The following is a 71489-nucleotide window of genomic DNA, read 5'->3' on the forward strand; positions in this document are numbered from 1 at the left end:
CACATCTCCACTTCTGAAACAGGGACAGTTTGGTCTCAGTCTCCTTTCAATAGAGACAGAGTTGTGGAGTCAATAGGAGGTTTAGGGGGCAGTTTCCAGGGTCTGTGGTACACAGGAGCAGGGGTGGGAGGCAAGCAGGATGTGGGGACCTGATGCCAGTTTCTCTCCTCTCCTCAGGAAGCTTAGTGCTGAGACTCGTCCCCCACATTCCTGGCCTTTCCCAGCTGGCACCAGTAGGCTCCAGGGTCTCCTTGCAGAAAGGCTGGAGCTCTCTGACGAGAGGCATCCTGCTGACTCCAAGACACGCGGAGATAATTAACTGGTAGTTTCTGCACGACCTGCTGACCCCTTATAGGAACCACTGTAAAGATAAAATGACTTACTGGCTTTTTTTCCCCCTTAGTGTCTCTGGTGCCTGTAACGTTTATAGTCATCGTGACATTTTGTGTTTATCACTCATAGTCCAGCTGAAAGCACCCTCTTTTCTCCCCTCTTGTCCCGGCCATGACCCATCTGCCGCTCAGTTATCACCTTTCTCAGAAAATGCTCTGTCAAGCCTGAACATTGGCAAGTTAGACTGGGCCATTTTCAGCACCCAGAGCATGTGCGCCGTGCCCTACTTCCGACTCCAACTGTGGACCGAAGGCTGGCGAGGACGGTTTTATGCCACAAATACCTCATTCGTCAGCACTGTCTTCTGAATCTCCCTCCTCACGTCCATTATCACAGACCTTGAATAATTGTTTTCATTCAGCCATTAACTACATGACTTTTTTGACCAGCAGGCTAAACCTGAGATCTTCCTGACTCGTGTCCCATCATGAACATGCCTCTTGTTTAACTCAAGACAGCTGTTCCTCCTCCTCCCCTTGCACCCCCGTCCCTAATCTTTCTTCCTTAGGCAAACCTTGTTTATTCAGAAATTTTGGAGAAGAAGTACTTTTAACTAAGCGAAAGGATAAGGTCTTCCCACTTTCAGCACGGAAACGTCCTTCATTTCAGCCATTCTCACGGAAATCTTTCCAAAATACATTATTTAGTACTTTCTTAAACAGAGAAAATAGAACATAATTTAACTTTTTCTTGAGGTGTTGCGATCATTGCAGTGACCAAAGGTTTTGTGCTCTGCGGCAACACACTGGAGGCCGGGGCCGGGGTCGGGGTGGGGGGTGTCTTTGTGGAAGATGAGGTGCATAGGGTCCTAGGTTTCTGTGATTCTGAAGTTATTTTGTAAACTTTGAAATAGAAAGTCTTCCTGCTTTTTATCAGCCATGCTCCACCGCTTCTAGTTATCTATAGGCACCACTTCTGGTACCTTTCTTTGAAAATTCTTTTACCCTAATTTTCTAATTCTCAGTGTTGATTGTGGACATAGAAAACCAGTATGCACACACACATACATACATGTGTTCCTGTGTGTGTAAAAATGGAAAAGATGGACCTGAGTGTTTTTCTATGAGTAAACCAAATAAATTGTGAGGTGTGTTTTTTTTTTTTTCTTTCTGATTTTAGAAGTGGAAAGTTGCAAGACAAATGAGTTGAACAGTGGTGAAGAGTTACTTTCTGGCGGGCAGCTGGGGGGCTCAGTTCATAAGCATCCGGCTCTAGATTTTGGCTCAGGTCACGATCTCAGGGTCCTGGGATCAATCCCCATGTTGGGCTCCATGCTCAGCAGGGTCTCTGCTTCTGCTTCTCACTCTCCCTATGCCCCTTCCCCCTACTCTCGAATAAATACATAAACAAACAAATAAATATTTTTTTTACTAAAAAAAAAGAGTTACTCTTCAATTTCTAAGAGCCACCTCTAGAAACTTCTTCCTTAGTTTCATTCTTTGTTTTCACTTAATTCTCGACTAGTCACTGGTTCCTGAAAAGGGATTCTTTTTAGGAGAGGGCCTTCATTTCATTATCCCAACTTTACACACGAACTATGTCACTGACGATCTTTAGAAATATTACTGTGATGTTCTCAAACTATTGTAATTAAAAAAAAAGAAAACACAGGTGCAAAAACAAACTGCAAGCCCAAGACCTAAATCTCTCCCTCTCATTGTCCCCTTCTGTCACAATTCCGTGGAAAGTTGAGTACGCGAACAGGCCATTTGACAGAATGTAACCCATACCAGCCCCATTGTGCAATGCCTTGAATGTAAGTCCTTTTCAACGAAATGGAGGTATATTTTCTTTTATATTGTTGACTTTGACCCTGCAGCTTAGCGAAGAACACTTGTGCAACATTTTCTGGATCAATTTTTCATCTGCTCAGAGCAGACATGCATTTTTCCCATCATTAAAGGGAAACCAAACCCATCTACATAATCCGCCATTCTGCTTTGTTTCTTTCCAGTCGTTCGTGTCGTAGATTCTGAAATATTAATGAAGGGATGTGAATGTAGTGCTCTCTTCTCACACCCAGGCCCAGTGGGAGCCTGGGCATGGTCAGGGAGTGGGAGGATGAGAGAGGTCCCCATTTTGCAAAACGAAGTGCTTTGCAAAGTTGGGTTGCTGATCTGCCTTCCACTCTCCAAGGGCTTTACTTAAAATACAGATTCCTGGGCAGACTCTACACCTAGGGAATGGAAGTTTCTGGAGGACAGGGCTTTATAATTTGCATTTTAAATCAACTAGATGATGTTTAAGTTTTTTTGCTTACTTACCAAATTCGGTGTATCTAACTCTTTTTTTTTTTTTAAAGTTTTTATTTATTTATTTGACAGAGAGAGATCACAAGCAGGCAGAGAGGCAGGCAGAGAGAGAGGAGGAAGCAGGCTCCCTGCTGAGCAGAGAGCCCGACGTGGGGCTCGATCCCAGGACCCTGAGATCATGACCTGAGCCGAAGGGCAGCAGCCCAACCACTGAGCCACCCAGGCGCCCCTGTGTATCTGACTCTTAATGTATAACCAGTTAATAGTTAATGTAACTAGTAATAGTTAAACTTAGTGAGATACTTATAGAGTACTGATCATAATTAAATCTCATTATTGTAAGAATAATACCTTTCATTTGTATAGCAGCGTTTTTACCCTTTCGAAGTGTTTTCCTAAATGTAACCCTCTGACATGAGCAGGGGAGGGACAGGCATTCCTCATTGTATTTGCTTGGCTTATTGCTTTTCACAGATACTGTTTTTATTTTGTTTTAGTTTCTTCACAAACAGAAGGTTTGTGGCAATCCTGCATCAAACCAGCCTATTGGTGACATTTTTCCAACAGTATTTTTCACTTCACGTCTCTATGTCACATTTTGGTTAATTCTTGCAACATTTCAAGCTCTTTCATCATTATATTTGTTTTGGAGCTCTGTGATCAGTGATTATGACTCACCGAAAGCTCAAGTGATGGTTAGCTTTTTTTTTTTTTTAAGCAATGGAGTATTTTTAAATTAAGATATATATATATTATATATATATATACATATATATGTATATATGTATATATGTATTAAGGGTATGAGGGCATTATGTCTAAAACAATTATATATATATATATAATTGTATATATTGTATATAACAATTTTATATGTATATATACATATAAAATTGTTTTAGACATAATGCCCTCATACCCTTAATAGATTTTAGTATAGTATAAACATACTGGGAAACCAAAAAATTCATTTGATGCACTTCATTATGCTACTTGCTTTATTGAGGTGGTCTAGAACCAAACACACACTATCTCAGAGGCATGCCTGTATTATTGCCTCCACTCCAGAGGTGTAAGTGGGACCCTGCAGCTTCATGACTTGGACAAACTACCCTGTAACTTAGTAGCCCGGAGTCAGGAGTAGGGGCCATGTCCTCTGGCCTTATTGCACCACATGCTGGTTTCTAGGACCTGAGACCCAAGAGCAACTTCATCAAAGCGGCCCCTTCCAAACAGACCTGAGTGAAATCAGTACCTTACCAGCTACTCCACATGCTGTTCAGTGTGCTGTGCATTTGCTCCCAAAAGATGAAAGCATAGACGGAGCCCAGGGCGCAGGGGCTGGGGGGCAGGGGGGTGTGGAATGGGAATCTTCAAAACAAAGACAATCTCATTCCTCTTCTGCTCATCCCCTTCAATTTTCTGATCTTTTTCCTCCACTCCCTCTTTCTTGTAAAGACTCAAACTCTGAAATAATTATATGAAATTAAGTTGGTAAAAGCCAGGCTTGTTTCCTTAAGATTGATGTGTTAACATTTTGGGCAGTTTTCTCAGGACCCAGGGAGACTATTATTTCTGAGCTCGGCTGTAGGAATGTTCCCCTTCCCCAGGCAGGGGAGAATCTCCTCCCCCAATACCGTGTTTCTTGATTTCCTGGCACCTCCCTTCACGATACAGCCTGTGAACAGAGGAAGTTCAAAAAAATTGTTAAGGCAGAAGATTTCTCTTACTCTGGTCATCTCTACCTACTTTCCCCAAAAAGGGCTTTTAGGGAGAAATAGAGACACGGGGTCTCTAAACTCACTCTAAAAGACTGAATTTAAATAGAGTATTTCTCTTCCTGAGTTGGGCATTCAGTTTTGATGTTCTAGGATAGTATGACCCAGACTCTGAGAGTCTGGAGGAGGTGAGGGAAACACTTTCCAGCTCCACTTGCCTGCTTTTATCGATATATCAAGATAAGCTGGTATGTGAATACCAAAAGAAATCTTTTCGTGTAAGTTATATTGCTCTCTAAAATAACAGTAGGGGCACCTGGGTGGCTCAGTGGGTTAAAGCCTCTGCCTTCGGCTCAGGTAATGATCTTAGGGTCCTGGGATGGAGCCCCGCATGGGGCTCTCTGCTCAGCAGGGAGCCTGCTTCCCCCCTCTCTCTGCCTGCCTCTCTGCCTACTTATGATCTCTCTCTGTCAGATAAATAAGTAAAATTTTTAAAAAATTTAAAAAAAACAGTAACAGTGACAGTACAATAAAGGTGTGACTTTGCCCATCACTCTCCCTCTGTGTGCAGTAAGATGAATGAAAGATTGTAAGGTCACTGGGCTTCTCTGCACTGGAAAATGACTTGGTTGCCCAGTGCTGAAGCCACACTGAATTTCCAGTGTTCCTGAGGCAGCCCAGGCAGACACTGGCAGGGTCAGGTTCAGGAGGTGCTTGCTTGCCTTGACACATCATTTCTAATTACGACACCTTTATAAACCCCTTCCCTTTAGCTTCATAAGGCTTGTAAAAGGTGCCCGCAAACTTCTGCCTTCCTGTGCCTCCCTGCCCTGAGGTAGAAATCCTCTTCTTGCAGGAAGTGCAAAGCGAAGTTCAAAGTTTCCTCCATCAAAAGAAAGTGCGCCTGATCCAGTATAATGTGATTACGTGACAATTAAGGGGGGGGGGGATGCCAGGGCCACTGCTTCACTGTCCAGAGCTGGCCCCTTGCAATCTCCACCTTTCTAAAAGATATTTATAATTTCCTTGCTCCCTATAAAGACACGCACGGAAACTGAACACCGTTTAGGGTCCAAGTCACTGGTAGCTTTGGGCTACCCCAGGATGGGAAGTCATGAAGGAGTTGTGATGGAAGGTCTCCGTGGAATGCAGAGGCTAAGGGATCAAGCTTCAGGGAGAGAGGATCCAGAAAGGAAAGGAAGGGTCCACAGACCCCAGGGCAGGCCCTGTCGCTCTGGTGATTTTCTGTGTGACTGCCAGGCCTCTTTCCTTGCCATAAAACAAGCCCAGTTCAACCTACGTTAAAAGAGGGTTAAAAAGGGCTCATAAATCTTTCTGGGCATTGAAGATCCACGGAGAACTCAGCCTGATGTCTTTCACATCTGTTTCGGGTTCTCAGCCTCATCTGGCTCAGCTGCCTTTTCTCCAGCAATAACTCACGAGCCCCATGCACGCCGCTGAGTGGCAGGTATAGGGTGTCTCCCCCCAGAGCCCAGGGGACGAAGGGTGAGCGGCCCGGCAGCAGGCAAGTCCCCAAGGCTGGCCCACTGACACCGTAAGTTTATACGCAGGGGCTGGCGGAGGGGAGGTGGCGGGCCGGGCGGTGTCCCCGCGCAGCACACCCCGCCCGGGGAGGGGAGCCTCGCGGCGGGTGGGAGAGCGCTGGCTGAGGTTGGTCACACGGAGATTGAATTTCAGCTGAATTAGATCAGAGCTGTGGGAAACAGCACCTCCTTCACACACACACACACACACACACACACACACACACACACACACAGCCGGTCTCCTAGGAAGATGTGGGAGGGCGGCTGGGGAGACGGAGGCAGGCAGCTGCCGCGAAATACCCAAGTCAGCTCCCCGCGGCTGAGGGCCAACTGAGCGACCGTCTGCGTCTCCCCAGCGCGCGGCGGGGCTCGGCGCGCTCCGGGGGGTTTTACACCCGGTGCGCTCAGGGAGAGATGGGGGCGGTCAGCATTTAAAACACACTCTGGTTGGCGAGGGAGTCTGCGCCTGTCTTTCAAGGAGGACAAGCCTGATTGTGAATAAAAGCACGAGAAAGACACCGAACTTTTAGGTCCGCAGCTGCAGAGGAGGAAAAGCCCCGAAGGCATCTGGGGGGCTTTCGCTGTTACCTGTAGGGTTTGATGTTTTGCGGCATTTCATTATCATGCAATGTGAGCTCTCAGGGCGATGTTTGATGTTAGGAACTGTTCCTTGCCTCTCCTTTCTCTGCTTCCTAACCTGACGCCATCTCAGTGACCCAGAATACCAGTTTTTCTTGGGGAGGCCCTGGGGGAGTGGAGAATTGGGGGGAAAGTTTTAGAACTGAAACGGGAACACTTGCAGTCCTATTCAAAAGGGCAAGAAGTCAGCTGCTTTGAAATCCACCCCCTCAGCAGGGGTGGGGGAAGCCTTTCCAGGAGACAGTGGGAACACATTTGTCCTAAGCTGGCACCAGAGAGGCTGTTCTCAGAGGCAGCAAGGGCCTGGCATTCTGTACACTCCGTTTGAATCCGGGAGCCTTCAAATGATCCTTTTTTCTCTTCCTGTCACTCAGCAAGAGGCTGGAGGCAAAAATTCCTACTGCTGCTTCCCTCGAACCAGACAGAAAACAACCCCCGAGGTTGCCCAGTGCGCCCTAATCTTTGGGTTCTCGAAAGCATTTCCAGCAGACTGCTGCTGACCAGAAAATGGCCTCAGGCAACTGCCCAGGGAGAGTCTGCCTTGACCACAGCGCAGTGTGCTTTCCGCACAACCAGCCTTTTCTTGGACCCAGAAGCTTCTGGAGTTGGCACAATGGCTGGGCCTGAGGAAACCAGCCAGGATGTCCCCAGTAGGATGAATTATCACCCCTCTGTAAAAGAGAGAGAGACAGCCAGAACAGAGACAGTCTACCGCTCCCGGGAGCCCACTCCCCGCTGGAATTCTTAGAGGCTCACCACTTGGGTGGATTTCTTGGACTTCACCAAAAAGAGACAATTAGAATTCTGAGACCTTAGGTGGTCTTTGAGATCCTCCTAGATGAAGCGATACCCAAAAGGGGGCATGGAAGGACTTCAGGGAATCTGTGAATCATCTCAAACGATATTACAAGTTTCTATGTAAAAACGTTGTGTGTTTTCCACAGCCCCAGGAAGAGAGTTCTATGTATTCAGCAGATTTTTGAGAGCCCAGGACTCACCAAGATTTAAGAGCTACTGTTTGAAAGATTTTCCAAAGGCGATTTTGTTGGGGGTGAAGTGGAGAGGTCCTTGGCTTCCCTCCACCACAGGTCTTGCTAAGTCAAATGCCACATCTTCTGTCTCCTGTGGTGTAGTGCAACCTAGGTGTTTGATTCATGCAACGGAATGCAAACAGGAACGCAGAGAGGACACAAGGAAGCGGGGGTGTTGGGAGGGGGGACTGTGCATACACAGTGGCACTTGCCTGAGTACCTGAAGTACAGTAGGGATCTCCCTGGAGCGGGTCTAGCCAGTCCATACCCGGGTCCCAGAAGCTATTCTCCGAGGCCCTGTTCTAGGATGATATATTAACAAAGAGGGAAAGCATAAATGAGAACCCGAACCAGTGCAGACTTGATAGACCACTTGGATAAGGAAGTTAGAAAAAGAGCAGGATTGGATCCGTCACTGGGGAAGAGCGTGTACTGGCCTGCGTGGTACAAACTCCTTTCTGTAGGGCAGGGAAGGACTCTTGGGGGAGACGTGCTTGTCTTAATGCATCGTGAAAAATGACCAGGTTGCCAGAATTTCCCAGTCCCCCACTCTGGATTTGATGTTCCCTTGCAAATTAGAGGCATGTTTTGCCTTAAGAAAATCCCCATTTATTTTAATAAATAAGTTGATTCCCCCGAAGTCGACAAATTGGGGCTGGTGATTACTGACATTAAATAATAGCTGCTATTGATGCCAGGCTCTTGTGAAAAAGGCTTTACATACACTATCTCCAGTAATCTTACATCTCAGTGAGAGATGTACCTTTTCTCCCATTTTCTGGATGAGGAACTTAAGGCTGAGAATGCTTGAGCAACTTTCTTGCCATCACTGTTTTACTGAGTGGCACAGAGAACGGGCAAGGAAGGCCAGATGAGGCTTTCGCCAGAGATCATGGTTTTATATTCTCCGCTAGACAGCTTCTCTGTCCAGTAAGATTCCATGCTTTGCCGGAAATGTCAAGACCCCCAATTCATGGTAAACATGACTTGAATTTCAAAGGTGGGGGGAAAAAAAAGAAAAGGATGTCTACAGATACTACTATATTCTAGATACAATCCCACTGATGCAAGTGTCTCATTTTGTCAAAACTTAAATTTTGTAAAAAAAAAAAAAAATCCAATTCTTGTGAAACATTTTCAGAAGTACATTTTTCATTTAAAGTTAGGTACACACATGCAAATCGTCTCCCACCAGGAAATCATCAACTAATCAAAACATTCCCAGGGCACAGGGCAGATTGTGCTCAGTATGTTGTCCCCTTTGCTTAGTTGAATGTCTGCCCTAGGCCAATAAATAATTACTCAGTGAATAAGCAAGTACAAGAATGAACCTCTTTTAAGGACAGTGATCAGAAAGTCTTATTCCTGAAAATGGAAGCAGATCGCCTTGGGCAGCAGACATCAAGATATGGGTATAGTTCATTATACGCCCCAAGTGAGTTCACATGAGGGAGAGGAAGAAAGGTGAGAGAGGAAAATAAGAGGATATGGAGATCTCCGTTTTGAAACTTGAAAAACTATACTTTGTTTTTCTAACATTTAATTGTTTCTATTCAGATTGGGGAAATTTAGAGCTCTTGCTAGTTGAAATTTCCACACCAATGAACATAATGCCTGCCCTTTTCAGTGATCTCAGTGAACAAGTCCTCAGTGATTTTTTTTTTTAATTCTAGAACGCTAGTCTATAGGATAGTCAAACAGAAATATTTCCCCTCTCCCCTCTTGGCATGTGAGTGTGTGGAAAATGTTGACATGCCTGGGGTCTTTGGTATTGGTTTTTTTTTTTTTTTTTGGAAGTGCAAATAGTTAATCAAAATGTCATGCTGGTGGTGAACCAGAGATTAAAAAGTGAACTGATTTTGAGGACAGCAATCATGGCCTCAAATTGCAGCTTAAGAAAGGTCATTTCTGTAGAGAAGTATCCTGAAGCAAGTGCTATGAAGGGAACTGTGCACTTTCCAGACCTGAAAAAAGCTATGGGTAACCATCCCTCTCAGAAAATGCAGGGATTCATATGCTTAAAGACAGAAGGTTGGTGCAGATGCTATCTTTTTTTTTTTTTTTTTAATTCCTTCCCTTCCCTTCCCTTTCTTTCTTTCCTTCCTTCTTCCCTTCCTTTTCTCCATCAATCTACTCACTAATTCATGTGTTCATTTAAACAAACATTGGTTGAGTATCTCCTATGGCTTCATAGGATCCCCCATCTGGTGAGATGGAACACACAAGCACTTCAAGTCCAAGTGCATTAGAGAATTAGAATTAGGCACAGCTGTTCGTTAAGCAGAGTGGAGGGGCACCCAACCACTACCCATCAGAGGTAAGGAGATTTTTCCCAGAGGAAGCGAGCTTGAGCTGAGGCTTGAAGGATACAGGAGAAGTTTGCTGGGAACAAAAGTCACATTGAGGTTGCCCAGGCTGGTAGAAGACCACGTGTGCAAGCACAGAGGGGTTGTAGGGAGAGGGAAGGCCAGGGACGCTGTGGCAGATGCCGTCCTGCCTGGATCCCAGGCTGCGTACGGAGCCCCGAGGGGAGATGAGATCAGATAGGAGTAATAATTGCTAGCATTTATTGAGCACCTGCTCTTTTCCTGGCACTGTTCTAACCACTTTATATGTTTTGACTTAATCATTACAGTAGCCCTGTGAGGTGGTATTAGAATGGCTCCTATTTAACAGAGTTACAAGGAGATCAAGGGTCTTGCCAAAGAGCGTACAAGTAGAGAGTGGAGGCCGATATGCAACCCAGACAGTTGGACACCAGAGCCCGTGCACTTAATGGTTATGGCAGGAGGCTGCTCGGAGAGCTTAGGTTGGCTTTGACAAGCGACAGAGGAGACTCTTTCCTACCTGTTGGTCCAGTGTAAGGTGGATGTTGCCCTGAGTGTGAAGATAGTCTTCTCATACCAGTGTCCCCCACTCCTTTTTAAAAATATTTTATTTATTTGACAGAGAGAGACACAGCGAGAGAGGGAACACAAGCATGGGGAGTGGGAGAGGGAGAAGCAGGCTTTCCGCTGAGCAGGAACCCCCCGCCCCCCATGAGAGCTCAATCCCAGGATCCTAGGATTATGACCTGAGCCAAAGGCAGATGCTTAACAACTGAGGCCCCACCAGGTGCCCTCAGTGTCCCCTTTTTTAGACCAAAGGGCGTGAAGCTGCACTGGTTCTTGCATCCAAATGCCAGCGCTGAGGGGAGGGACCACTCCTCCCCTCATCAGGGTGCGTTCGGTGCAAGTGCAGGGCTCGGCATGCTGCAGGTGCTCATAAAATACTTACGGAATGAAGGATAAATGAATTTATTGATCTTTACTTCTTAGGCTTGCGAAAAAATAGGCTCAGACTTCTTGCGTATTTTCTCATTTCAGATGTAAATGAACTTAACACAAGCAATACATTCCACTAAAACCTTGCCCCATGGCTTATATATATTTGGAAACCTAAATCTTCGACCCCAAGTCAAAATTTACAGGGATTAACGTCTTTTGAAACGATGACTCGTGGGTTGTGGGGTGTTCGTGCATTCCATTTATTTCCTATGTATAGTCTTCAATTCCCAGATTGGTTCAGACTTCTCCTCTTCCAGTTATATCGAAAGGACGGCCCTGTGTATCTATGATTTTCACAAAATCTATGCTAATTCCTTTGAAGATGATCAAAAGTTGACTGTGTTAGACTTTCCAGCTCCTAAGAATCCAGGTACGTAATAGAAGGAGGTCAGTAAGGTTCAGGGATGAAATTTGCCCATTGATATTAATGCATTGATCGCTTCCTGCTTCAGTGTCAGAAATGAAATTGCTCTCTTATTGGCCAGAAAAGAAGCACCCAGCTGAAACCGAGAAGTGTGTTTTCTCTTTGGTCAACAGGGCAAGTAGGACCTTCTGTATTCTGTCCATCAACACTGATAAGCTGTGACACCAAGGGGGGGATGGGAGGATCTCCAGCTCTTCCACCTACGCTGGACCCCAGAGCGTCATGGTCTCCTTCAGGAAGCCAAGGGAGCCCAAATAGAAAGATGAGCACCATGAACACAAATAACCAAGTGTAGTCTCATAAATTATTTGGTTGTCCGCATATTTTGAACTTTGGGAGACCTTCATTATCAGGAACACCTCCTCGTAGCTCAAGAGCACTTGCTTTGATGATCTCAGTTGGCCCAGCTTCTCTAGAAAAGCCTTCCTTTTTTAAAAGAGTAAGCCTTGGGGCGCCTGGGTGGCTCAGTGGGTTAAAGCCTCTGCCTTCAGCTCAGGTCATGATCCCAGGATCCTGGGATCAAGCCCCGCATGGGGCTCTCTGCTCAGCAGGGAGCCTGCTTCCCCTTTTCCCCTTCTCTCTCTGCCTGCCTCTCTGCCTACTTGTGATCTCTATCTGATAAATAAATAAAATCTTAAAAAAAAAAAAGGAGTAAGCCTTTTAAGAAAATTGGCCAAAACTAGAACAAAATAACAATACTTGCTTTCTAAGAAATATTTTTCTTGATCTCTTCAGTGTATTTGTGATTTCGGTAGTATTCAATGTATTGCATTCCATTGTGAAGAATTTGATGATTATAATTAACAAGATTTATGTGCTCTACCGTTTCTAAATATACAAATGTCTATTACAAGATTTATATTGTTCCTTAGGCTCTTATCAACCCTCTCTGAAATGAGGAGAGATGTCATTATCTTCTTTTTATAGATGAGGAAACTGAAATTTGGGGAAGATGCCAGGCTAAAGCATTTGTCGCGGGACACCTTATGAAGAAAGCAAAGCAGCCAGAACCTGGACCCAGTTTGGATTCTCGAGCCTGTCCACCTCCTCTCCATTAAATCAACTAGAACAGGGAGCTTGTTGCTGCATGTCCGACATGGGCTAGGTAATTTCACACACACTATTTTTCATTCACAAACTGCAGGGTAGAGGACTCATAGCAAAGATAAGGAAATTAGGGGCACCTGGGTGGCTCAGTGGGTTAAAGCCTCTGCCTGTGGCTCTGGTCATGATCTCAGGGTCCTGGGATAGAGCCCCCGCATTGGGCTCTCTGCTCAGCAGGGAGCCTGCTTCCCCTCCCCCCCCCCCCACCACGCCAGCCTCTCCACCTACTTGTGATCTCTCTCCGTCGGTGAGAAAGAATAGGGAACTGCGGGAAGAGGCTGTGTGGTCAGCATACTGAGATTTCTTGAGTGTGCAAAACCAGGCAGAGTATCTCACCAAAGGAAGTTCATTTGTAAAAGGAGAGTTTGGGAGTCTTGTTTGCTCTTCTGAGGAATATATTCCTTTCCTTTTCAGCAAATCTTTATCGCAAACTGAATCTTTGCTCTGTCACCTGAAACAGACTTTAGAACAATGAAAACCACCCCCAGGGAGGATATTGATTCCGATGGAGCAAATGTTGATTAAGCGGAATGGTGGCTTTTGTTAACTGGTGGAATTCCAGATCTTTCCTTAGGCCTGTCTCTCCAGGGAAATGAGCTCTAGCCTCAAAAATCTACAAAAAAACCTGAGTCAGAATGCAGATTTACGATGGGGGAGACGCTGGGCGGAAGGCGGCTATCTAGTAGGCTATCTAGAAGCTCATCTTTGTGTTATTGGAGAAACACTCTCTCTCTTGACAGGATGTGGTCTGGTTATCACATAGTCTTCTCGGGTTTCATCCCCATTCTGCTTACAAATGCCCCAAATATAAAGAGATGCATTTCATTAAGACAGCCTTTAAGAGGCACTTTATCCCAGCTGTTGCCATCTGTCTTAAACACCTACCTTTTCACCCTAGTGTGGAGTTTACATGTCGATAAGGGATGTAAAAAAGGGAACTTGAGAAATCTCGGCAAAGGAAAAACACCAAGGCTGCCTGTGGGAATGGCAGAGAAGGAGCCCCAGGAAGCCTTAAGTTCCAGAACACCCCTCCTCCTCAGAGAGGAGAGCTGGTGTGCTGCTTGCCTGCCTTGGGGCTTTGGGCTGACCCCAAACACCAGGGACTGTAAACACTTTTCCAGTCACAGATATGAAGGATTCTGTGCCTGCTACTTTGGTATTTTCTCCTTAAGGACCTGCAGCAAAACAAGTGAAAAAAAAAAAAAAAAAAAAAACCCGCAGGTGGGGACGTGACAAACAGACCCCAAAGATTTCTGCTGCCTCAGGGATTCTCTCTGCTAGCAGTGCCCATTCCCCTCAAGCATGAATTGTCCATACCTGATCTCACTATGCACATCTGCAGAGCTGTGTGCCCTCCCAGCTGGCCGTTGGCCCAGAGGGATTTGTGGCCAAGTGACCCGAGAACGTTCTCTCACTCCTGGGTCTGAAGACAGAGTTGGAGGCCCTTGGAGGCTACTGAGATAAGTCTGGAAGACTTTCCAGGAGGGAGGGGGAGAGGTTAGAATGAAGTGTGAAATGGGGAAAACAGGAGGAGTGGTCCCAAAGCCCAGCCAGGGTCCCGAGGCAGGCAGAACCCCTATGGGGGCGTGGGGCTGGGGAGCGGGGGGTGTGAGGTCCTTTTTTGCTGGAGAGGAAATAAACCTGTGACTCCAGTCTGCCTGATCCTGCGGGATGGGCTGCCTGTGTTTGAAGTCCAGACTGGCGGGGTTCAGGAAGCCGGCTACATCAGGTTCCCATTAGCTCAGGCAGCAACACGGTGGGTTCACACCACGACATGGTAACAATTAAGCCTTCTGCTACTGGTCCTTACCCCGGGGTGAGGCTCTTTTCTTCCTTACCAATGTGACTTCAAGTCGCCCTGGTTTCCTTATGGCTCGATTTCCTGCAGATTCCCATTACTTCACGTCTAATCTTCTGAGACCACTTATTAGACCACACAAATTGTAACAATTGTCTCCAGCGCCCAGACCCAGGTCCAGACCCCCAGTGTGCCTAGGAGAAATACAGTATCTGTATCTTTCTGAAATGTGAGAGCTACTTCCTATGTAAATGGTCGGATTACCAAAAATCAGAGTCATAAATATTGGGGGAACATAAACTAATTATACATGTCTACCCTGAGGTATGCTAAATTACTTTTTTTTTTTAAAAGAGTGGTTTAGAATATTTATCTCCAACTTCAATGATGAGAGAGATAAAGTCACAAATGAATGACTATAATTAGAAGCAGAAAACAAAAAAGATAGAAAGTTATGGATTTTCCAAGGAAGGAAAATACTTATATCCAGAGAAAGCCATTGAAAATGCCATTTAAGCTGAACCTTGAAAAATAGGTAGAATTTGGATACAGGGAAGTTGGTGGGAAGAAGTAAAAGGCATAAATGGTTGCTAAAATAAATAAAATATAAGTAAAATAAGATACAGTTCCTTCTTCAGGAGGCTTTCAGTTCAGCTGAAATAATAAAACAGACATAGGTAAGAAAAAAATTAGAAGACAGTATAAGACATAGCATGCTCAAATCACATCGGATATAGCTAAGGCTTTATTGTGGTATGGGAATGTTAAATGCTGTTTCAAGTAAGAACGTCGCTAGAGTTTGATGAGAGAGCTGGGCCAGACTTGTGGAGGACTGGGATTTAAGGCATCAGCAGGAAGGAAAAATGAGTGGGGTGAGCCTCAAGTGGGCCGTGTGCTGAAGGTGAGTGGTTCTCAAACTTCAGAGAGCATCAGACCTCCAGAGATCTTATCAAAATACACGTTCCTGGGCGCCTCGCCAGCATTTCTGATTTAGGAGGTCTGATGTGAGGTGTGGCAAGCTGTATTTCTAGCAGGTTCGCTAGTGATGCTGCTGAGGCTCCTGGTCCGGGAAACTGCACTTGGAAATTACTGCCGTGGCTCTATCAGCATGCCCAGAGTGCTAGCATTTCCTTGGGGAAACACTGGGAAGTGAGACTGGCCAGGGATGGCTACGGAGAAGTATTATAAATGAGCATACTGTTAATTCTTTGTTTTCCTCACTGAGGAGTCTCCATCTGAGTAGAACAATGAACATTCTTGGTTTGTTTGTTTTTTTCTTCTATTCTCAGATGGCTTCCTGGTTTAGAATAAATTATTGTGAAAGAAGAAAACAATGCTTTTATGATTCCAGAAGAAATGACTTCTGGTTAAAGCTGGGTATTATTTCAAGAGATAGGTTCTGTCGATCCCTTCTGCAAGCATATTTCTTAGTAGCTCTGCCCCTGCCATGTCTGCGATGGGCTTCGTATTACTGAGTTTTGTGTAGTGGATGGCCACCATCACAGTCAACCCTTCTCAGAATCCAAGTATGAAAACATTGGCCAAAGTTACTTTCCAAAAATAATGTACTTTCTGATTGCCTTGGTTCTTGAAGATTCACATCATTTATTGTCTCAAATATTGTATAAACAGGGCGCCTGGGTGGCTCAGTGGGTTAAGCCGCTGCCTTCGGCTCGGGTCATGATCTCAGGGTCCTGGGATCGAGTCCCGCATCAGGCTCTCTGCTCAGCAGGGAGCCTGCTTCCCTTTCTCTCTCTGCCTGCCTCTCTGTCTACTTGTGATTTCTGTCAAATAAATAACTAAAATCTTAAAAAAAAATTGTATAAACAGAAGTAATAATCTTTGTTCCATGATCTTTTTGCTTTTTTTTTAATATTGAAATTAAAACTTACCACCATGGTTTCCCCTCATTTTAACAGAAAATAATTAAATGCAGTTAATGTGAAAAAAGACCTCTACATTTAAAAATGTTTTAAAAAAATCCTCATTCTGTCTGAAATGAGATAAATTCATATCTTCTTTCTATTGCATGAGGTTATTTATGAGTTTCTCCTGGAGTTTGTAGGCTTGACTGAGGTGGGAGTGGTTAGAAAGTAGAAAGTCTCTTCCATATAAGTTCAAGATCAAGTTACATATGTTTAAAGAGCAGGTTGTAGAGGTGCCTGGGTGGCTTAGTCATTAAGTGACTGCCTTCAGCTCAGGTCATGATTCCAGTGTCCTGGGCTGGAGCCCCATGCTTGGTGGGAAGCCTTCTTCTCCCTCTCCTGGTCCCCTGGCTTATGCTCCCTCTCTCGCTGTCTCTCTCTCTGTCAAATAAATACATAAAAATCTTTAAAAATGAAATAGAATAAAGACCAGGTTGTAATGTGCTGGACCCTGCAAACAGAAATATGCAGTGTACTTTCCAAAGTTCCTTTTAATTCTTTGACTTATTTAAGAGTGGTGTAGTATGCAAATGACAGTAATTAAACAGCATTACAATACACACAGTTAATAGCATGATTCATATTTATGAAGTACTAATTTTATATGAATACCAAAAATATAAACTGATTATACTGTTCAAAGTTTGAATTGAGCAAATAGACAAAAAAGCTAGGAAGGGAATTTATTTTATAACAGTGAACCAAATTTATTATCATTTCTCATGATTTAATACATGAAAGATAACTAAGGTATATAACTTTTAAGGTGTTTCTTTATGTAGAAAGAAATGACATACTTTCATGTAATTAGAGGCTAAAGGTGCTCCTTTCTTCCTAAAGCTTACAAAAGGGAATTTTGTAGCACAGATAAGAGAGAGATAAGGGGGGTGCCTGGCTGGCTCAGCTGATAGAGCATATGACTTGATCTGATCTCAAGGTAGTAAGTTGGAAACCCACATTGGGTTAAAATAAAATTTAAAAAAGAGAGAGAGAGGTAAGGAAATATTATGTTTATTAAGATCTGAAGAGGGTCTTTGAGGGACCTCCCTAGGAATACACAATGACTTTATTACAGGGAAGACCAAAATTCTGAATTTGTCAAAATTCCTGGCTCCTTGACCAGGACTCTTATCATACTGTGATAAGGAGCTCTTTTAAAAATTTAATTAATTAATTAATTATAAATATTTTATTTATTTACTTGACAGAAAGAGACAGCTAGAGAAGGAACACAAGCAGGGGGGGGGGGTGGGAGAGGGAGAAGCAGGCTTCCCACCAAGCAGGGAACCTGACATGGGGCCTGATCCCAGGACCCTGGGATCATGACCTGAGCTGAAGGCAGATGCTTAACAACTGAGCCACCCAGGCATCCCAAGGAGCTTTTTTTTAGGGGAGAAATCTGGGGTGAGTGTAACTTTACCTTAGACTTATTCCCTAAGCATTTATTCACCTATCCCCTATACTCTATGCAATTTAGTAAATCAAAACAGTATCTTTGAAATGAAAATGCTTTGAATATAAGAAAGAATTTATTTCTCCTCTAATATTCAAGATGAAATTTTAAAGATTTTTTTTTTCATGGTCAGATGTATTTTTTTGTGAAGAATATTTATTGAATTGAGATCATGTTTCTATTCAGGGCTGACATCTGGTACATACTCTCATTTACGTGTTACTGTGATGCATTCATACTTTGCTTTAGTCATCTGGAGACGTGGGCTTCTCCAGTGTAATACACGAAGTTGTCAATGCAACATCTCAAGTGTCCCTTTGAAGAAAGGAGACAAGATTTTAAACGACTACATCAATTCATCTATTTAAATGAGTGTTGTCTTTTCCTGTAACCACCCTGGGAGAACAGACTCCGATTTCACGTTGTCTTGCTCAGAGCTGTTGCAGAATTCCTCCAGGAGTTGTCTGCAAGCATTGGAGAGTCCTCCCCAAGAATTTGGTCTCGTTATTTTATCGTCAGTTGTTTTTGACCAAAAATTACAATACTCCATTTGGTCAACTACCTCATCAAACAAATGATGCTTGAAAGATTTTTGATGATTTTTAGAAAATGAAACACAGCCAAGTCAAATCTACATAGAAAGAATGATGGTGCGGTACAACTGAGGAGAGGGGACAGTGCAGAGAGAAGGAACAGAACGGAGGGTAGCCACGGCATCCAGGGACAAGCATGGTCCCCTAACAAGACTGTCTTGGCCAGATGAGTTGTCATGTCTGTGAAAAACAGCACACCCCATCACACCTTGTACCGTCCATGCCCATCACATATTCTCAGCATGATCAAAATCCTGCCTCTGTTTCATTTACCTGGAAGTCTCACTTTTAAACATTTGTGTAAAACAATACAAGAGAAATAGCGAGTGAGTAATTAACAGGGGATATTGGAATGGGATATTTCTTAGTCCTAGAAACTCTCCTGTTTTTCTTACGCCATCACTTGCTTCCTTACTCTCCTCTCTTCCCTGGCCTGGGTCCCTTGCTCAGTGCCTTCCTTACTCAGTCAGGTGTCTGGTCCCCTCCTTGACTTTGCACCCCACCCCCGGCACCGCTGGCCCCAACCCTCCCACGCCCTCCAACTGTGCACCTGAACTGGGAGTCCTCGGCACAGAGTCTCACATCCTGTGGGTGCTTGACTGCTGTGTGCCCTTCTTCCTGTCCTCAGCTTCTCTCCCAATTCCCCTCAGCCCTTTCCCCAAACTGTACAACTCCTCTTAGGTCTCTCTCCCACACCCGCCCCCACCTCCCCATACCTTGTGCTTCGCAGAAGAGAAATAAAGTTTAAAAAACAAATAAAATTAAAATTAAAATAAGCAATAAAAGAAATTTTTTACAAATGAAGAAGGAAAGGAAGAAAGAGAAAGAAAAAAGGCAGGCAGGAAAGGGCAGGATCAGGAAGGCACGCAGGCAGGCAGGCAGGGAGCACCAGGGCCAAGGCCGTCAATCCTTTGCACCCAGTCTTCTAACCTCTTCTCTTTCGTTCTTTTCCACTTTCACTTCAGAGGAAACTGTGTCCCCTATTTCTTTTCAAGGCTGGCCTCACCACCTCCCAAAGTCCCCACACTGCACATGCACTTTATTTGAGGCTTCGACTTTCCTTCCAGAACTTTCTTTGCTAGCTGCTTCCCTCCTATCCTCAATATCTCCCTCCTGTCTTTTACTTGCACTTTCTAATCTTCCCTCTTCTCCAAAATAAAAACTTCCTTCCCCTTCCTTTCCTTCTCAACCTTCTGCATTGCTCTGTCCTTTGGATTCCACATACGTGTCTCCAAAGAGGAATCTCCATTTTCCCCCTGTGCTTTCCTCATGGACGCTTCTGACACTGACCGTGCTCTGTGACTGAGCTTGGTCCCATTTATATGATCAGTGCAAGCGGAGGACTGGCGGGTGTGCTTCCAGCTCCACTGTTTACTGTATGGCCTTGAGCAGGTTGCTTTACCTTCCTGCACCTTGGCATCCTCACCTGTAGAACGGGGAAAATAATACTTAGACTCCTTAATGAACATATTAATGCTTAATATTATATTATTAATATATTATAATATGATTATATAATTATGACATATAATGTATATATTACTAATATTATAATATTAATACTTAATGAACATATTAATACATAATAATGATAGGATGCTAATTGGAACCAAAACTGGTAAGGAGAACACTTACGGGGCTGACAAAGAGAGTCATCCAATGATAGAAGAAAGGTGATTCATGCTGGACCATTTCCCTAGGATGCTCTGGAGTCCCACATGATACCCACTAAATCCCTGAGAATCAATCTAGATCCATTTCATAGTCCACCTCTTTCTCAGATCTTCACCTGACGGTCCAACCTGCCGAAGAAAGTGGCCTCTTTGTCTTTGGTGTCCAGAAATTTAACCTTAGCACTTCTCACTTGGTCCAGTGTTGCCCCACATTGCATGGTACTTAGTGTGAACTTGACCACCTTGAAAACACTGCCAAGTCCTCCGCACCACAAGTGTGTTTTACTTACTGTATTAGTGTGCTAGGGCTGCTATAACGAATGCCACAGACTGGGTGGGTCTGACAACAGAAATCTATTTTCTTACAATTCCAGAGGACAGAAGTCTGAGAGCAAACTGCTGGTGGGGCTGGATTTTTCAGAGCTGAATTTTTCTCTCTCCTTGGCTTACAAATGGCCGCCTTCTTAGTGTGTCTTCACATGGTCTTCCCTTTGCACCTGCCTGTGTCCAAATCTCTTCTTCTTTTTTTAAAAGATTTTATTTATTTCAAGAGAGTGAGAGAGCATGAGCCTGGGGAAGGGCAAAGGGAGAGGGAGAGAATCTCAAGTAGATTCCACACTGAGCGTGGAGCCTGAAGTGGGACTCGATCTCATGACCCTAAGATCATGACCTGAGCTGAAACCAAGAGTTGGATGCACAAGTGACTGAGCCACCCACCTGCCCCCTAATCTCTTCTTATAAAGACACCAGACATATTGGAGTAGGGCCATCCTAATGTCCTCATTTTAGCTTACTCCTTAGAGGCTCTATCTCCAAACATAGTCATTTTATGAGATACTGGGGATTAGGACTTCAACCATATGAATTTTGAAGGGGCCACAATTCAGCCCATAGCACTTATCTTTGATACTCCCGAAGGAGCTAACATGGGGCCTGTCACATTTGTGTCATTGGTTAAACAACTTGGGGAAAAAACAGGGAAGGAGACACAAGGCAGGATGCAGAGAAAAACAATCCTCAGAACCTGTTTCTGATAGCATCTTGGGGAAATGGTGGAGAAAGCAAGGAAGGTTAGTCATCACCTCTAATGTTTTCCTTTCAATAACATGTCCTCACAACCCAGGATTATGTCACTAGAGTTGGGTTTCATTCTCCTTGCAAAATGATACCCCTGGGAAGGATGACATAATAGAACTACAAATTGGAGCAAGATAGACTCTGCTTTTGTTACTCATGACTGTGAAACCTCCAGAGCCTGGCACGTAGCAAATATATGTTAGCTACTGTTGGGTTTTATCACCACCACCACCACCACCATCATCATCATCATCATCATCAACTCTAAGCTCTCTGAAGACAAGGACACTTTGTATCCTGTCCATGGCTATACTCCCTGGCCTCAGGTGATGCTTAGCAAAAAGTAGAATCTCAATTTTTTTTTTCAATTTTTCATTTTTTTTTCAATATTTTTTATTTGTTCAATAAATAAAGATAGTTAACCTCAGAGGCTCTCTTTTCTTATCTCTGAAAAGAGTATTTACTGAGGACTCACTATGTGTGAAGCTAGTGTACCTGTTTTATATGGATTATGAAATTTTCCTCCTCACACCAATCATTTGAGGCAAGTACTGGTTTTATCTGAACAGAGACATAGAGAGCTCGGGAGCTGGTCAAGGTCACATAACAGCCAATGAACAGCAGAACTCGGATTCTGTTGAACTCGACCTGAGGTAATCAATCGATGTGCTCTAGTGCCTCCCTCGTGTCCATAAAGGGGGGAAAAACAGCAACTGAACAGAATTGTTGGGAGGATAAACTGGAATTTGTAAAGTGCCTAGTATGTAGTAGGCGCTCAATAAATATCCCACCCTGCTACCTCACTGCATTTACTTAGTTGTCCAGACAGAATCTGTCTTCGAACCAACAACTCCTGCCAGATCCTCCATGGCCCCAAAGACCCTGCAGCCACTGCCGCCATTTTCCACTTCCTTTAATGGCAGAACTACTCTGGATGCAAGAGTGGTCTGTACCTCGTGTTCTCTCCACCTGTCTTGTCTTGAACCCATTCAAGTCAGGCAGGAGCCTCTCCTGTCCTCTAAAACTGCTCTTAGCAACATGACCAAGTACATCTCATGAACAAGTCCAAGAACTTCTTCTCTGTGTTGCTTTCCCAACCTCTTAGCATCATTCAACAGAGCTAATGACTCTCCTTAAAACACTCTTTTCTCAGAGCTTCCTGGCTTCTGTTTCAGTTCCCAGGATGCTCCTTCTTGTTTCCCTTTGCTGGCCTCCATTTTGAATCTAAATGTGGACATATTCCAGGCTGAAACTCCTTTCTTTATCTGTATTTTCTGGCCAGGAAATCAGGTCCAGAGTCATGACTTAAATGCCATCTGTATGTGGATGGTTCTGGATTTCTCACTATAGCCCTGACTTGTCCCTGGAGTTTCAGATTCACAGATTCATCTTCCCATACAACATCACCACTTGCAATTCTAATGGGCATTTCTAACTTAGCATGCACATTGTCTCCACACTGTGTTCCCTTCATTTTCCCCATCCAGACCTTTCACATTCTTCCCCACATAAGTGATGGCCCCATCCATTGTTCTGGATAAAAATCTAGGAGTCATCCTTAATTCCTTATTTTCTCTTATCCTACTTTGATCCATCATCAAGTGCCATGGAAGACTTTACCTTCAAAATGTAGATCAAGCCATCTATTTCAAAACCCTTTGGAATTAAAATAGATTTTTTTCTTAAATTTATTTGATAGAGATCACAAGTAGGCAGAGAGGCAGGCAGAGAGAGAGGAAGGAAAGCAGGCTCCCTGCTGAGCAGAGAGCCCGATATGGGGCTCGATCCCAGGACCCTGGGATCATGACCTGAGCGGAAAGTAGAGGCTTTAACCCACTGAGCCACCCAGGTGCCCTAAAATAGATTTTTGACATGACTTACAAGGCTCTTTGTGGTCTAGATTCTGCCCTTTTCCAAGACCTCCAGTATTGCCACAGCCTCCCTTGTTGTGATACCTCAGACACATTGAAATTAGGTTCTTGAATGCAATAGACTCATTTCTGTCTCAGGACCTTTGCACTTGCTATTCCTTCTGAATGGATTTCTTTCTCCCAGCTCTTCATATGACTCTCTTTCTTATCATTCAGGTCCCAACTAGAATATCATCTTCTCAGAGAAGATTTCCATGAGCACCTTGTTTAAAATATCCTTCCACCCACAATTCATGTCCCTCTCTTAGTTAGAAAAGTTCTGGCTACAAATAAGAATAAACCTGGTAAAGGCCTAAGCCAATATACTTTTGTCTAACGTATTAAGATATCCAAGGTAGTTAGGTCAGGCCTCAATGATGTCATCAGGGACTCTGTCTCTTTCTCACTTTCTACTCTGCCACCCTTAACATTTTGACTTTCTTCCTTGTGATTTCACTTCAAGGTCATAAGACAGCTGCTGCCCCTCTGGGCGTTCCATCTGTGTCCCAAACGAGGAGAAGGGAGAGTCCAAAGGATAAAAATCTTTTCTTACATGGCTCTGCATTTTATTGGACAGGGAAGGCCTCCTCAGAATGTTCAACCTGGTGTCATGGACTTGGGTCACACAAGCCCCAGCAAGAAGGGGTGTTGGTGACATAAGCATTTTTATCTCCCCAGCCTGCATACTAGAAAATGCAAGGCAGAAAAGGAGGATGTACATGGCCTGCGGCAGCTAATCCCAATCACCTTTTACGCCATATTGTCCTGTTTACTTTTTTTTTTTTTTTAAGATTTTATTTATTTATTTGTCAGAGAGAGAGTGAGCGAGAGCGAGCATAGGCAGACAGAGGGGAAGGCAGAGTCAGAGGGAGAAGCAGGCTCCCTGCGGAGCAAAGAGCCCGATGTGGGACTTGATCCCAGGACGCTGGGATCATGACCTGAGCCGAAGGCAGCTGCTTAACCAACTGAGCCACTCAGGCGTCCCCTGTTTACTTTTTTAATGAACTTATGATTATCTGAAATTCCCTTGTTATTTTTCTGTTCTCTTACTTACAGGGTACTCTTGTTTAGAGTAAGCTACACAAGACTGTGACCTTGGATCATTTGTTTAGGACCGTGACTAGAAGTGACTCTAGACCGTAGTAAGCAGTCAATAATTACTGGTTGATTGTTGAATAAGCCATCAAAAAATAGCTAAAATTTGCCTCTGTTACAAATGGATTTCTATTATGCGTGAAACACAAAATGCTAGATAATTAAAGTTTAATCCTAAGTGTCCTAAGCAAATTGCCTGGCATGCTGTTGGGACACTGTTGAGTGAATGGTCCTGATCTGAGGACCAGCAGTGGGTCTGGTCACAGCAGCTACATGGGTAGGATTGATGGTGTCTTCTGTTAGGTCCCTACTCACTCTCAAAGCTGCCTTTGCAATAGCTCAACTGGCAGAATGTCCACGGGTGAGAGAGAAGCTAAGTGTCCTCTCACAGGCTCCAGCCGCTAGTCATGTCATGTGGGTTTGTGGCTTCCTGGCCAAGCTTCCTGGCCACACACAAGCTCCAAATATTATAAAAAATATGAACGACATATATGCAGGTCTGGTCAGGCTCATGGTAAGTTTCTATGCCTGCCTGAGTTTCTATTTAAAAGAAGAGATTTAGTGGTGTCTCTCAAGCTCAAGGTTGAGCATGGTTACTAGAGTCTAGGTGTGTCTAGTAATGGCTGATGGGCTAACCAAGTGGTTTCTTCTGTAGGGGGCATGAATAGTCTCCTGGGAATCTGTCACCCTGAACAAGAGTTGGGCTTCCAAGTTCAGCCCAATACCAAAGTTTCAAAGCTCTGCAGGGAGAAGAGATACTGAATACTGCCCCGTGCCTTTGGGTGAGCTCTTCATGGACTCATGTCTGAATCCAGGGGAGATAAGATGTTGTAAGTAAATATGGAAGTTTTTTTTTTTTTTGTACAAATCCTCCAAATATAGGGCACAAAGCTACATTGCCTTGATGTATACATAATACAGGTTGCACAAGGGGAAGAGGAGGTGTTCCTTCCCCTTCATGGCTCACAGCCATGGCCCTGATGCATGGAGGGCATCAGAGAATGCAGACCCTCCCCTCGGCTTTTTGAGGTCTTTAATTGGTGGCCATACCTACAGCAATTTATTCCTGAGAGCATTAAAGACAGTTTCGGGAATGCTCAGAAACGAGCAGGAGAGAGTTGGTGGGGATAGAGATATTGCAATGGTGGGAAAGAGTGAGCTATCTGTTTTGTTATTTGTAAGAGGAACTCATTTTATTTTATTTTATTTTTAAAGATTTCATTTATTTATTTGACAGAAAGAGAGAGAGACCACAAGCAGGCAGAGAAGCAGGCAGAGAGAGAGGAAAGCAGGCTCCCTGCTGAGCAGAGAGCCCGATGCGGGGCTCCAGTCCAGAACCCTGAGATCATGACCCAAACCGAAGGCTGAGGCTCAACCCACTGAGCCACCCAGGCACCCCATTTTATTGTATTGTATTTTATATTTTATATTGTTTCAGAAACGCAATTTAGACATTAGTGCCTAATGAAGCCCCAGGAAAATGGGCCACATATATTTATTGAACAAGTATTGACTGCCAGGTACTGTACCAGACGTTGAAAAGCAAGGGAACAAAATAGATCAAGTCCCTCCTTTCAGAGAGGTTATCTCCTTGTAGAGGGAGAGATGGAGAATAAACAGATTTCAGTAATGGAGTTGACGGAAGGGCTAAACGTTGGATATAAAAAGAAAAATTAATTTAGAATATTGAACCAGACTCAAAGAGAAGTTTAGAGAAAGTTACTCAACTATTCTCCATCTCCATCTCCAACAGGTCATAACCAGCGTCACCGTGAGCCCAGAAAGACCTCCTGAGGCCAACCCGTTTCGTCCCTTTCCTGGGCACCAAAAGTTCTGTTGCCTTCATCACGCAAGTGACAGCCTGGCCTTGAGATTTATGAGTGTGACGTCTCTGTGGGGGCTGTGAGCCCCTGGTCCCCGGCTTCCGGAGAGCCCCGTGCAATGGTGAGCCCCCCGCGGGGGCTTCAAAACTCTCTGGTAACCTTGCGACAGAGTGAATGAATGAAGGGGAGTCACATTGCAACAGGTGAGCTTTAGTCAGACGTAAATGCTTCTTGTCAGGCTCATGAAATGCTCAGACAGCTGTGAGGGGCAGTGTGTGGTTTGCAGGATGTCAGGCGTCAGCCCAGGAGGATTAACCCATTGCCTGCAGCCAAGTTACTGCAAGTGGGTCTGTTTCAGCCTCGGCACACGCTAGAGCCCGAATGGTCAGTCCGGCTACGGCCACAGAGGGCTTTTGCAAATATGCAGCATTCTAGAAGCCTGAAAATAGTGGGCACCACCATGCCTGGGACTCTCATGAATCTTAGGCCAAATCCTAAAAATAGTCTACCATTTGCTACCTTGACCAGAAAAAGAAAAAAAAAAAAAGTGTGTGTGTGTGTGTGTGTGCAATAAGTTTGTTAAGTTCTTCAAATTATGGAATCTGAAATCGCCTCTTCGGGGCAGGTAAAATCCTGCCCAGGTAGGCAGAGACTGTTTGGCGGTTTTGGGGAATCTGAATGTAAGAGAATGAGAAGCAAAGCACACTGTTTATTGGGCCACACTGAAAAAAAAAATTAAAAACATAAAGTGCGAGAGGCTCCTTTTAAAACCTCTCACATTTAAAAATAGTGAAGTGGAGGGATGCCTGAGTGGCTCAGTCAGTGAAGCGGCTGCCTTCGGCTGAGGTCATGATTCAGTCCCACGTTGGGCTCCTTGCTCAGTGGGGAGCCTGCTTCTCCCTCTCCCTCTGCCTGCTGCTCTCCCTGCTTATGTGCTCACTCTTTCTCTCTCTCCCTCTCTGTCAAATAAATAAATGAAACCTTTTTAAAAATAGCCAAGTGGGAAAGGGAGGCCTCCATGGTAAAGAGATACGGATCCAGAGAACAAACAGATGGGTGGTTTCCAGAGATGAGAGGTCAGGGGAGAGTGGGCCAACGGGGTTAAAAAGTACAAACATCCAATTATAAAACAAGCAAGTCTGGGGATATGATGCCCAGCAAGGTGACTATAGTTAAAAACACTCTACTGTATACTGGAAACATTGCTAAGATAGTAGATCTTGAAACTTCTCATCATAAGCCAAAAAACTCTGTAACTCTTCATGCTGATGGATGTTAGCTCTCCTTATTGTGGGGATCATTAGGCATTGCATGCAAATACTGAATCATTATGTTGTGCACCTGAGACTAAGATGAGGTTATATGCCGATGATATCTTAATTCAAAAATCGTGATGGGCAACACTTTGCCCATCCTCTGTCCCCTCTGACCAGATTCTGAGTAGAAATGCATTCTGCTTGGTGACCCAGACCACAATAACCATGAATCACCTACCTACCCTCTTACCTGAAACAGAAGTTTCACAAAACAATACTTGGCTTACTATACTTACAATACTTAGCACTCTGGTATCGTCCACTCTATTCTTGTTCTTTAAAAAAAAAAAAAAAAGTGCTGGTGAACCTATGAAGTTCTGTGGCTTTGGCCATTAATTTGGAAACCATGGCCCCGGGTAGCTTTGGACTGAGTGAGTTCTATGGTGAACTGGTGTGGAAAGAGGTGACCCCCTCAGGTCTCTCAGCCTTAGTGAGCCCCCCCCCACCGCCAATGTCCCCTCCCCCCACCCCCACAAAACAGAAATTCGGCAAAACTCATTGATTCAGATCCTGTGACAGAATGGAATTTACTATAGTTTAGTTGGGGGTGATTACAATTGCTTATGTGGGAAATGCAAATTTAATCAAGGGATGTTTTTTTGAATCCGGCCCAGAAACTGTCCGTATCTTTCCACTCTGTGTTAAAATGCTGACAGAAGTCACCCCACCCCATCCGCTAACTACTCTCGGCTCCCTTTTAGATAATCTGAATCCAAAGGATTTCATTGGAGTGCCATTTTCTTGGTGATTTAGAGGCAACGCTTGGCCTCAGGCGAGCAGGAAGGAGCCTCTCGCACCTCCATGCAAGGAAGGGCAGGCCTGGAGTCCTGCTAAATGGAAAAGTACTCTCTCTGCAATATGTTATTAGAGAGCCTTGTGCTGAGAAAAATGAATGGTTTTACTGTTAGATGTTAGTGTTCTCGAGTGAGACTTGCCCTTATGGTTCAGGAACGAGGAAATGGACCCCTCACTGGTGAGGACGCTTGACCTCAAGGGGGACAGGGCCTCTCCAGGTAGCTGTGGGACCGGGCCAAGCATGAGGTGTTTGTAATCACCCATAGATGTCTAGAGCCCAGAAGGGTCTGGCATACTGTAGATGCTTAGAACGTAGTAGTGGGACAAGCAAATGACAAGGGACATGCTGGAGCGGACCCCTTCCCAGGAGGCCTGTGCCTTGAAGTTTTTTCTGTATGTGGTGCAGGACAGTTGACAAGAGCCAGCAAGTCCACTGTCCTCTGGTACTGTGAGTCTCCTCAGAGATGGCGTCAGCAAATTGGTCCCCAGCTTTGTGCGTGCGCTGCTGCCACGCGGAAGGCAGGGGGCCCGATGGCGCTGGTGGCCAGGGAAAGGGGTGAACATGTGCTCTGCCCCTTTCCTTCAGGCTCTGGTGTGCATTCTAGCATGGAATCCCCTGGAGACCTCCACCTAGAGGCACAGAAGACAAGAGAAAGACTCCGCCCTTTGATGGCACAGCATTCACCAAGGGACCCCTTGGGAAGGAAAGTGGGGTGCATAGCACCGAGGTCAAGACAATGATGAGGCTTTAGAGAAATCCCAAAGAGATCTCTTGGCTGTACGGTTCTCCAGCTGGTTTTTCTGTCTGGCTCTAAGGACCTCTAGGCGCCTATTCATTGACTGCCTTGAAGCCAGAACAACTGCTGGGATTTCATTGACAGAATTTCCATTCCTGCTGGGGTTTCTTTTCCCCCAAAGATGCGGGCTGTGCTTTCAGAAGTTTAGACTTTACTTAAAACCTCAACGTGTTTAGTTGTTTATGTTGGTGGAGACATGATGTTTGCCCTATATCTAGGAGACTGGCTGAGATTTCTGTGTCTTTGTGTCTCTTAAGATCAATGACAGCTGCCTGAAGGAAAAGCCCCCGGGGGTCAGGGCCACAGTTTCTACTTGTGTACTGCACGCGGGTGAGCAAGTGTACTCAACAAAACAGATGTGAACAGCAGGGTAGGCAGGGTAGGGTCGGTATGATGCAGGAGAGGCCCGTTTGCTGCTAGAAATGATGTCCCTACACAGATTCTGAACTGGAACAGTTAGTTGTGTGATGTTAGGGTAAAACAGTTCTACTACATCAATGGGAGAACACACCAAAAGAATCTTTCTGCTTTCTGCAGATTTAGAAAATCAGTAATCAGACCCAGAAGAGTTTTAACGCTGTTTTAACTTTATAGAGCATTTCAGTGCTGAACGGTTAATTATAAAGTTATAAAGTTAAAGGGACGTTTCCCCTTTCCCGTGGCTACGGTCCTGGTTTGCCATTTTTTCCCACACATTTTTCATTTCGCCATCCCTCAAAGCTTCACTTCTAGCTTTAAACAGTTAACAAAGGAGCAAACTTGAATGGAAAGAGTTTAGAATTTAAGATGATGACCTTACATTTTTGGAGAGTTCAAAATATTTCCTCTGGTGCCAGCTCATTTAATTATAATAATAACCCTAGAAGATGGTGCTCTTCTTAACTCTGGGTGGTTCTGTTGAGGTAGCAAAAGGTTGAAAGCAGCTAGACTCTCAAAACTGTCCTCTCTCTGTTCTTAGCTATGTCTATGCTGAAGCCAAACGAGGGCTAATTCACAGCCTTTGTGAGCGCAAGGCTTTTGCCCCCAAATACCAGTGTGTCCCCCTGGGAGACAGGCTGGACTGCTTGGAGGGCTCCTTGTGGCCAGGCAGAAGCAGCAGTGAGACGAGTAGGACAACGCGCTTTCTCAGTGCTTGCCAGCAAGCTACATTTAATTCTCGGCTCCCTGTTTTCCTGCTCTGAGTTCCAGGAGAGAACGGTCCAAGAAAATGGGAGATAAGCCAAGGAGAGGAAGAGGAGACTCCTTTTAAGCCTGGTGCAGGCCTGGCTTCTTTCACGTCATCAGAGCAGAACAGCTCTGCTTCAGGGGCCTGGGACCTGTCCTGAGTGTCTGGCCCTGAGAGATTTGCAGTTTAAACATCAGTACTCTTTAGAGAGTGAGCCCTTGCCCATCAATGCTCAGCCCAGGGACGAGTCCTTGATTTACTCCTATCTTCCCTCTTCCTCCGCAGAGAATAGACGGGAAGGGATAAAAGGAAGAGAGTTTGGTAGCTGAGAGCCTCCTTTCAGGATGCTAAGCCTTGCTGTATGACAGCAGACCATCCCCAGACTCAGAAGCGTCAGTAGCTTGTCCTACATCACACCAAGGGGAAGCGCTGGAAGTGGTAGGAGAGAACCCCCTTCAAGCCTTGTGTTGGAGGTGCAGGGCTGCACTGCATATTCCTGGGTCCCCCTCCCTGCCGAGATGGCACACATCCAGCAGCCTATACACAGCAGGGCCGCGGCCACTGAGAGCTGTGAAATGCAATGGAGGGAACTGTGCATATGGCCTCTGCTAGGCAGAGGAGTTCCAAGTTCTGACATACGAAGGGAGATAGAAAGGAGCTAAGTACATGGAACTGGGCTACTTGATGATTACGAGGGAGGTGATATCAGGCTGCACATTTATGAAGGATGAAAGCGCCGTACATGGTGAGCTAGTTAGCACAGAATATGATGAAGGAATGAATGGTACAAAGTCAAAACTTAAATTGGATAATGGAACAATAACTAGGAAGTCTCCTTTTTCCTTCGTCTTCTTTCTGTAGGGAAGAGAGGAATACACAGACTTTGGCACCCCGATGAGCTGTAGAGTTATTTTTCCAACACAAGCGTCCATTGCTGTAGAATGAAATAGAACAAATGATGATTTCATCCCCTAGCCTATTTTAAATAAACTTTGCATAAATGCCTCTTCTTTCACATCTTCCCCTGTGTCCACTGTCAGTGCTGAAAGTCTCCATGAAGTCTCACTGGGCCGCTAGCCATCTCTCTTCCTCGAGACTCCCTAACCACTGTCCCCTCCAGATGGCCACAATGTGACCTTTCTAAACCACTTCTCAGAATAATACTGGAAAACCACATGACCTAACACGAAGTCTTTATGAGTTAGCCCTCTTTCTATTGCAAATAATAAAAAGCTGGACTCAAGCTGCTTAAATAAAAAATTTACTTTTGGGGCACCTGGGTGGCTCAGGGGTTAAAGCCTCTGCCTTCGGCTCAGGTCATGATCCCAGGGTCCTGGGATCGAGGCCCACATCGGGCTCTCTGCTCAGCGGGGAGCTTGCTTCCTCCTCTTTCTCTGCCTGCCTCCTTGCCTACTTGTGATCTCTGTCTGTCAAATAAATAAAATATTTTTTAAAAAATTTACTTTTTAGGTTCATGTCATGGGAAGGTCCAGAGATGGAAGGACTGGCTATGGGATGGTTTAATCCCGAGGCTCAGTGATATGATTCAGGACTGAGTTTCTTTGTGTCTGCCTACTGTGCTTCCTGTGCTGGTGCCGGCTTCATTTTGTACTGGCATGGGCTAGTCCTGGGCTTGCAAGAAGAAGCCAACAGCTTGGAGGACTGCAAACTTCCCAGACTACTTTCAAAGGGAGAGAATGCTGTCTCAGGACACTGGGCAAGAATCCTGAGATTTGCTTGATTGGATAGGTGTAGGTCTCTGGCCCAACCTGGACCCCATCTTTGTGGCCAGAGGAATGGAAAGTGTTGGTTGGCTTAAGTAAATTAGGGACTACCCTGCACATGGGTATTGGATAAACATCACCTGAAGTACTTGGGTTGAAGAGGGGCTGGGAGATTCCTGAAGAAATGAGGGACTGAAACAGGAAGGACTGAAAGCTTGCTGTGCCTCTAGAGACCCTCCATGATTGAGTGACCAACCATCTAGCCCATTTGACTTCTCACCACAGCCGCCTCCTTTGCACCCCCTACACTCAGCCATGTGGAATTATTTGTTGTTCTTGGAATATACCCTGTAATCTCCCCTTCTAAGTCTTTACTCATGCTATTCTATAATCTAGAATATACACACAAGCACCCTCACCAGTATGTTGAAGACCTACTCATCCTGAAGATCTAGATCAAAACTCATTTTTCCATGGGTGCTTTTTCAGATTCCCAACTAAATGGGTATTTCCCTTCCCTATTCTCCAATTCATCTTCTTCATGTTACCAGCTATGTGATTCTGGGCAACTTTCCTGACCTGCCTTGACTTTCTGTTTCATCCTATGTAAAGTGTTGATAACATGAGTGCCTATGTCAAAAGTTGCTGTGCAGATTAAATAAGTGAATATGTGTCAGCTCTTGGAACATTGGCTGAGTCTTGCTAGACGTTGTTTTTATTTTTGCATTTTATATACCAGTGAGCCTTGTGGTAGCCTGACTTTGGGTTTATCTCTTGTTGTTGTTGTTGTTATTTTTTTCAAGATTTTATTTATCTACTTGACAGAGAGAGTGAGAGAGCATAAGCAGGCAGGGTAGCAGGCGGAGGGAGAGGGAGAAGCAGGCTCCCCACTGAGCCAGGAGCCCAGTTTGGGGCTTGATGCCAGAACTCTAGGATTATGACCTGAGCTGAAGGCAGCTGCTTAACCAACTGAGCCACCCAGGCACCCCTGGTTTTATCTCTTCAACTGATTGTGAGCTGCTGGAGTGCAGACTAAAACATACTCACCATTTTATCCTTCTTTGATTCGCTTAAATATTTTTGAGCACCACTGTGTGTCAAATAGTAAGGTACAAAAAAGCAGGACATTCTCCATCTCTGCCCTTTTAAGACCTAGCATGTGCCCAGCATGAAGAAGGCACTCAACAAGCATGTGTAGAGTTGAAGTGAAATTAAGATGGACAGAAATAACCACGTTTCCTGGCTTGGTGGCCCCAGTGTGTATGACTGAATATCCAAGTGAAGTCTGACCATAACAGCTGGTCCTGGTCCAAAGGCAGGCAAGAACCACAACTTGGACTAGCTGAGGTTGTGCCATTCGGGATTACTGCCAAGGCAGCTGGCAAACCATGGACAGGATATACCACAGGTAAGGATATGACCACAGGTAGGTGGTCTCAACATCCACCCAGCACAAGGCCCACAAGATCAAAGGGGCCAAGAATGGAAGGTTGCTTCCTCTTATGCCTTTTGGGTTGGGCTGAGGCATGGCAGACTTCAAAGCTCCCCCTATGACCAGATGGGGGAAATTCTTGCTGTGCCTGCCCTAGCCTCAACCTCTCACATTCTTTTTCTGACTGTCTTCAGGCCTATTCAGATGCACCAAGGGATTTTGGTGAAAGGAGGCTTTGCAGTAATTCAGATGAGACCTCAGTGGTGGCCTGAACAGAATCACTGTGAGATATGGGGATTGGGGGGGGGGGGGGTGGAGTATGTAGGTTTTAAAATATTGAGGAAGGAGAACAGAGTGGACTTGATGATTGTTTGAATGCGCAAAATAGATCATTGGGGATGATTTTCATCACAGATAATTGACACCCTTCCTTATGCTGGCAAAAACAAAAGAAATGTATTCGCCGGACAGAAAACTTAAGGTTGGGACCTGCTGTAGGGTGAGTTCGGCAGCCCAACATTCCTTGCCTTTCCACTCTGCCATTCACAAGATTGACTTCCTATCACATCAACAGATGGCCACGCCCAGTGATGGTTTTTTTGATCCATACGGGATGGGAGGGAAATTGGCTTCTCTTTCTGAGAAATCTGAAACAAGCCTTTTCTGTTTCTTTGGTCTAGATCGACTCACAGGTAACTAGCACAGCACAAGATCTTGAGGGAGATCTTGAGAAGTAACATAGTATAGTGGTTAGGAATGTAGATGATGAAGTCAGTCTGTCTGGGTTCAAGTCCCAGCTACCCCACTACAAACTGTGTGACCCAATCTTTCTTCCTCTGTGCTTCAGTTTCCTTGTCTACAAACTGGGGATGATTTTGATGATACCAACAGAATCTACCCCACAGGCTTGTTAATAAGTCAATTGTACGTGAAATGCTGAGAGAAGCCCTTGCTTGGTTGCTTGGTTGTTGATTATTTTTTTAAATAAATTCTTCAATAATTTTTAATTGCATACTTTTCTTCCTTTTATAAAAATATTCTAAACCAAATCATACACTTAGGTTTTGATTGAATGTTTCTTTGTGGCGTCGTCTGAGAAACTTGATATGGAATCAAAAGCCCATCCCAGCTGACCTTAGGGCAGCTCAGTGCCAAAGCTGTGGTCTCAAGGGCTCCTCAGGACTTGGCCCCATCTCAGCCACAGGTGGTCTATTACCTTGTTTAACCGATTACAGCCAATTAAAGGGAAGGGCTTAATTTGCTTTTCTAGCACTCATAATCAGCTAAAATGTTCGACATCACTTCCTGACGCTAAGATCCCCTGCTTCCTCTTTCCCACACAAGAGCAGCAAAAGCAAAGGATATTCAAATGGAGGAGTTTTCAAAGTCTTTCTAAATTTTCGCTGAATGTTTATTTCTCCTTCCCCTGGGCTTTTGACACATTTATAATCAGTTATGTAATAATCTATTGCAGCTTTGAACTAAATGCAAATCACCTCTCTTAAAGTCGAAGGAATCAGAAAATTTGGCAGAAAAATTAAGGAGATGGAATTTATATAGGTTACGTTCCCATTATTAAAGAATATATGCTTAATATGGACCTTTGGAAAATATAGAAAAGTATATGGGGGAAAAAAAATCACCAATGGTCCCAACCAGAAATAGCTAACTATATACATTTTAAGTATATTTTCCTCCAGGCTTTTATTCTGTGTACAGATTGTGTTTGATATAGTTGCGATCAAAGTACAAATACAATTTTATGTCCTGAACTTTGTTTCATTTTATCTTCACAAATATTTCCCATGTGGATGTAAATTCTTTGTAAAAATTTATAACAATTGTATGGTATTTCGCTGTTTGTTTTCCTATTATTGAATACTTCATTTAAAAATTATATCTAATATTTCACATTTTCTTTCAGTATTTTTGGTTTCTTATTTATAAATGATTTCAGGCAGTAGAATACATAGGTCATAGGGCATAAGCATTTTTAAGGCTCTTGATTGATATTGTCTATTCTGCAATGTCTGTTCCAACTTAACCTTCCCACCAACAATGGGAGAGAGTGCACTAGCAGAAGGTAAAAGGATTTTATCCTAGTGCTGTTTAAAGGAAGCTGATAGGGTTGCTATCTCCTTTCCTCCTGGGTCCCTTTAAAAAAATTATTGCGATTAAAAAACACAGTAAACTGTATCACCTTATTCATTCTTAAGCATACTGTTCAGTCATGGTGAGTATATTCATATCGTTATGAAACAGATTTCTAGAACTTTTCATCCTGCAAATCTGAAACTCAATACTCACTAAAAGACAATTCCCCTTTTCTCCCTCCCTCTCACCCCCTACTAATCTCCAGCAACCACAGTCTATTTTCTGTTTCTATGAATTTGATACTTTAGATACCTCATATAAGTGGGATCATACAGTCCCCTAAACTCCCTTTTGGAACAGTATCTAGAAGCTACCTGCAGAGGAAACTGTCAGTGAGTGTGCCCTCCCTGAGTGAGAAGCAAAGCACACTGCCTTCCTCCCCTGTATCACTCCATCGTCCACCCCAGCTCCAGCCTCTTCCCTTCAAGCTCCGGAGGTGTACAGTCATCCGCCTCTCAGATGTTACTACTTGATACCCCACAGTCGCTTCTCACACAACATGGCCAAAGCCAAACTCATTACCTCATTTCACTTCGAGCCTGTTCTTTGTCCTCCAAGTTGCCTACCCCGGGGAAATCCCACCATCATTCATCCAGCTGTACAAGATAGAAACCTGGAGTTGTCCGGACACTTCCCAGTTGCTTATGGCAAAGTAACACTGGTCTCTAGCTCGTCTGCCAGTTCCACCTTCTAAATATCTCTTGAACATTACCCATCTCTATCCCATTCCTCTTTTCAATCTCTTACTGGATTATTCCCCTACCTCTTCTCCATGCTTCTAGCTGGACTCCTTCAGTCCATATCCAAACTACTGCCCAAGTTATCTTCCTAAAGGACAAATCTGACGATCTTATTCTCTTGCTTAAAATCTTTCATGGTGTTTAGGGTGACGTCCAAAGTCCTCAAGCAGATTTTTCATGACCCCTACCCCTCCAGCTCCTCCATGCCTACCCCTCCAGCCCGGTGCTGCATCTGTGCACACCTGTTTGCAGAGCACCTCATACTCTGTGAAGACCCCCAGGCCTTTTGTACATGAATTTACCCCTTTTTTGGAGTGCCCTCTTCTGCCTTCCTCTCTTGGCCATGTGTTATGTGCCATTTAAGTGTCAGATGAGTCATCCTTTCTCTAGGAAGTCTTCCCAAATTCCCCAAGTTGGATCCTGTGCCACTCCTCTAGCCCTCACGGTCCCTAATACAGACGTCCACTTTTGAGTCATCCTTAATTACTGGTTTACGTACTTATCTGTCTCCTCAACTAGATTTGTGAGTGACTTAAACACAGGTTCCAGATGTTTCATCTCTCCATCTCTAGCCCTAGCCCAGTGCCTGGCACATATGAAATGCTGAAAAATGTCCTTACTGAATGCATGTGAAGTGAAGTCACCTTGATCTTATTCCTCTGCCACACCGCTGCTTTCCAAGGAAACGGCAGAACCTTCTCTTTGTTGCTGCAGCATATAAGGTTTTACAGTGAGTCCTTATAAAAGCCAGCCTTCCTCTCATTTATAGGGAGGAAGTATGGATAATATTGTGTTTTCAAAGTGGAGACTTCCATGTGAGAAGCAAAGCATTACTAAATCTTGTGACCCCATGAAAAGCCAAGAAACATAGAAAGAACTTTCCTTTTAATAGAGACCATGTATTTTGTCCAGTGTACTAATGTCCTCTGTCAGAGGTCTCCAACACGTCCCTGCACCCCTTCTAAGAGCTTACTTCCAAAGAGCAAAAACCTCAAAAGTTTGAGTCGAAAGACAGGTCACCAGTCCAAAGTCATGACTCAACTGTATTTCACCCTTCTTTCCTATCGTACACTGATGCATGTGCTGGTTTTATTCGGTGTGGAAAATTTTTCTTTCTTTCTTTCTTTTATTATTATTATTATTATTATTATTACTTTTCTCTTTTTTAATGAACACACTGAAATGCCTTTCGTCTATTATCCCATTCTGGAAAAGAATCCCCGAACAAAACTGCGAAAGTAATTTTGTAAAGCATTTCTTAATCAGGTTAAAAGTCTAATGAGAATTTCTCCTTTAATCCTGCTTCGTCCACTACGTCCCGCCCTTAGTTTCCCCCCTCCCCTTCTTGGTTGCTATTGCAATTCAGTGGCATTTGCTCCACAATCGGCATTTCTTCCCCTTGCCTTCTCACTCCCACCCTCCTGGGCGGCAGAGAAGGAGGCCCGTATGAGAGGGAGAGAGAAAGAACCCCAGTACTATTCAGCCTGCCCGGCTCCCTACAGGAAGTGATCTTTCTGCTCTTAGGCCAGCCACACGCCTCCCAGCCAGCCAGCAGCTCTAACTAATTAGCACACGTGATGGGAATTGGAAACAAAGTCGCCAACAATAGGAGCGTGGGAACCAGGACTGCGGCGCAATTACAGCTCCCCTCCTCCACCCACCGCCCCCTCCCCCGCCCCGCCCAGACCGGCGGGCGACGCGCTGTCCGCCGGGGGAGAGGGCCAGCGGGATCCCGGCGCCCGGGGCCTCCCTGTCCCCAGCGTCCCTCCAGTGGGTCCCGCCACTCCCCTGCTTCTCAGAGCGTCCGCACACAATAGGGGGAAAGCGTGTTTAGGGAGTCTCAGCTCTTGCCAGGACACCGGGCAGGTCAGTTATCCTTTGTTGCGGAAGAGAGAAGGAAGAAAGACCGTCATCAGATAGCCTCCTTGCGACAGCTTAGGGACCCTCCAGTTTAGGAGCGCTGCCCGCGCCATGAGGGCCAGGCATCCCACTGACCTCCGCGGACGGGGAGGTTGGCAGCTACAGGTTCGGGAAAGAACGCAGCGCGCTCGGGTTAGATTCTGTGTGCCGCACGTGGTCTTGGCCTTGATCTCGTGCTCCTGCAAAGGGGCGGTCCCTGGGGCCTGAGTGCAGCGGCCGCAAGCAAGAGCGCCAGGAGGGAGAAAGCCCGCACCTCCAAACCCGGCTTACCCGCTTACCTTAACTAGCTGCGAGCAGCTCCGTAGGTTGCGTTCAGAGGGCTTGTTCAAAGTGATTTCAGAGATGGGTTGATGGAAATTTGCTTCCGACCTTACCCAGTACGTTGCCTTACTTATGTATTAGCTTTACTAAGATTAAATTCACATACCATACAATTCACTCATTTAAAGTGGACAATTCAGTGGTTTTTAGTATATTCATCAGAGTCACATTCACACATTCTCAGGATGAATGGGTGGCTCAGTCGGTTAAGCATCTCTCTTGGCTCAGGTCAGGATCTCAGGGTCCTGGGATCAAGTACTCCTTTGGGCTTCCTGCTCAGGGGGGGATTCTGCTTCTCCCTCTGCCCTTCCCCCCACTGCTGGTGTTCTCTGTCTCAAGTAAACAAACAAACAAACAAATAAATAAAATCTTTAGGAAAAAAAGAAAACATTTTCATCCTCCTAAAGAACAAAAACAAACCCCTGGGTTCTTTAGCTTCCACTCCCTCTATATCTCTCCCTCCCTTACTCCCCAGTTCCAAGCAGCCACTAATGTACTTTTTATTTCCTATAGATTTCCCTGTTCTAGACATTTCATCTAAATGGAATCATATATCATCTTTTGTGACTGGTCTCTTTGACTTAGCCTGTTTTTAAGGTTCATCCATGCTGTAATATATATCAAGACTTCCTTTTTATTGGTGAGTAATATTGCATGGGCTGTCATCACATTTAGTTCATCCATTCATTGGTTGATGCACATTCGAATTGTTTCCACCTTTGAGCCATTATGAATAATGCTGCGATAAACATTCACATGCAAGTTTTTGTGTGAACATGTTTTCATTTCTCTTTGGGTGAATACCTAGGATCAGAATTGCTCAGTTACATGATCAATTTGTATTTAACTTTTTAAAAATATTTTATTTATTTATTTGTCAGAGAGAGAGAGCGAGCACAAATAGGGGGCATGGGAGGCAGAAGGAGAAGCAGGTTCCCCGCTGAGCAAGGAGCCTCATGTGCGATGTGCGGGGACTGGATCCCAGGATCCTGGGATCACAGCAGAAGCTCAACAGACTGAGCCACGCAGGCATCCCAATTTGTGTTGAACTTTTAAGGATACTGACAGCTTCCAAATTGGTGGTAATTCCCAACCAGCAAAGTATGAGGGTTTTACTTTCTGTGGCTGGTCCCCTGTACTTGCTGTATGGTATTATTATTATTATTATTATTATTATTATTATTATTATTATTATTTTAAAATCACAGCCACTCTGATGGGTGAGAAGTGGTTTCTCATCCTTTCCCGTGCTAAATTGGTAAAATCTTTCTGGGTGTTAGATCTGAACCTTGCATAGTATATCTGAGAAGGGTCATGAAAGGTAATCTAGTGAATCAGCTGCTAAAACACAATAGTATTACTGTTTCTAGAGAAAACTGAAGTAGAAAGTAATTATTTACAAACACGTATCTGGTATCAGAGAGCTGGCCAAGAACGCCCCCAGTTCGGAGTCGACTCCCCATCCGCACCCCCACCCCATTTACGCATCTTAGCTTCTACTGTCTGTAACAGACAAACTATTCTCAAACTATATGATTAAAAATGACCCTGTATGTTCAAAAACTTCAACTGGCAGTAAAACGTTACCCTGGTTTGTGTTGTCCAAACCCAAAGTTATTTTCCTGGAGCCAGGGTGTTTGATCAGGTTTCAAGTTTATTTAGATATAAGCATAAATTCTCATTTATAGGAAACTGCTTTTATAATAACAGTTATAATGTTTCTGTTTACATAACTAGCTACAGATCACCAAAGGGGTGGGTTGCCATGTTACATTAAAAAAAAAAAAATTCAGACAGCAAGTTGTATTTCTAACAACCAAAGGGGGGAGAATCCCCTCCTGGCTTAACCTAGTTATTTCTCAAATTCAAAATTGACTGTCATAATCTTCCATTTATTTCAATGTAGTATTTTTCTTAAGCAAAGATATATGTTGCCTATAGCGATTAAAGCAGGAATATGTTTTAGTTGGAAGAGGTCATATTTAACCAGAGGAGCAGCAAGCATTGCAGGTGACAGACACATGCATTGAGTGAATCATCACCTTTGCTTGGTTTAGCAGTGGTTCTCGGTCTTGGCTGCACATCAGAATCACCTGGGGAGGATGGACAGTACATGCATACCAGACACCATCCCAGAAGAATTAAATCCCAGGGTGCCTAGGTGACTCAGTCGGTTGGGTATCTGCCTTCGGCTCAGATCATGGTCCTGGAGTCCTGGGATTGAGCCCTGCGTCAGGCTCCCTCCTTGGACGGGAGCCTGCTTTTCCTTCTACCTCTGCCCACCCCACATGCTGTCTCTTGCTCTCAAATAAATAAATAAATAAAAATCCTTAAAAAAAAAAAAAAAAGATTAAATCCCAATGCCCAGTTTTGTTGTTTTGGGGGGTGGGCAGAGGGGAGGTAACTTCAGTATTTTATACCAGCTCTCCCAATAGATTTCAAGTGCAGCCAAGTTGAAGTCAGTCTAACCGACGGTTCTCAAAGTGTGGTTCCAGGATCCACAGCATCATCACTTGAGAACTTGACTGACGTGCTCATTCTTGGGTGCAACCCAGACCCCCTGAATCAGAAACTCTAGAAGAAGAGCCAGTTCTCTGGGATTTAACAAGTCCTCCAGGTGATTCTGACACATGCCAAGGTTTGAGAACTACTGATCTAATTAGAAATTCTCCACTTTGGCTGCACACTGCAGTCACCTGAGAGCTTAAGAAACAAACAAACAAACAAAAACTGATGCCTGGGCTCCATCCCAGGAGATTCTGATGGTTTTGAGATGTGGCGTAAGAATTGGGAATTTTTAGAAATTAGCTCCCCGGATAACTCTAGTATATGGCTAAGTTGTGAACTATGGATCTAAACCAGCAATTCCTAAAGCATGGTTCTGAACCAGCACCATCAGCTTTGCCTGAAAACTTGCTGGAAATACAAACTCTTGATCCCACTCTAAATCTACTGAACCAGACACTCACTCTGTGGGTTGGGCCCAGGCTTCCGTGTTTTAGTAAGCCCTCCCTGTGATTCTGAGGCTTGCTGAAGTTTGAGAACCACTAATCTACACATAGATTTGAAGTTGGAATATATGTATTTTGGGTGAATCATAATTCAATACAAAATGATGGAGTAGACCCTGGAGGAACACAGTTTCTTTGTTGATATAATTAATACATATTATTAAGTTTTATTATTACCACTGTAATGTTCACCTAGTTTTTAATTATTTCACCTTTGTGGATTTGGAGATGATCTCCTGTATGCTTTCATCTTTTATTTGCTCATTTATTTGGGTTTCAGATGCCTGTACATTTCAATTGACATGGGGGGTGGGGGGGGACAACAGCTCCCTTTCTTCTCTCTGGGGCTCTTCCCATGGGAAATTTATTTTGAGAGACCATGGTTTCTCAAGTAGGCAGTGACTTCCTTAAAACCTCAAAGCATTCTCAACAACAAAACTAGCAAATCCAAATAGCTCAGTGGAGTTTAACATACATCCTGAATTAATTGGAAAAGTATAAGGTTCTTATCATTTGGAAGAGTCTGGCCGACTAGTATACTGTGTATCCCTTCACGATTTTTTAACCCACTGAGCCACCCAGGCGCCCCCCCCTTCACGATTTTTTGACAGGCAGGAAAACAAGCAAATTTCCTCCTCCCCGTCCTCGCTTGGAGCTAGGTTTCTTGATTAGCAAAGACAAATGGCTTCTCTATCAGTGGCTCTCAAAGTGTGGTCCGTGGACTAGCAGCCACGGCGGCTGTATCTTGCCCTCCAGCTGATGGCAATGAGCGCTAAAAGTTGAGAGCCACCATTTTAGAGCAAGGAGTCTGGGAATGATTCTTGGTTCTGTCCCTGGCGGGGCTCTGACATCTCCTCCTGAAGGCACGCCAAGTAGTGCTCCAGTTATTTGAGAATTCCTTTCCCTCTTTCTTTCCCTCCCTGAAACCATAGCTTGAATCCAGGTTCATTGCTAGCGGATTCTCCAACTCCAGGCCTTCTTTCTCCTATATGTGTGTATTCTTTTCTATATCACCTCAATTATGTGTGATGGGGATTCAAAAGTCCCCCTTCTGTTTCTCGGCCCAGCTGGAGTTTCTTGTGCCGGTTCACTTTCTCTGTCCTTCTGGGCGTGGTGATCACTTTTCATTCCTCCCTCCCTCTGCTGCCCTGTTTCCTTACACCCAGGGCCCTCTTCACCCCCCTTAGGCACAGACCACCACACCCTCCCCTGTTTTCTCTCGAACTCCATAAGTGCTACAAGCACAGGTAGAGGGAATAAACGCAGCTAACTGCTGTTGACCTATCACATCGAAGTGTTTACTCTCGACCCACATACTCTCACTCCCCGGCTTGCCCTTAAAATGCAGGTCATGGGGACCAGATTTCATGAACAAACTCATGGAAAAAGCGATATGGAAATTCCTCCTAGAGAACAATATGGATGGCCTTGTGGGTTCCTGTCAGTCTTGTTCCAAAAAAAGTGAGAGAAAATGCTGAGTAAAATGACCCTATGATACCCTCTTGCTGAATCTTCTTTAAGATTTTTGGTGTGTTCGCTCAGTTCAGTGTTGTGGGCCACACGGTCCAAATGAAGAAAGGAAAATAAATATTTATAGTCTATAATATGGTGACTTGTGTAGAAAACTTTAGAAAGGGAGAGAGAAGGGGGAAGGAGCAGAGGGAGAGAGAGAATCTTAAGCAGTCTTCATGCCCAGCACAGAGCGTAACTTGGGTCTCTATCTCGAAACCCTGAGATCATGACCGGAGCTGAAACCAAGAGTTGGTCCTTAACTGACTGAGTCACCCCGGCCCTCCCTGTGTAGAAAGCTCTTAGTGTTTAACAACTGTAAAGCAAAATTGTGTGTGTGTGTGTGTGTGTGTGTGTTAAGTCTGTGTTTTAAATGGAAATTTTAAACACTAAGGTGGTACAAATTAAATACTAAAAAGTTTAACATGGACTGATAGCAGAAATTTTGGCTCAGGTGACCAATTTAAGGAATACTTGAAATTTCTTTTTTCAGTTTGCTTCACTAACACCAGTCATATACTGAATGAACTCTTAAAACTGGGTGTGGAAATTTACTGAGAGTCATATATCTTACAGAGGACAAAAGCTTAACTCAGAGCTGAGGATTCTTAGATAAGTGTACTTTTGATAAAAGTTTTAAGAAGCACTTCAGTATTTATTATGATAACAGTGTATGGACAGAGGTTGTGGCGGGTGACAGCTCATAGAAGCAAAGACAAATCAAGCTCCTTAAGAGCCAAATACATTCTGCTTTTCAAAAATTCTGGCATATGTTAAACCCTATGAAAAATTCTGCCAACTCATCTTTCTGTTTCTATTGTTCTTTTCCCCTAGTGGAAAAAGTACATTAACTTGACTCTATATACTTTGTACTGTAATTACTGAATGCAGTGTAATGAACAGAAACCCCAGACAGCCAAAATAGTTAAATATTTTATAGTGTCTTTAGATGGTAAAAGAAAAATTTATTCAATTGTACATTTTATGAAAATCTGAGGAAACAAGTTGGAGAACTCCAGAGGGTACTTTCGGGGGGGATGAGTGATCTGCCCGCTGCAGTCCAGAAGGTCGTTCACAGAGGGATGGCCATAGTTGCTAGACCGGTCAGAGGAAACCTCCGTCCCACTTCTGGGGATTTCGTATGACATGGCAAGAGGAGGTAGAAGGCCTTCCTGGGTTCCTGTGTCTCATGTGCCGGAGAGAGGCTCAGTAGTTCTCTCCAGGGCGAACTTGCAGCAGAGATGAATCATCTCTTCATTTCATTGTCATTTGATGAGTATCTCCAAAAGGAGAGGGATGGGAAGGAAGATTCCAGACTGAAAACCCAAGCTCTTGTTAAATGGTGATACAAGGGCACCTGGGTGGCTCAGTCGGTTGGGCATCTGCCTTTGCATCAGGTCATGGTCCCAGGGTCCTGGGATGGAGCCCCCAGTCAGGCTCCCTGCTTTGTGGGTAATCTAGGGGATGGAATAACTTATTATGATTTTAAAAGATTTGGGGCTCCTGGGTGGCTCGGTCTGTTAAGCATCTGCCTTTGGCTCAAGTCATGGTCCCAGTGCCCTCGGATTGAGTCCTGCATCAGGCTCCTTGCTCAGTGGGGAGCCTGCCTCTCCCTTTGCCGCTCCCCATGCTTGTGCTCTCTCCCTCTCTCTCTGCCAAATAAATAAAATCTTTTTAAAAAACGGTGATACTAACCAGAAAAACCAAGCCCTTTGCCATTTGGAGGATAAATACTTATCTGATCTCATTAACTTATAATTAATAAGGTGTTCTAAAAAGAAAAGTCCCTGAAAAATAGAAATATGGGCACCTGGGTGGCTGAATTGGTTGAGTTGCTCAGGTCACACTCCACACTCCTGGAGTCCCAGGATCTAGTCCCATATCAGGCTCCCTGCTTAGCGGGGAGTCTACCTCTCCCTTTGACCCTCCCCCCTCTCATGCTCTTTCTCATTCTCTCTCTCTCAAGTAAATAAAAACTTAAAAAAAAAGAAAAATAGAAATATATCTTTGATGCTATAAAATGGGACCTTTTAAGTAGAAACATTTGTAAAAACCTTTTGTTTAGCTCTTTCAGTTACTGAAAAGGAAAATAGATTCTCAAAGCTGTGGAACAGAACACATCTATAACAGAAATGCCTACTTACAGAGATATATATTAACATTCTATAAATTTTGAAATAGGAGTTTTCTCAGTTTGGGCTGCTGTAGCAAAATACCATAGATTGGGTGGCTTAAACAACACAGATTTATTTTTTCACTGTTCCTGGATTGTAGAAGGCTGCCTTCTCAATGTGTCCTCACACAGCAGAGAGAGAGCAAGCTCTCTGGTGTCTCTTCTAAGGGCACTAATCCCATCACGAGGGCCCCACTCTGTGACCTCATTTAAACCTAACTACTGCTGTGTCACGTGCGTGGCTCAGTCAGTTAAGCCCAGGTCACCATGTCAGGGTCATGAGATGGAGCCCTGTGTCAGGCTCTGCCTTGGGTACAGAGCCCACTTCAGAGTCTCTCTGCCCGACCCCCAAAATCCCAAAAAGCAGTAACAACAAAAACCCCAACTACTTTCTAAGGGCCCCGTCTCCGAATACCATTAGGGCTTCAACATATGAAATTTGGAGGGACATAATTCACATGGAGGGATCATATCCAAACATCTTTCACTTCATTTTCGCTCTTTTAATTGGAATGTTGCCTGGCCCCATTAGCCTTGGAGTATAAACAAAGTCACATCAATACCCAGATTACAATGTAACTCTTCCTGCCTGTCAGATTTTCACCCCTAAGTACTCAGCCCTACCTGGGCCGTGCCTCCTTGATATTTAGGACTGAGTTCATCACTGCCTGGGCCTCCTTAAGCCTCTGCCTTGCCAAGCTCCTAGTCTCCCTGCTGGTACATTACCCCACACACTTACAGTGCCATTTGGTGGTTAAGTGTGCATGGAGGGGTAGGTGCGGGTTGCAGAGTGACCCTGTCCCAGTCTGAATCATGTTGTCACTGGGGTGCTGGTCAGCATTATTTTTTCACCCAGAGTAATCACACGAACCACTCCTTCAGCTTTGGGTCCTAATCCTTCTCTCTTCTGAGACTCAAAGTCAATCCCCTCAGCTCTTCTCTTCTTCTTCACCTCTGCCCTGGGCCCCTAAATTGAAATGTAAGAAAACCAAAAACACTCAACAACATTCCTTTCCATTTAAAACCAAAGCTCCAGTGTTTATCATTTCAGGAATACAGACAAGCTAGGAGGTTAGCAACCTGCTATTTTTTTTTTTTTTTTTTTTTTTAGCCTGCTATTTTCAAAGACAGAGTCTGTGAGTTCTGATTGGGGGCTCACCTGGTACCTCCTGCCACACTTTGCATTTTGATAATTTAAAATCATCGAAGACTTTGTTGTAATAAGTATTTATGAATGCAGAAATGCCGAATTATGGAATATGTGGGGTCCAGTGAAGTTGCAGACCTCACCTCACCTTTCGGCGTCTAGGATCACAAGCCTTCCCTTCCACTGAAGGTAACTGGGTGCAGGTTCAGAGGTGTCCACAAACACAAGTTTGAGAGTCCGCAAACTTGCTTTTGTGACACCTTAAGATTGATCTCAGTTATATCCAGAGCTGTGTTGAAAGTCTGGAAATAAAAAGTAGATGAATTCTTTAAATAATGAAAAGAATATATTACAAGTTAGTACTTGAATTACTTTGCAAAAACCGTGTTGTAAATTACTATTTGCGTCATTTCAATGGAGGAAAGAATACTCTGGAAATTACTCTTTGAGGCAAAGAGGGCGTCATGGAATCAAACCCCTAACGGAGTCAGATACGATTTGGGGCAAATTTCCTATCTTCTTCCATGAAAACCAAGAAAAATAATAAATTCCTCCTTCCTGGTTTAGTGTGAGGATTCAAATCATTATAGAAAAGGTTTTTAAAACTGTGCCTGGCATATGGTAAGTGTCATTAAAATGTCTGCTATTACAAAGAATTTATGTAGAAAGATTAGCATGGCCCCAGCACAAGAATAGCACACAAATGCGTGTTCCATATTGGGAAAAAAAAAAGTTTTTATAAATTTCTAGAAAGAATTGGTCTCACAGAGTAGTTAGCAAAGAACTTTCAAAGCAGAAATTATATAACCAGAACTCAACAATACTTTTTATTAAGTTGCTTTTCACCTATGCTTAATTTTCTTATGGGTCCAAAGTTGGGGAAGTGCTGAGTTAGACACATGTCCAGGAGGGTCCCTTACTAAGGACTTCTCAGAGCCATTCTCTCTCCCGTGCCCCGAGATCTCCAAGAATTTCCCCGATGTATTTGAAAACAGATTCTTTTATTTACAGAGTCTTGAGAGATTAATGGTCTGTGAAATGCACTTTAGCATTTTAAATACCCCTCCCCCCCAACCTTTGAAAGACAGTGGCTCCTCCTGGAGGAAATTCTCTGGCGGGAGCAAGGAGAGTTTACAGAAGCATTCTCCTAGGTAGCCCGGCAGAGCTCCAGAGGAGCAGCCCGTGTTACAACCACCACCACCATCATCATCATAACTCACAAGCATGAGACATAACACGTGTGCAGCATTTTACAAAATGCTTGTCTCATTTTCCCTTTCAAAAAAACCAAAACGCGGGACGCCTGGGTGGCTCAGTGGGTTAAGCCGCTGCCTTCGGCTCAGGTCATGATCTCAGGGTCCTGGAATCGAGTCCCGCATTGGGCTCTCTGCTCGGCGGGGAGCCTGCTTCCCTCTCTCTCTCTCTCTGCCTGCCTCCCCATCTACTTGTGACTTCTCTCTGTCAAATAAATAAATAAAATCTTTAAAAAAACAAAAAACACAAAAAACAAAAACCCAAAACGAAACAGAACCAAAGCGGAGGGATTATTCTTATTTATGGATGAGGAAACAGGTTGGGAGGAAAGAGGTGGGCTCAAGGGCGCAGAGCTAGGAAAGGGTCCCTTAACCCCAGCAGGCAGCTTGGAAGCCTCCTCTCCCCATGGACCCACCGCTGCCTGCTGGGTTTCCAGTTAAGCAATTCTCCCCGGGGCGAACACCAAGGCGTCTTACATCTGACCTCAATTAGGGGGGTTGATAGTGGAAAAGCACTTTTGCGTGGCATGACAGGCCACAAGGCAATCTGGCGTTTGAGGCAGCAGCCACAGAAAGCAGCGAGAGTGAGACACAGAGGGAAACTGGCGTTCGGTCAAAATTTCGGTATAACAGTTTTGGGCGACTCTTGTTTTGCAGTTTCTGATTTGGGGTGTTCTCCTAAAGGAGCCATCTCCGAACTCCCTAAGTATGCAACTTATTTATGCACACATTTATAGCACCGCGGGCTTGGGGATGTTCCTTAATAAGAAACTCAAAAAACACAACTTTCACTAATAATGAATAGCAGATGCTTATTTCAAGCTCTACTCAAAATATTCTAGTGCTCTTAGCAAAATGCATAGGTTCTTTCTTGTCATCTTTAAAGGATATTACTTTCCAGAGACTTTTTTTTTTATTGTTTTTTGTTTTTTGTTTGACAGAGAGAGAAAAATCACAAGTAGGCAGAGTGGCAGGCAGAGAGAGAGGGAAAAGCAGGCTCTCCGCCGGGCAGAGAACCTGATGCGGGTTCCATCCCAGGACCCTGAGATCATGACCTGAGCTGAAAGAAGAGGCTTAACCCACTGAGCCACCCAGGTGCCCTTCCAGAGATTGTTTTTAATATATCCAATTACTAGGTAATAATTCTTTCCTCCTTTCAGCCTCATTAGATGTGTAACAGAGCATCAGAAGAAAACCGAGGGGTAACCCGGTGCTCGGTTTTACTCATTGGTGAATCAGGCATATTAATAGCTCATAAAGACGGCAACTGTTTATTAAGTGCTTGCTTCCTCTTGGCCAAGCACCATTAAAATGCTTGATAGACCTGATCTTATATAAAATGACACCGGAAAATCACTATTATGAATATCCCCATTTTACAGATACGAGAATCGGGGTTTAAAGAGGCTGAGTAACTTGCTCAATGTTGTGGGGCTAAGGCTAGTCTGACGGAATCTTTACCACACCCTCCTGTGAGCAGCTCGATGAAGACTGTGGACTTTTCCCCTCGTTGCTCCAAGCCTGGCTCAGTGCCCAGCACACAGTAGGGGCTTTATACAAGTGTGGCAAGTGACTACATAAGCAAGACTCAGATGTGTCCAACACTGGCTGACTTCTCCTGAAAGTGGTTTTAACAAAGGTTTTTGCTTCAGCCTGGATAAAGAAGCAACTTGTCTAAAAGACCAGAGTGAAGCAGCCCCTCTCTTTTTTGGGGGGTGCTGGTATAGTCTCTTGCCTTCCTGTATACCATTTCTAGCACTTACAGTCAAGATCGCCTGTGCTCCCTAGCAAACTGAGAAAAAGGGCCTCATTTGGACACTCAGTTAGGGACCTTGACAGTGGCCAAACCAATGATGAATAGACAACTGAAGATTTAGTTGTAACCAAACCACTGATGAATAGACAACTGAAGATTCAGGGCTTTTTCCTGGGCAGTTCCCTACCCAGCCACTGTTTGTGTCGCTTCCAGCCAGTTGGCCACCCGTAAAGCTCTTTCATCCAGAAATGCTGGAACTTGGAGTTTGAGGATGGGCTCTTTCCCTCTGGAGGTCTCACTGGTTCAACTGTGGGAAGGCCCAACCTAAGCCTGGCCTTGTGAGTGAATTCCAAAATACGGAGCACCTATACCTTCCAACGTGTCTGGAGCATCACTTCTGCAAGAGAACACAGAGAAAGGCAACGCGCTGGATATAAGTGAGTCAATAAACCCAGATTCCACAGACAGACCAGGAGATGGGCTTGTGTGCAAATCTGGAGAGGCTGCTACCACAGGACAGGTGGACTATGAAAAATACTCCCTCTTTGGAAAAAGGCCCTTTCCTGAGGGGCCAGGTCTAGGCAGCCCCCCTTGGGTTGGAGAGCGGGTCGCTTTTGCAGGTTGTGTCTTGCTCAGGGGACTGCTAAGAAGTTTACAGCCCTGCTTTACTCAAGGCCTCCAGGGATAAATCCTCTCCAGTGTGCAGGTGGCAGAAAACTCGGCCTCACACTCTCAGTCCAACTCTCTCCCATGATTCTGCTACCCATGGCAGGATCTCAGCCATTTCTTTGGTGGCTCTAACTGAACCGCCTAGTTAAGTGCCTTCCCAAGCTCAGAAAAGTCCTTTCCAGACCTCATGGCATATCTTGACCCCCTTGTTTTTCAAGGTGCTTTCGAGCATTAGCACATCTACAGTGATTTCACCTGTTCATTGTCCAGCTCCCCCATCCTACCCTTCCCCCAGAGGAGGATGTGAGTTCTAGAAAGGCAGTGGCTATACCACTCTTGGGTCACCACTGCATTCTCAAGTGCTAGCACAGGGCCCCGCACACAGAAGACCTCAGTATTAGTTCGATGGATGAGTAAATGAGAGTCAGGATTGAGAAGCAGGAGAAAGGTAATGTTTTAATGTAAACCTCATTTTTGACAAAAAGTAATAGTGAATGTGAGAGAAATAATTTGCCTAGGTAGTCGTGTGGAATCAGGAATCCTCAATCCCAAGGTTGTCCCTTCCTCTTGCCCACCTATCTGCAGCCCCACCTATGCCCCTGCAAGGCAGCAAGAATGGGCCAAAGCAAGAAAGTCTCACTTTCTGTAGACTCCAGAGGCTGGGAACCACGGAATCACAGAGAGGGAGGAGTCACACTAATTTCTGGGGTGGGGGGAACAAACTGAATGCCAGAGGGACTTCTGGACGGCAGAGGGGAGCGGTGGAAGGTTTCCTATGCCTGGATCATCAGGTTCTGGGGGTGAGGGAAGAGGCAGATGGCAGTGAACGATAGGACTGACTGAAGACTGTGGAGGTTGGAAAGGAGTTTGGGAGGCTGAACCTCTGTCAACCCCCAAAGAGCTGTTACCTGTGTGTCTGGGCAGAGTAAGCAGAAAATGGGGTTGATCTTGGATGGACAACTGACAGGTGGCATGTGGGGGGGATATCAGGCCACAAGGGCAAGAAAAAAAATCCAACATGGCTTGAGGGAGGGACCCAGCCTAGAGAGGGAAGCAGAGGAGACCAGGAAAAGACGTGAGGGCCTGGAGGTGAAGCTGAAGTGAAACAAGAGTTCAGTGGGAGCCTGGAGGTGGAATAATACGTGTGTGGAGATGAGGGGTTAAAATCCAACACACCTATTAGGCTCAGGCCATTCAGAGGATGTGGCGCCTCAAATGTGTTAAGATGGCATTGGGCTCATGACTCACTAACTGAACAGTGACAGAAACGGTGAAGATATTTGCAAAAGTGAGAAAACGTTTCTTATCCAAAGTATCTATCAAGTGCTCCCTCAGTGACAGGACTGCAAGGTCAGCAGCCAAAGAACGGACCTGAGGGGAATACCAATTGCTCTGCTCCTTTGTAAGGGATAGAGAACCCTGGATTTCCAAATTCAAAACACCCATCCGGCTGCTTCCACAAATCCTCAAATAGGGCATCAGGCCAGAGATACACAATTTTCTTCCCCAGTATCTTCTGGAGGACTTGGGTAGCTTCGCAGAGATCCCAGTACACGCCAAGAACCCAAGCCGGAGATGTGGTGTCTGTGTGTGTGTACGCGCGCGTGTGTGTAAGGGTCAGAGACGTGCATTCCCGCAGAGAGGGCGGCCTCAGACGCAAATGCCCAGCCCCGCCACCCTGTCGCGGGCTGAGAGATCTGGCCGCCAAAGCCTGGAAACAAAAAACAACAACAGAAAACAAAAACAAAAACAAAAAACCATAATGGATATCCCCAGGGGTCTTTTTTTTTTTTTTTTTTTTTTTTTCTTTCCACCTAGTCAGCCGAGAAAACAAGCGTTCCACTTGCCCGGAAATTAGATGCACAGGGTACTCATTCCACTCTGGAGGATGGGAAGCCCTGCAGAAGCGAGGCTGGCTGCATGTGGGGACACGGTCCACCCCCAAAACGTAAAACGACATCCCCAGAAACCACGTCTTGCTGGTGGCCACTGCGGCGGTGCATGGGCTCTGCTCCCCGCCGGCGCCCTGCAGCCCCCACGGAGCGGCCGGCGCGCCACCCGGCCAGGTGCATCGGGCCCGGCTCCGCCAGCGGCGCGCGCCTCCCGCCGCCGGGCACGGGTGGCCCCGCAGCCGAGATTTACCGCGGCGCAGGGCGGCGGTTTCCGGGGCCGCCCGGCGCCCGGGCTCCGATTACAGGTTCACACGGGGGGCCCGGCCCGCGGCCGCCCAGCCTCCGCCGGCGCGCCCTCGCGCGGCCCCGCTCCCCCGCCTGCCCATTCTTCTCCATTCATGCGGACGCCCAGCGCCGCCGCCGCCGCCGCCAGCGCGGCCGCCGTCGCCGCCGCCGGCCGCCCGGATTGGCTGGCGGCCGTGGCGCCGGCACTTTCCCACGGCCCGCGGCGCGTGCGGCTCACCGGCGGCGCTGCAGGCGCGGCCCTGGCGTGCGTCCAGGCCAATCGGGGCGCGCGGGGCGGGGCGGGGCCGCGGCCGCCGGCGGGCTTGTGTCCCGGCCCGGCCTCCCCCGCCTGCCCGCCGCCGGCCCACAGCCGCCCGCGCCTCCTCTGCCCCCGCCCGCAGCGGAGACCCAGCGGAGCCCCCGCGGAGCCGACGCACCGCCGCCGGGCAGGGGCCGGCGAGGAGGGCGGGGGCGGGGTTCGCCCTCGCCCTGAGCCTCGTTCTGGTCCCTCCCCGGAGCGGCTGCCAATCAACGGAGCGAGAAGCCGGTTGGCGGAGGGGAGGCTGTTGCCCTGGAGCCGCCGCCCCGCCCCTCCGCCCCCTCGCCCGCCTCCTCCACCCCGCCTGCCCTCCCCCGGGACCTGAGTAGGGGCGCAGCGTGGGAAAGGGATGGTTGAATTTTAACCGGAGGCTGAGCGTGAGCGGGATCAGTGTGTGCGGAACGCGAGCCCCCGAGCGCGGAGAGGCGCCGCTGCTGTTAACTCCTCCCTGCCGGCCGCGCCAACCTCCCCCGCAGCCCCCACGCAGCCAGCATGAAGCGAGCCCACCCCGAGTACAGCTCCTCGGACAGTGAGCTGGACGAGACCATCGAAGTGGAAAAGGAGAGTGCGGATGAGAATGGGTGAGTCGGCCGCGGCCGCGCGGAACCTGGGCAGGAGGCGAGCGTCGGCTGGCCGCGGTGACAGCGGGCGAGGGCCGGGGCACGTCGGTGCCCTCCGCTGACCTCTGCGCATCTCGGTCCGGCCGCCGTCCGGGGTGAAGGACCCCCGAAGCGCTTCCAAACCCAAGTTGCCAAAACAGCCTTGAGAGCGGGGAGGGGGTGGGGAAGACCCCTCATATCACCTCCCCTCGCTTAACAGCGATTCTTGTTTTTTTTTCCCTCCCTTCATTCAGAAACTTGAGTTCGGCTCTAGGTTCCATGTCCCCAACTACATCTTCACAGATCTTGGCCAGGAAACGACGAAGAGGCGTGAGTCTCTTTACAGTGCTTCTTGTTTTGTTTTGTTATTAATTAATTAATGGAAAGAACTACCTTGCTTCATTTTGAAATTTACAGTCTTGATGGAAATATCCCCCTTTGTTTTGCCTGCTTTCTACAGATCATCGAGAAGCGCCGACGGGACCGGATTAATAACAGTTTGTCTGAGCTGAGGCGGCTGGTACCCAGTGCCTTTGAGAAGCAGGTAATGGAGAAAAGTGCGTAGAGCTCTACCGTAGCTGTCCACACCTTTGGAATCCTTACCCTCATTAATCTGAACCTCATCTGTGTCTCGAAAAATAACCATATTGCTTGTGCTAGAGATGAATCACATACGGATTCCAACATATTTTGCGAAGACAACCCATTTTGCTTTAGTTTGTACTTTTATGATTTAGAGAGCATATACATGCGTGTCTATTTTAATTTTTTCCCCCAAAGGCACTTGGTGCCAACTAATTTTTTTTTTTTCTTTTTTGGCCATATTCTTCTTTAGGGATCTGCTAAGCTAGAAAAAGCCGAAATCCTCCAGATGACCGTGGATCACCTGAAAATGCTGCACACTGCAGGAGGGAAAGGTACATGTCACTGTAGTGGCAAGTCTAGTGGCGGCCCTGAGTGTTCTGGATAGAAAGAGCAGCCGCTGCAGGCCAGCTTTGGTGCAGTAGCTGCCTTATTTTTTTGCTGCGTGCCTTGGGGGTGGGGAGAGAATGGTGTGGCGTGTACAGTCGCCGGTCAAGGCATTTGCAAATGCACATATTCTCCAGTGAATTCCTTACTCTAGTCCTCTTCCGGAGTGAGCTAATGTGCCTTCTTTTGGAGAATACCTTTTATGTGAGAGGTGCCCTAAAGTTGTAACAGTCCTGATTAAGATCAGATAGATTTCACCACATTTGTTTATTGACATTTTGAGAAAAAGACTTTTTTTTTTTTTAAAGTATTATGGTCTTTATTTTATCGACAGCGTTAAAAAGTAAGCTCCTACATGACTCTTGAAGAAAGAAACCTGTTGTGGTTAATTAGAGAAAACCTAACAGAAGATAGGAGACCAGGGTCTGTGTGTCTGTCTCCAGCCGGAAAATGCTTTACTCAGGACCAAGTGCCTAAAATCTCCATGATGATAACTTACATCTGTGTGTCTAATGAATTTCACTGTTCTGTGGTTTCTCTGTCCTTGATGTATTTTTTGTTGTTGTTGGGGGAAAACATTAAAGGAATGAACATAGTTTCATCTGCTGGTAGGGTATAATTCCACTTTCTGCTCAGCAGCTTCTAATTGGGCTTTGAACTTTCATTAGCAAAGACGTACTTCTCCTGTTGATTAATGCGAAGACTTTGGTTGACTCCCGAATATTTGGACCTTCATAAGAACCCGTGCATGCCGTTTTTAAGGCTGTACGTATTTATTTGCTAGGAAGGGCTGCCTTTGGTACTGAAGGCCTGCAGAGAAATGAGCAAAGCTTTGAGGTTTTTCTTTTGTTCTTTCCCTCAGGCTATTTTGACGCACACGCCCTTGCAATGGACTATCGGAGTTTGGGGTTTCGGGAGTGTCTGGCAGAAGTTGCCCGTTATCTGAGCATTATTGAAGGACTAGATGCCTCTGACCCGCTTCGAGTTCGACTGGTCTCACATCTTAACAACTACGCCTCCCAGCGGGAAGCGGCCAGCGGCGCCCACGCAGGCCTTGGACACATTCCCTGGGGGAGCGCCTTCGGACATCACCCGCACGTCGCGCACCCCCTGCTGCTGCCCCAGAACGGCCACGGGAACACTGGCACCACGGCCTCGCCCACGGAACCACACCACCAGGGCAGGTTAGCTTCGGCGCATCCGGAGGCGCCCGCTTTGCGGGCGCCCCCTAGTGGCGGCCTCGGACCGGTGCTCCCTGTGGTCACCACCGCCTCCAAACTCTCGCCGCCCCTGCTCTCCTCGGTGGCTTCCCTGTCGGCCTTCCCCTTCTCCTTTGGTTCCTTTCACTTACTGTCTCCCAATGCACTGAGCCCTTCGGCACCCACACAGGCAGCAAACCTTGGCAAGCCCTATAGACCTTGGGGAACGGAGATCGGAGCTTTTTAAAGAACTGATGCTATAAAATGAGGGAGGGGAACACTTAAAATCCCAGCTGAGCTGGGCTGTTGCCAACATCACCTTAAAGTCGTCAGTAACAGTAGAAAGGAAAAAGGTACACTTTCAGATAAATTTTGTTGAAAGACTAAAGGTTTGTTGGTTTACTTTTTTTTTTAATTTTTTTTTTATCATGTCATGTATTAGCAGTTTTTAAAAAACTAGTTGTTAAATTTTGTTCCAAACAGTAAATTGAAATAGTGAGTATAAACCAACACTTGGTAATAGGTTTGTTCTATGCCTCATTATTTTGTAAACCTCTCTGTCTCAGAATGATCCCGTTTTTGCCTCAAAGTTTGGGGAATTTTAACATTTAGTATTTCGGTCTGTTTTTCTTCTTGTATAGTTGAAGTCTGTTTTTAGAATTAATTTTCCAAACCACTAAGTTCAATGTTAACATGATGCTATTTGTTAATATTTTGACAATTAAGGTGTTGTATGAATAATACTCCTTTGCGGGGGCGGGGGAAGGATCTATGTTGAATTTTATATTTCTGAACAAAGCGTTGACAAATCAGATGATCAGCTTTATCCAAGAAAGAAGATGAGTTCATTCTCTGCCTCCTGCGGCAGTCAGGTGAGTGTATACACCATCAGGGGCCCTGAGTCCATATTACCAACTGGTGACATCTGCCAGGGTTTGGCTGTTCTGGCTTAGGGAGGAGAGAGCCACTTGTAGGCCAGATCCTCATTTGGAGTTGGTGGGGAGGAGATGGAAGGTGATTGCATAGAATATGCCTGCATTCACCAGCCCCAAGCAATGCAATGAAGTTCCAGTCTCATGGATCTCAAATTCATAAGTGTTAACATGGATAAGTGATCTCGGGGTGCAAGCGGTCAATGGAACAGTCCAGTGGAAACCGTTAAATGCATAACCTACTTCTTCCCAGAACTGCTAGGTTTTCTTTTAACTGGAAATGTTAGTGTTGTGTTTTCCTTTTCGGTGCATGGACATGTGGTTGTTGAGATATTCAAGGGGCTTTCCGGCCTTCTTTTGATTTAATTTGGTTCAGGCTAGAAAAGCATCATTTTACAGCTTTATTCTTTTAGCAGGTATAATGTAAACGACCTCCACTGAACTGGGTTTGGCCTCTGTTGTACTGATGTGTTGTGACTAAATAAAAAAAAAAGAACAAAGTGTTCGCTGCATATGTCTTACATACTTTGCTTGGCCTTTCCCTTTCTTGGCTCAGAAAAGAAATTTTCTCTCCTTTTCATTTTGCCTGGCCACCAGTTTTCTTATGTCGAATGACTTCATTATTTTTGGAATCCTGAACTCTGTGAATTTGCGCTGAATAAGGTGACTCCATTATGGTGCCGAGCTTTGGCTGAGCCCTTTGACTGTTGCATTGGCCCATCACCCTGAGCCAGCCCTGTGGGGGCTAGGAAGCCTCAAGTCACGCTGGGAGTTGCAGGGTGGGAGAAAATCCTGATGAAATCTTCGAACACCGTGTTGACCACTCAACAATTTTTTTTTTTTTTTTTTTTTTTTGAGAGCATCTACTGTGTGCATTGTTCTGTGCTGAGAGAACAGAAAATTTGTTTCATTTTTCTTTCTTTCTTTCTTTTTTTTTTTTTAAGCTGGAAAACAAGAAAAGCCTAGCATTGCTATCTCTGATACCCGGTGCAGGGGCTGGGGAATCGGGCATGATGAGCTCTGGCAGGCTATAATTCTGCACCTGCACAGCTCCAGGAGTCTTTCCTTGTCTTGTTGCAAGGAATTTGCTTAACCCTTTCGCTGCAGTGGACTCCTGAGCTGTGTAGTGAGGAAACTGACATGTGCTTTAGGTTAGAACAAGATGCTGCCAGAACAGAGGCAGTAGTGTGGGCCCCAGGGGGAGAACAGTGCCTTTCCGTTGCCTTAAAAGCACCCCTGCCAGTGCAGGAGCGCCGTCTCCTGGTTTGGAATAAGTTCACCTTGATCCTGAGGTTGGTGGGGAGGAGAGGGAGAAAACCCACTTGGGCAGATGACACAACAGAGCCTGCTTTTTTGTTTTTTTGTTGCCGGACAGCTGAGTTCCTCCTCCCTGCTCTAATTAAAACATGACAGGAAGGCAGAGAGAAGTTCAGACTTTGAACTTGAGCTACGACTTCTGGGTCTCTCCAAAGGGATTTTGGAGACTGTGGGTCTCTAATTTAACCTCCCCCTCAGACTTTCTCCACGTGGCCTCCCATGTTGGTCCCTCCTGGAGTGCACTGCTCTGTTCTGATCACCCGCCTGTGCCACGCAGACACTTTCTGCCTTTCATGACGCCATGATAGAAAGTGTTACGGTAATTTCTGCCAAGTGTCAGTTTAATTTTAGCAACCGTGATTTCAAATGGCATTAAAGCATTACTGAACAGCATTGTGCTCAGACTGCTGTAGATTCTCTTACTTGCACCTAAACTTAGAGGGTTGCTAAAGTGGTCAGAAGTAAAGCCAGTCCTGTTGCTGGCTCTGCGGAGAGCACTGGGGACCTGTGACACGTGTGTGTCAGGATCCGCTGGTGGATCCTTGTTTGGCTACTAAGTGTCTCTTTTTGTTTGGAGGGGGTGGGGAGGGTCATTTTCAGGATTACATAAAGTCTTCCAAAGAAGTATTTTGGTTTTCTTTTTAAGCCCCTTCAAGGGGACAGGTTTCTGGAAATGGTGCAGGTGGAATGGGATATTCCTGGGAAACAGGATGGAATGATCGTGATACGCCAGTGGTATGCAGAACAAGGAATGCAGGAAAACTCATTTCTATTTGGAATTGATGCAGTAAGAAAAAGAATAAACCTCAGGGTCATCCGCACCAGCGTACTTGGATACGATACCTTCATTCATTATATTCCTACCCCTAGAAAACAAAAATTTTTTATGTGGCCCATAAATTTCCCTTATGAAGAAAATATCATTCATCACCAAGAATCTTGGAAGGTCTCAATAATTATTCATTTCTTTTCATTATAGGTATTACCAGGGATTAATGACATCAACAATAGAAGGGTAGAATTCTTGCATTAAAAAAAAACTTGTAAAGAAAAATCTGGGAAGTGTCATTTCTAATTCGTTCAGTATAGTTAAATTAGGATGTGATTTTTGTTCAGCCCCCCCATTACTTGCTAAAATCATGATATTTTAAATATAGATTACTTATATTTAAAATCCCCCAGGAAATGTTCTATCTCCTAGTTCTACTTCGCCCCAGCCCTTCTGGTCTATACCAGTATCGCAGCTTTGATGCCTTCATTAGTTTCCAGTGATGATTTATAATTAAAACAACTTCAGAGCTAATATCATCTGAGACACTGCTTCAAATGTGGCCCAATTTCTTTTACAACCAGAGCTCTGGGGAATGGGGATGTCTTAGGAAGAGGACTTAAATTCTGCTTCTTGCTCTGCTTTTACCTAATGGAATGACCTTTAAATTTAAAATGTAAAATTCTCTGGACCCCACTTTCCTCATCTGTCAGCTAAAGTGGCTGGACTAGCCGGGGTTCCTGGGCACATACGCACGGGGACAGGCACTAGTGGGGGAAAGGATACAGGAGCATCAGCCAGGTGGGTGCCGACCCAGGGAACACGTGTTTCCGGCACCTTCTATCTGAAGGTCTGTCTGAAGGGCCATACTACTGGTATCTATGCTGGAATTTTGGTCCAGTGTTGCCAGATCTTTCAAGTTTTTGAGAACATGTCCAATTTTTGATATTTATGTGAAACAGGCTAATTTATACGGGTTGGTAAACTAACTCACCAAAGCCTGTCTGCAGGTTAAGACTGGGCAGGTGGGGCTGGGCCTCACCTTCTAGGGTCCTAATCCGAATGGCTCTCTGAGGGCTAGAATTTTTGTATTTTTATCATGCGTGGCTTAGGAATATGCTTAATGGACGAACACCCACCGCACATAAACAATGTGGTAATTAGGCAGCAGAAGGTGGTTTCCTCTTAAGATTATCCTGTAAAGGTAAGAGGCAGAGTTTTTCTTACTTCTGAATTGTCGAATTTCCACAAGGAGAGAGAAGGTAAAAATCATTCTTCTTGTTCTGAGTCTCGTCACTTCACAGGACTTACTTCTGAAGGGGTACCTCACCAGGGTCCCTGTGTTCCTTTTCTACCAAGGAGGAAGATGGGGGCTCAGCCTGGTTTTGGCCTTCAGTGAAAGAGTGAGTTTGCAGCTCGCCATGACTCAGCACACTGTCGCCCTAAAAGGCGCCATCTGATTTCAGGAAGTAAGAAGTCTCAGCAAAGTGCAAGCTGTTTTGAACCTCAACTTGAAACATGATGCCTGCCTTGATCTTGATGAACTGCAGGGCTTTTCACTCAGATGCTTTAGTGCTCTGTTGGGGTGGGGGTGGGGTTAGCGGGGAGAGGGGAGAGGAAGCAAAAGAAAAACCCAGGCCTCCTCTTTTTGAGCTGTCTGTAGAGATTGACGAGCATTTGTAGCAGAATTGTTGCCCAGGACCATAAGCCCCAGGGAAATCCGGGATACACAGCGATCCTGAGATAGTCTGTGGAAGTTTCTAGATTTTGTGTGAATACGCTGTCCTATTACGCTCTTTCAGAGTTATGTTGTAAAAATTCCCATTATATTTACTCTTAAATTAATTTACTCTTAAATTTTTCGTCAAGTGCTTTGTGTTGGGTTTTGACATACAGTCAAGTGAAAAACCGTGCCTAAATTTGAAAACTTAATGATTCCTAGGGAGTTAGGGTGGCCTAGGACTTGGTTTAGCAGAAGAAACGTAAAAACATCATATTAGGCCGAAAGAGAGACAAAGGTTATCCCCGAAAGAGTTGATTACTGAGAATTTTCTGTAGTTACTTTTAGTGGTTTTTTTTTCCCCCACTATCCTCCACCTCCTCCAAGCATGGTTTTGTTTCCGGTGTGTAGGAATGTTCATGAATGCGGAATTGAATCATGAAATTAAAGAATGACATATCTGAGCCCTTAATCATCTGCCTTGACTGTTTCCTACTGCTCGCTGTCCTCTGCCTCTGCTCCAGCCACGTTCCCTGTTTGCGGATGCTGGAATGTGCCAAGTCTGCGCTCACCTCCAGGCCTTAGCACTGGCTTCCCCTCTGTCTTCACCCTTCCTCCCCCCCCACACCCCCCAGACCTCCCTTAAGCCAACTGGGATCTGCTAATGATTCTTCAGGGCTCTTCACACAGCCCCCTTCCCCAGCAGTCTCCCTCGCAGTCTACTTAAACCAGTCACCCCTCTGAGCCCTCCGCCCCCTCCCACCACCCCCCACCTTCCACCCTCCACCCTCTCAGCCCCCTTTTGGTTTTCTCCGGAGTTTTCTGCTATCGCATTAGCCAACAGCATATTCATCAATTACTTGTTTACTCTCTGTTTTGCCTGATTTGTTCACCTCTAGAGCTCTGTCCCTTCAAAAGCACCTCACATATAAGAAACACCTAATCCCTATTTGTGGGATGAATTGGTCAATCCAAGCCGCTCCTTTGTTAGCACTAAGAAGCATAGCAAAGCAGATTCACACAGATATGTCTCTATCCACCCCTCCCCCAGCCTTTTATTTTAAAAACTACCAGGGAAAGCAAATTCGTGTTTCACTTCAGTATTTTCTCTTCACTGCTATAAAATTCTGCTTTAGAAGAAATTCAACTGGACCACCATCCTTTAAGTCTATTTTCTTGGAGGGACGTTGGTCACTTTTAAAAAAAAATTTATTTTGTCATTTGAGAGAGATACAGAGACAGAGAAAGAGCACAAGCAGGGGAGAGGCAGAGGGAGAGGGAGAGGAAGAAGGAGAAGCAGATTCCCTACTGAGTGGGAACCCCAACATGGGGCTCCAACTCAGGACCTGGAGATCATGACAAGAGTCGAAGGCAGACACTCAACCATCAGAGCCACCCAGGTGCCCCTATTGGTCACTTTTTGAAAAATATATTTATTTATTTTAGAGAGCGTGTGTGAGGAGGGGGAGGGGCAGAAAGAGGGAGACCAGCAGGCTCCCCACTGAGCAGGGAGCCTGATGCTGGTCTCCATCCCAGAACCCTAAGATAATCACCTCAACTGAAACTAAGAGTTGGTTGCTTAATCACCTGAGCCCCCCGGGGTATCCCATGGTCACTTTTTTATATTCCCCACAGAAGATCCTAATCTCCATGAAGACCTTCAGTTTTAACTCATCATCACCTCCACCTTCTGGCCAGCTAGGGGGTTTCAGCATTTTTGATCTTGTCACATTGGCATATATCTGGTTGGGGTAGGGATGGGGGAGCACAGCATCTGCATTTACAGAAATGGAGAGACTAGAAGTTTTACCATGGAGGTCCTGGGTGGCACAGTCGGCTTCAGCTCAGGTCATAATCTCAGGGTCATGGAATTGAGCCCCTCATGGGGCTCTGCTCTGGGCCTGGAGTCTGTTTGACTCTCCCCCTGAACCTCCTACTCGTGCTTATTCTCTCTCAGGAAGAAAAAAGAAAAGAAGGAAAAGAAAAGAAAAGAGGAAAGATCTACTATGCAGACAGACTACAGTCATCCAGGGTTCACAGGAGAGCAACACGGAGGCAATATTTACGCTCAATGTGACAAGTTTAAAGGAAGTATAGTCTGGAATAAGTTGGAGGCCAAAGATCCGATACGTAAAGTATTGCATTAAATATGCAAAGAGAGAACCTTATAGAAGTAGAGGCCAGTGGTTCTCAGGTGGAGACATACATTCTCATAGAGAATAGGACAGCGTAGGGTTGTGATGGGGAAGGGGGTTTCATTCTTGACCTTGATTCTGACCATCAAACAGTAATGGGTTTGTAGCAGGATTTTGAGGGCAGCCTTTTCTGCTGAGGGCACAGAGCAGTAGGGACCTCACATTCTGAAGAACCAAAGCCCACTTAGGGCCCAAACCCCTTCACAATTTTTAATCAGAGGTCAAACTATCCCTGCCATGTTCTACAATAGCCCTACAACTGACCCCCATCCCGGCTTACGTAAGGAAGATAACAAAGGAAATGATTGCAGTGTGTGGACCTGGCCCAGGGGGGCTTTTCTCTCCCCTCCCTGTGGGGAGTAGGCAAGTTGAAAGGTTTCATGAGGGATGATAGTGGCTAAGTGTGGGTATGGGAGTCACAGAAAGTGGGTTTGAGGCTTGGACGACTGTGAGGGCTGAAGACAGATAGAGCTACCTTCCATAGGAGGTGTGGTTCTTAGACATGAAGTGTATGAGACTGAAGCTAAACATCTCCCCCCAGACACCACGTACATCATCTATTTGGAAAACATCATGTCAGCAAAGGCCTCTGGCATCAGAGGGAAAGCAAAGGAGTCAGAGTAAGAAGAAGGTGTCTGCTCCTTACCCCAGCGTCTATGAGATGTCTTCTCTCTTCTCTCTTCCTCAACACCAGAGTAATTAGACTGGGGAAGGAAAGGGGTGAAAGAATGTGAGAGCCAGAACTGACCAGGAGCATGGATCCCCCACTTCTACCCCCCAAGGTGCTGGAGGGGGGAGAAGGAGCCAAAGAGCAGACCATGCCCCCCACATTCCAGGGGCGCCTCTCCACATGTGAGCTGATGATGGGATGGGAGACAAGTTTCAGATGAGAAAGGAGATTGGCATTTCAAAAAGGGACTGGTTTCCTTTAGCAAAAGTGACAAGAATGTACTTAGTCTAAGATGTCATTAAAAGAAGGCAAAAGATTTGTCAGAATATGGTTGAAGGCAGTTACTGTAAAACACAAACACCCCCCCCCCCCGCACAAATATTTATTAACTGTTCCTTACTTAATGGAGAAGTGCACACATAGTTACAAGATTGAGATCCCAGTACATGAAAGGAGCTAATGCATGAGATTGCCAAACAGGGATGGGGATTCTGGGCAATGGTGAAGACCTTCCTCCTTCAGGAAGATTCCAGAAGCCTGGATCGATCTTTCTTTCTTTCTTTCTTTTTAAGCCTAGATCTTTTTAAGAAGACGGATTTTCTATACTGCAAATCACTGAGTTTAGTTTGCCACAGGGCAAAATTTCAAGACAAAGGTTCACATTGTCACCTGGAACGCTTACAAGAAGTAAAGAAAAACACTCGCTCTTGTGCCTTGCACACCTCCGTTCCTTTTGAAAAGGTTTCCGCTGCTGGCCCACTGGGACACACTACAGAATAATGTTTCTGTGCTACAGTGACTCGTTTCACTGAGTGTCTCCCTATCTTCCGGAATAGTCATGGAAACGGGAGCTGGATGATGGAGCAGTTAGAAGGCTCAGTCACCTGTCGAACCACAACAGTTCTTTATTTAATGCTTGCAATATGCCAGACACGGGGCTAGGGGATTTGCATCCATCATCTTTGATCTTTAACAGGGATTATTCTGAAAGGTCAGCATTATGATCTGATTATGAGATTTTGCAAGATGAAGACACTTGTCCAAAATCCTATGTTCAGAGGCAGAGCCAGGATTCAATCAGGGAGATCAGAAGTCTGCGTTGTTGTTGTGTAAATCAACCAACTCAGTTCACGGGTTGATTGACTCCAACTCGGTAGGGGGTCCCCTGTGACACTCTCTAATGACTTCAGTAACCTGAAAATGGAACAAACTCCTTTGGGAGAGGCTGAGCTCTCTGTTAAAAGAGCTTCAGGTGGGAAATGGACCAGGGCGCCTAAGACTTTCAAGGGCAATGGATACATGGATACACCTTTTAGAAGCATGATCCTCAAATGCTAAACCACCACACGTATGCGATTCTTGACTTCCAGCTTTCCCAACTCGCTGCTCTCGGCGGACTTCCCTATATTACAAAAGAAAGCCATGCATGCCTCTTACCCATCTCAGATCTAGGGACACAGAAACTTACAGGATACTGAACAAAGGGACAATTCCAAAACTTGGTTTCCTTATTGATAACTGGGGAAGTAGAAATTTACCTTCTGCTTCCTCTTTCGGCCTGTCTCACACGTATTTTTGTTATGGGCAAGACATGAACTCTAGGGGCCCTTGGATGGCTCAGTTGGTTGAGCATCTGACCCTTGGTTTTTGGCTCAGGTCATGATCTTAGGGTCTTGGACTCCGCCCTCAACAGGGAGTCTGCTTGAGGATTTTCTCTCTCCCTCTGCCCCCACTGCCTCTAAAATAAATAAATCTTTTATTTTTTGTATTTTTTCTTTATTTGTCTTTTATTTTTTAAAATTTTATTATTTTGGGGTTCTTTTTTTAACATCTTGATTTTATTTTATTTTTTTTTCATGTTCTAAGATTCATTGTTTATGTACCACATCCAGTGCTCCATGCAATACGTACCCTCTTTAATACCCACCACCAGTCTCACCCATCCCCCCACCTCCCTCTCAGGGGGCACTGCCTGGGTATCCTATAATTTTTTTTAAAAAGATTTTATTTATTTATTTGACAGAGAGAGAGAGAGAGTGAAAATGGGAACACAAGTAGGGGGAGTCAGAGAGGGAGAAGCAGGCTTCCCGCTGAGCAGGGAGCCCGATGCAGGGTTCAATCCCAGAACCCTGGGATCATGACCTGAGCTGAAGGTAGCCGCTTAGCGACTGAGCCACCCAGGAGCCCCAGCGTCCTATAATTTAACTGAATTCTGAGGGGTAGATAGTGTCAGATCTCACAGGTGAAGAGCTCATTACCAAAAAAGATTGCAGTTCCCTGCTCTGCTTCAGATGACAATCACAAGTCCAAGTTATCACCTTGCTTTTGACCTAGTGGCTATTGACCGGTTTCTACCTACCTCCTTCTCTGGTTCCATTAATTTGCTAGAGTGGCTCACAGAACTCAGAGAAACATTCACTTAGGTTTACCAGTTTAGTATAAAGGATATTATAAAGGATACAGATAAATAGTCAGATGAAAAGGTAAAGAAAGGGGGTGCCTTGGTGGCTCAGTGGGTTAAGTGTCTGACTTGATTTCAGCTCAAGGGATGATCTCAGGGTTGTGAGATCGAGCCCTGTGTTGAACTCTGTGCTTAGTACAGAGTCTGGTTGTCCCTCTCCCTTTGTTCCTGCCCCACTCCTCCCCCACCTCAAATAAATAAATAGATACAATCTTTTTTTTTTTTTTTTTCTTAGAGAAAAGCTACAGAAGGGTTCCCAGGCAGGAGCGGCTGTCCCCGTGGAACTGGGCTGCCTCACTGTTACAGCCTATGGATGAAGTCACCAACATGGAAGGTCTCTGAAACCTGCCCTTTTGGGTTTCTATGAAGGCTTCATTATGGAGGCATGATTGATTAAAATCATTGGATCTTCATTCTTGAACTCAATCTCCAGGTCCTCTCCCCTCTTTAGAGGTTTGGGGGTGGGATCGAAAGTTTCCACCATCTAATCACATGGTTGGCTCTGGCAACCAGCCTCCATCCTGGGATGCTTTTTTCCAAAAGTCATCTTATTAACAGAAATGCAGGTGTGATTATAAAGGACTTGTTGCGGATATCAAAAGACACTTGCACTTATCACTTAGGAAATTCCAAGGGTTTTAAGAACTCTGCCAACTATAAGAAGATATATCTTTATCTTATTATAAATAACAATATCACACAATCCGAAAAACTTTCATACCACTGATCTTGATGATCTTAAGCTTGAAACTCTTTTATTATAGAGAAATGTCTGGAATTAAATGTGGTTCAAATCCAGATTACCAGCTGAAACACTGGGTGAGTTATTTCAATTTCTCAAGCTTTAATCTTCATTTGAGAAATAGGGTATCTACGGAACCTTCCTCATGGGGTCGGGTTAGCTGTGATAAATAGGGACGATGTGTTTAAAGTGCTTAGAACAGTGGCTGGCATGTTATATGGTGTCAGGAAGACAAATACGTAAGAAGTTATTTGAGTTTGATCTGGATGGCCTCCAAATTCCACACAGGAGAGGGTGTCGTTTGGTGTGTAGAGCATAGTGGTAGGCGGGTGTGGCCGAGACATGCTGGACGTGGCGGTTTCATGGGCTCTTCATAACAAAACCCAGTCACCAGTGCCCCTCTTCTGCCTGCTCATCTCTCATTTTCGCCTGGGCCACCCAAAGTTCTCAGCTTCTGCGGTGTGGTTAGGGCTGGGGTGAGGGGGTAGGGAATTAGTGGGGAGGGAAGTACAGGGATAGGAGACATGGGAGCAGAGACAACAGATCAGGCAGGGGAGGATGGGCACCTCATTCTGGAATGTTGGGAGGTGAGAGTTTCAATCTCTCCAGACCTGGTAGAAGAAAGGGTTGCCAGCTACCCAGAGATCCTATAATCCCTGTGTAGTCCTGGAAGTCCCAGCTGGCCAGAGCATCCAGAATTATCCCTGTGGATATTGCAGCTGTCTTTGGAAGGCACAGCCCGATTCCCAGATCGCCAGATTTGCAGCTGGCCAACCGCTGGGGTTCAAGTGGTCACTTCATTAACCCCACTGTCCTTTGCTTCTGCAGTTTTGGGGCATCCCGCATCATATCATGGCTGAAACTGGTGTGCAAAAGTGCCAGAACTGGAGACAGGGTGCTTGAGCGGGGTGAAAAGGGGACTTGTGGGGCAGAGAGGGGCCTGTGGAGGTGGAACCAAGTGGCCATTGGCGTTCATCTCTCTCCAGCCAGGACAAACTTCCTAAGGGAGAGGACAGAGTGAGGGCTTTTTTTTTTTTTTTTTTTTTTTAGGACATAAGAATTTCAAATGGATTTTTTAAAAGACCATATTTCTTTCTTTATTTATTTAGAGAGAAAACGAGCAGTGGGGGGAGGGGTAGAGAGAAAGAGAGAGAGAAGCAGATGTTCTATTGTGTAGGGAGCTCTAGGTTCTAGGACCTGGAGATCCTGACTTGAGCCAAAGGCAGACACCCAACCCACTTTTTAAAAGATTTTATTTATGTATTTATTTGTCAGAGAGAGAGAGAGTACACAAGCAGGGGGAGCCGCAGGTAGAAGGAGAAGAAGAAGCAGGCTTCCCGCTGAGCAGAGAGCCCAATTTGGGCCTCTATCCCAGGACCCTCGGATCTTGACCTAAGGCGAAGGCAGCCGCTTAACCAACCGAGACACCCAGGCGTCCCTTCAAATTGTTTTTCATCTTCTGCCACATTATGTCTTCATAATCCCCAAACTTGGGGCACGTGGGTGGCTCAGAGGGTTAAAGCCTCTGCCTTCAGATCAGGTCATGATCTCAGGGTCTTGGGATTGAGCCCTGGGTCGGGCTCTGCTCAGCAGGGAGCCTGCTTGCTCCTCTCTCTCTGCCTGCCTCTCTGCCTGCTTGTGATCTCTGTCAAATAAATAAATAAAAACTTCATAACCCCCAAACTTCAGCTAGAGTCTGAAAAATAACGACACCTTGTTAGCAATGCTTCAGGATAGTGGACCTCAACTTGCCTGCATGCCAAAGTCACCTAGTGAGGTTGGGAAAATCCCAGCGGCCGGTCTGCAGCCCGGACCAATTAAATCAGGCGCTCTAGAGGCAGTGCTGATCCTCGTACAAATCATTCAGGCCATTAGAGAAATGTGCAGCCACCATTGTTATTTGCTGCTTTAGTACGCTGGAAGGGGAGTGCTGTGGAGCTTGGGGCAGGCTCTTCAGGCAACAAGGGAGAGGCTGGTTGCTGAGAGGCAGGTTTCTGGGTGAAGCTGATCACAAGCACCCAGGCAGGCTGCGGATTGGGGGTTTTCACCCCAGACACTTATAAAAGAGTGGCGGACTTGGTCCAGCAGTCCAAGAGACTGGGTCCTCACTGTCAACATAGACTCTCACTATGACTGCCCTTGAACTGACCTAACTTTCTTTTCTCTGTCGATTTGGAGCTTGACTCCCTTCTAAAGATGGTGAACTCTGGCTGTTGAACAGGAGCTGTGGAAATGCCCCTCTTACCTGGCTCCAGCCATGTGGCTTGTAGACGCGTCCTCCTGCGGAGAAGTCGACAGCCACCCTCTCGAGAAACATGGCAGAGAAGTCCACTGTGTGTAGCTAAGCCCTCACTGGAGAGACAGGCTCTCAGAATAAGAAAGTGGGGCCAAGCGGTAGAGAGCTAACAAAGGACTCATACAGAATTAGTCCAGCTCTTAATAAACGGTCCCACTACGCCGAGTTCTTCATAATCAGGCCTAGGAGATTTGCCCCTGTTCTTGTCTCCTCCAGCCTGCTACTTTACCCTGCTCTGAGCTCCTGTAGTAGTAATGTCTAGAGGACTCTTGTGGTCGCTTAGCTGGATACAGGAATGTGTGACTTGGTTAATTGGTCACTTTAAGCGAACATGCTTTGTTTCATCACTGGGCAGCAAGATGAACTTTCTGGGGCCTTGGGATTTGCAAGACCTCCAAAGAGAGGTTTATTTATTTTTTATTATTATTTTATTTATTATTATTTATTTTATTTGTTTTATTTATTTATTTAATTTATTTTATTATTTATTATTTATTGGTAAACATTCTTTCTCTCCTTCATCTGCTTACCCTTCCTTCCTTCCTTTCTTCCTTCCTGTGCTCATTCTGTGATGAGGTGCTCTGTGCATAGAACACCAACGAAAATTGCATCCAGGAAAATAAAAGGAGCTGCGGTGTCTTGTGGAAATGTTTTCTTTTCAAATATATGTCCTCTTCCTATTGTATCACTACCAAAGCACCTCATTTTTTAAAAAAAAGCTTTTATTCATTTATTTAACATAATAATATCATGTTAATATAATATATAATTAATATAATATATATTTATATATATTTCAAAATCAATTTTAATATATATAATTATATCATATATATGTGTATATATATAATAACAGGGATTAATTATTTAATACTCGCTGAGCAGGGAGCCGGATGCAGGGCTTGATTCCAGGACCCAGGAATCAGGACCTGAGCTGAAGGCAGACGCTGAACGACTGTGCCACCCAGGCGCCCCCGAAGCACCTCATTCTTGCCTCCGTGTGGGTTGACCTGGGCAGACACATTGCACAAAGCATGGCGGCATGGAGATGGGGAGGGGACAGAGTTGGTTTCTATTAGGAAGGTCACACGAAAGGGTTAGACGCTTGTTCATTAAGAAAGAGCCCATGCGATATGTGAGCCAACATGCCGGGGCATGAAGTCTAAGGGCCAAGGGAGGTCGGACCCGGGAGACGGAGAAGTGACGCTAGAAGCCAGCGCGGCGGGAGCGGGGAAGCACTGACCCCGCGGAAGCTTCAGCGCGGGGCCTGGAAAGCGGGAGAAAATGCTCTGATGGGAGGCGGGGCGTCTGGCGGAGGACCCGGCCCTGCGGTCCGACTGCAGGTGCCTTCCCAGGTGTGGATTGGCATCCCTGCAGATCTGGAGGTCAGGACGTCAATAAGACGGTGAGGAGCTGACCCGGGAGTCATGCAGAAGGATGAAAACGACCCCGCGGGCTCCGCAGCAGTCGGTCCAGCAGACAGCTCTCCTGAAGCAAGTAGCTCTGTACCGGGTGGCCAAACACCGGGCTAGTCAACCCTGACGTCTGCGGGACTATAATCCGTATCTGGCCCCTGAGCCAAACTTGCAAAGGCTATTGTGGTTTTCCTTTAATGTATCTAAATTTTTCTATTAATGAAGGTATTCCTGTATTCTTGTTGTTTTATATCAGACACTGAGCAATTTAATATAATTAGATTAATTATTTTGGAACTAAAAACACAGGACGTATGTATATTCTTTCTAATTTGGTTAAAAAAATCGGATCTCTAAGTGAATTTTGAGGGGAGTGTAAATGTTCTGAGGGTCTTCTATCGTCACTGTCTTCCCCCTTCCCAGGGCCCCGGCCGGGGTAGGCCTAGTGCTGTACCGGCAGTGAGGCAGAAATCCTACTGGAACTTGCAGCAGAGAAGTAACCGACCGGGTCGGCTTGTGGGCTGGTGGCTGCTTTGGCCACGATGGTGCTTGTTAAAAAAACAGGAAAAAATCGTGGCTGCGCCCCGACCTACTGAATCAGAATTGGGTGATGGTGGTGGTGGGGAGGAATTGTTTGAAACCTGGAGGTCTAGGTGTTCGGTCCTAGATGATTCTGGGATGTCCATTCCTCTCACTGCTTCAGGACACTCCTGGTCCCCTTAATCTTCCTTATCAGCAGCGGTGCTGGTGACTCACAGAATCTCTGGCTCCCACCTACTCCCCTTTCCCAGAATCTTGTCTTTTGTAATAACAACATCAGCACTTACATTGGTGGCAAAGATGACTGCATGCCTGGGACAACATTCATGGTCTCTCTCTTGCTCTTACTCTTAATTGAATCTCAGTTTTGTTTGTTTGTTTGTTTAACAGGACAGCAGTGTACCCAGTCTTTTAAGCCTCTAGGGATGGTGTGAGCGTGAGGCTCATTTCTGTTCCATGTGTTATCCTCAGAAGTGCTCTGCAGAGTTTTTGAAAGCAAAGGTAAAGGTGCAGTCGTCTTCCCCCATTTCTGCTTCTTGCACATGGATGTGTTGGTTGGAGCTCCAGAGCCACATCGGCTCCTGAGACAAGGAGCTCAGGGCGGTGAAACAGAGAGAGACAAGGACTGGGGTCTCCGGTGTCCCAGTGACTTCTGACCCAGTCATGCTCTGGACTTCCACCGCAGGAGAGAAAAGTAAACATTTACGTATTTAAGCCATTGATAATTTTGGCTTTTTGGTTATTTACAGCTGACTCCAATCCTATAATAACAGGAGACAGGTGTTGACTATATCCCACGTGTCAGGCACTACCCAAGCTGTTTACATATTTTCTAATTTAAGCCTCATGAAAATCATTTGAGAGATTCTACTGTTAGCCCCATTTCACAGATTTAAATTAGGCATAAAGAAGTTAAGTAACTTGTTTAATTTCACTCAGCTGGTATGATTTGGGGCGGTATTTGATCTTCCCTAGGCAGAATTCAGGAGCCGGGCCTCATTTCTGTATATTGAAGACATCCTTTTAGGCAGTTCTCTTGACATCAAGGGCTCAGAAGGTTGATGTTCTTCTGTAATGAACCACAGCTCTGTTCTCTATTTTTCTATTATTATTGATGGCATAGAGATTTTTCTAATCTACCTTCCTCAGTCCTCTTTCCTCAGATGAGGGAGGTAGGGGAGAGAAAAAAGGAAATGACCTAAGGCAATGTTCCTAGACTTCTGAATTTGAAAGATCCTGTTTAAAAAAAAAAAATATCAGGTGATTGATATATAGAGTTCACAATTTTTTATTTTTCACAGTAAGGGCATTAATGAAAAGAAACTATCATCTGCCCTGAAGAATATTTGATGAAAAAGCAAATGTTCACAGAATAGAAAAGATGATATAATCAAAAACTAAAGGGCAGTCTTTTAAGCCAAATAAAATTAATTATAAACTTAGTATTTGAAAAGTACAATGCATTTTTTCCCCTGTCTTACTCATGCTTTTCAAGGACTGGTGAAA

The 71489-nt window shown here is 45.4% G+C and overlaps 1 protein-coding gene and 1 long non-coding RNA gene across 2 annotated transcripts; both read left to right on the forward strand.

The window, feature by feature from the left end:
- Nucleotides 1-5828: 5828 nt before the first annotated feature.
- On the forward strand, nucleotides 5829-34017 carry LOC309859050. The gene is made up of 4 exons (XR_014308507.1): nucleotides 5829-5918; nucleotides 24614-24788; nucleotides 25712-25984; nucleotides 33205-34017. It is a non-coding gene; the product is annotated as an uncharacterized lncRNA (long non-coding RNA).
- An 18174-nt stretch (nucleotides 34018-52191) lies between these two features.
- On the forward strand, nucleotides 52192-56358 carry HEY1 (hes related family bHLH transcription factor with YRPW motif 1). The gene is made up of 5 exons (XM_082719434.1): nucleotides 52192-52740; nucleotides 53013-53088; nucleotides 53219-53302; nucleotides 53594-53675; nucleotides 54590-56358. The coding sequence occupies exons 1-5, from the start codon at nucleotides 52652-52654 to the stop codon at nucleotides 55171-55173; spliced, it is 915 nt and encodes a 304-aa protein (XP_082575560.1). The 5' UTR covers nucleotides 52192-52651; the 3' UTR covers nucleotides 55174-56358.
- The last annotated feature ends 15131 nt before the right edge of the window (nucleotides 56359-71489 follow it).

This window comes from Mustela nivalis, assembly GCF_964662115.1.
Source record: "Mustela nivalis genome assembly, chromosome: 2".
NCBI classification, from domain to species: Eukaryota; Metazoa; Chordata; class Mammalia; order Carnivora; family Mustelidae; genus Mustela; species Mustela nivalis.

What these genes read in the sequence shown, in the direction of transcription:
- HEY1 (XM_082719434.1), top strand. Translation starts at nt 52,652, where the DNA reads ATGAAGCGAGCCCACCCCGAGTACAGCTCCTCGGACAGTGAGCTGGAC. An exon ending in GAGAGTGCGGATGAGAATGG is followed by an intron (nt 52,741 to 53,012) that starts GTGAGTCGGCCG and finishes CCCTTCATTCAG; the next exon opens with AAACTTGAGTTCGGCTCTAG. An exon ending in CCAGTGCCTTTGAGAAGCAG is followed by an intron (nt 53,303 to 53,593) that starts GTAATGGAGAAA and finishes ATTCTTCTTTAG; the next exon opens with GGATCTGCTAAGCTAGAAAA.